At 36.8% G+C, this 68,214-nt stretch overlaps 5 protein-coding genes across 8 annotated transcripts; 3 read left to right on the top strand and 2 right to left on the bottom strand.

Annotated features, from left to right (window-relative positions):
- Nucleotides 1-2,426: 2,426 nt before the first annotated feature.
- On the top strand, nucleotides 2,427-5,336 carry LOC144574304 (exocyst complex component EXO70A1-like). The gene is made up of 2 exons (XM_078324243.1): nucleotides 2,427-4,542; nucleotides 5,148-5,336. Exons 1-2 carry the CDS (start codon nucleotides 2,540-2,542, stop codon nucleotides 5,203-5,205), a joined length of 2,061 nt encoding a protein of 686 aa, XP_078180369.1. The 5' UTR covers nucleotides 2,427-2,539; the 3' UTR covers nucleotides 5,206-5,336.
- Nucleotides 5,337-7,568: 2,232 nt separating this feature from the next.
- Nucleotides 7,569-10,578, bottom strand: LHCA6 (PSI type II chlorophyll a/b-binding protein (Lhca2*1)). 2 transcript variants are annotated; one of them, XM_078324095.1, is made up of 6 exons: nucleotides 10,450-10,578; nucleotides 9,474-9,641; nucleotides 9,206-9,243; nucleotides 8,665-8,797; nucleotides 8,107-8,491; nucleotides 7,569-7,778 (listed from the first exon to the last, which is right to left on the bottom strand). In XM_078324095.1, the coding sequence occupies exons 1-6, from the start codon at nucleotides 10,494-10,496 to the stop codon at nucleotides 7,761-7,763; spliced, it is 789 nt and encodes a 262-aa protein (XP_078180221.1). In that variant the 5' UTR covers nucleotides 10,497-10,578; the 3' UTR covers nucleotides 7,569-7,760. The 2 variants fall into 2 exon arrangements, with proteins under 2 accessions (XP_078180221.1, XP_078180220.1); XM_078324094.1 differs by having other exon boundaries at nucleotides 9,474-9,653; nucleotides 10,450-10,565.
- A 2,767-nt stretch (nucleotides 10,579-13,345) lies between these two features.
- On the top strand, nucleotides 13,346-18,180 carry LOC144574217 (Pectin lyase-like superfamily protein). The gene is made up of 5 exons (XM_078324119.1): nucleotides 13,346-13,913; nucleotides 15,124-15,244; nucleotides 16,035-16,283; nucleotides 16,844-16,997; nucleotides 17,307-18,180. The coding sequence occupies exons 1-5, from the start codon at nucleotides 13,482-13,484 to the stop codon at nucleotides 17,827-17,829; spliced, it is 1,479 nt and encodes a 492-aa protein (XP_078180245.1). The 5' UTR covers nucleotides 13,346-13,481; the 3' UTR covers nucleotides 17,830-18,180.
- A 1,265-nt stretch (nucleotides 18,181-19,445) lies between these two features.
- LOC144574197 (sterile alpha motif (SAM) domain-containing protein) lies at nucleotides 19,446-35,366 on the top strand. 3 transcript variants are annotated; one of them, XM_078324090.1, is made up of 10 exons: nucleotides 19,447-20,463; nucleotides 21,047-21,208; nucleotides 21,756-22,109; nucleotides 22,582-22,645; nucleotides 23,251-23,468; nucleotides 28,911-29,024; nucleotides 29,430-29,535; nucleotides 29,834-30,045; nucleotides 32,864-32,967; nucleotides 33,160-33,753. In XM_078324090.1, exons 1-10 carry the CDS (start codon nucleotides 19,591-19,593, stop codon nucleotides 33,479-33,481), a joined length of 2,529 nt encoding a protein of 842 aa, XP_078180216.1. In that variant the 5' UTR covers nucleotides 19,447-19,590; the 3' UTR covers nucleotides 33,482-33,753. The 3 variants fall into 3 exon arrangements, with proteins under 3 accessions (XP_078180217.1, XP_078180216.1, XP_078180218.1); XM_078324092.1 differs by lacking the exon at nucleotides 33,160-33,753 and adding an exon at nucleotides 35,045-35,366 and having other exon boundaries at nucleotides 19,451-20,463; XM_078324091.1 differs by lacking the exon at nucleotides 28,911-29,024 and having other exon boundaries at nucleotides 19,446-20,463; nucleotides 33,160-33,754.
- Nucleotides 35,367-54,600: 19,234 nt separating this feature from the next.
- On the bottom strand, nucleotides 54,601-55,307 carry LOC144574301 (Integrase-type DNA-binding superfamily protein). Its single transcript, XM_078324239.1, has one exon. The coding sequence runs from the start codon at nucleotides 55,251-55,253 to the stop codon at nucleotides 54,687-54,689; it is 567 nt and encodes a 188-aa protein (XP_078180365.1). The 5' UTR covers nucleotides 55,254-55,307; the 3' UTR covers nucleotides 54,601-54,686.
- Nucleotides 55,308-68,214: the final 12,907 nt, after the last annotated feature.

Raw genomic sequence — 68,214 nt, 5'->3', positions numbered from 1 at the left:
ACTCTCGTGTGGAACTACGGAAATCTCTCGGTCACTCAAGTTGATGTTCCGTTGTTCTCCCGTTGTTCCTCCATTTCCTAACGAAATGGAGCTGTCATCCGATACTACTCATAAAAATATCAAAATAAATGTTGCGAGTAATACTTGAGTGAGATAGCATAAGTTCACCCGTGCAACGACTCTAAAAACTTATTGTATAAATTTTAAATTTTGATTTAAGTAGTTCAATAAATTAATTATATAATAAAATTGTAAAATACTAATTTTATTATTTTTTATGATTTATCAAAGATAATAAAAAATATTAATAATTTTCTTTTATTTTTAGGCCATCTTTAATCATCTTTCATCAATTATAAAAAATATTAAAAATTAATATTCTACAAGTTTATTATATAACTAATTTATTGAGCTACTTAAATCGATTTGAAGTTTATTACGATAGAATTTTGAGACCGTAGCACATATGACTTTATGCTATCCATAGCACTCAAGCCTTACTCAAAATTAAATTCACTAACAAATACAATCATATACATTATGGACGAAAAATTTAACAAACGCTGTCTTTTATACATTTACATAGAAAAAAAATAATGATTTAGATGGTATACTCTATTATGCTGTAAGAAGAACTAAAAAAAATAACAATAAAATAAAAAAACATATTTTTCAAATATGCCAAATGATTCAAGTTTTTATTGTAGTCATAAGTTGACTTCAATTGAAAGAGTGTTTATAATTTAAAGAGATTATTAGACATTATTATCTTATTAACTTGACAATTTATAATTCATAGAAGTTATAAAAAATTTAAGCTTCACAACACTCCGTGTCACAAAATTTTAAAATAAATGACAACAATAACTACAAAAATAACTACATAATATATTTCTACATGATATAAATTGTGGACCCTAAGATAATAATTTTCAAGTAAAAATGGATAATATATTAATTAAAGTTGTGTGTCAGTATAGCGATATTACAACGCAATTTCAAAATGAATTTCTCTCTCTACGGGATCCAAAAAAATTATGGCTTTACAATAAATAAACTTTTAGATATCTATGCTAGTGAATTTTATTTGGAATGTAACATTCCAAACATTAAAAAAATTAATGCAGATAAAAAAGTATTTAATTTTGTAAATAAACTTCTTTTTATTATATCATTGTTAGTGACACCTTGCCGACTAATTTTAAAAAAAAAAAGTATTTGATGGAAGGAACATGACCGAATGTTTAAATATTAAATCATTTGTAGGAAAGAAGATATTTACAGAAAAGTGAGATTCCCTGACAATAGAAATATTCGACAAATTGATATATAAAAATAAAATATAAGCTTATACTCTTACAGACATATATCGATGAAGATAAAAATAGCCTACATATCAAATTTTGTTTAACCTGAGTATGATGAATTGATGATGGAACAAGAGTATGTTGAATGGTTTGAATTGATTATTTGAATTTTTGAAATCACAAAACTAAATTCTTATAAATTGTTGTAACTTTCATTTGTAAGTGGATCCCTCCTTCTATTACTTATAAATATGATAATATCAACATTTGATAAGTTGGATTTTTTATCAAGAGAAGGGATCAGCTTACATTGTTTTTTGGTGACTCCGTATTACATCTTACATTTTTAAAATCTAAACAGTCGATCCAAACCGTTCAACATGATAGATATATTAAAATGTGCTTGTTGATCAAATTTTACATTTTTTTTGAATTTTTTTACTATTTATTAAGATGGATACAAAAATTCAATAGTATAAAAATAACGATTTTGTAAAATACTTAATAAACAGTAAAAAAGTTTCAAAAAATGTAAAATTTGATCTACAAGCACATTTTAATATATTCATCATATTAAACAATTTGGATCGACTGTTTAAATTTTGAAAATTTTGAAAATGTAATTTGGTGTCACGAAAAGAGAGTGTGAGTGGATCCCTCCTCTTTTATCAATTATACTACTGAAAAATTGTCAAATCTTTTAAGTAAAATTAGTCGATTAATGTCAATAAAACCCTATATTTTTTAACATAATATTAATAATAGTACTGCGTGCAGATTTTAAAAAATATTTGGATGGATATTTTTGACTTTTAAGATGGAAAAGAGAAGCTCATGGGGGATCTTTGGATTCCATTTTTTACGAAACGGAGAAAACTTACAAACAAACGACAGCAACCAGCTCGCGCTTCACCGGAATATTCCCCCCCGTCTCTGTCTTTTGTACAAAGTCAACCACTCGCACCCAACAAAAGTTTCCTGGACCCGTTCTTTCCCGACGGTGTACAAATCCATTTCAATGACATGCGGGTCCCAAGTTCATCAGACTGCGGTTCCTCCTCTGTCCTGAAGTTGGACATGGTCTACCAAGTAACTGAGCTCCTTCCACTGATCACTTCTCCTCTTGTCCTCTCCTCACTACCCCAATATTAACACAAACATAAACTCCATCCCGCTCTTCACCCAACGAACCAAAAAACCAAAGAATTCAAGAACCATACCACCGATCCGCCATGGACGGATCGGAGGAGCTCGATCTGGAGGCGGCGGAGCAGGTGATAATGCGATGGGAAACCACCTCAGCCTCCAGCTCCTCGCCTGATTCGTCCCTCCTCTTCTCAGCTAACAGCGTCCGAGCAGAGGCAGAACGCTACCTTCACGCTGTCGACAGACTCCGTATCTCCGCAAAGGATTCCCCTGTCGCAGTCAACAGCCCTCGCCGCCTTTCCTCTGCCTCTGCCTCCTCCTGCGCGATTCCATCCCCGGTGACGGCGTTGCAAACAGCCATGGCGCGCCTCGAGGACGAGTTCCGCCAAATCCTTGTCTCCCGCACCATTGAGATTGAGATTGATTCCCTAATCGATCTGGGCTCCCTCTCCATGAACAGCACTGTATCTGGCGAGTTCTTCCCTGGCAATGAAGACCTGGCGACCGAATCAGCATCTGAACCCGAACGGTCACGGTCACCATCGCCCGTACCCGCTTCAGAATTAGTATCTGAACGTGAATCTCAACCATCGTCAACATCAGTACCCGCACCCGAACGCAAACGCGAACCATCGCCAACATTCAGTGCGCCTGAACCAGAACGCCAAAATGAACCATCAGCAATACCCGTACCGAGTCCAGCATCAGAATCTCAATCGATACCCACACCTGATCCCAAATCAGAAGGAAGTAACAGCAGCTCTCTTTCACAGAGGAACAAGTATCTCTCAATGCGTAGTATTAAACAAATCGACCTCTTCCCACCAGATGCCATAGAGGATTTGAGAAGCATTGCAAGTCGGATGGTAGCTTCAGGGTACTGGCGTGAGTGTATGCAGGTTTATGGGTCAGCCCGCAAACCTGCTGTGGACCAGAGCCTCCGCCGTCTGGGCATAGAGAAAATGAGCATAGGAGACGTTCAGCGGCTCAATTGGCAAACATTAGCGGCCAAGGTCGGGCAGTGGATCCGGTCAGCTCGTGCCGCGATCCGCATTATACTAGCCAGCGAAAGGAGGCTGTGTGAGATGATTTTTGACGAGGAAGGATTGGAGGAGGCGCCTTTCGCTGAGGCTGTGAAAGGTGCCGCTTTGCAAGTGCTTGGGTTTGCCGAGGCAAATTCGATCGGCCGCCGGTCACCAGAGAAACTGTTCAAGATGCTTGACATGTATGAATGCTTATTGGATCTTATGCCTGATATCTCGGCAATTTTCAACTCTAAATCGACAGAATCAATCCGTCAACAGGCTGAGGAAATACTCCTCCGTCTAGGTGATGCAGTGAGAGGGATCCTCTCGGAGTTTGAGAATGCTGTGATCAAGGAAACATCGAAAACCCCAGTGCCGGGCGGCACGATACATCCGTTAACCCGATATGTCATGAACTACTTAACGGTGATCTCCGATTACAAGGAATCACTTACCAAACTTATTACCTCCCGCCCCTCCTACCGGTTGTCTGGATCGGAAGAGCCAATTACAATTGATGATGATTTTCCCCAACCCCAAGCCCAAGAACCAATAGCCTACCATTTGGTCTGGATAATTTTCGTGCTACACCGTAGCCTAGATATCAAAGCTAGCCCATACAAAGATGCAGCCTTGTCACACCTATTTTTGTTGAACAACATACACTACATAGTGCATAAGGTGAAAGATACACCGGATCTTCGGGAGATGGTAGGTGATAGTTATCTCCATAAGCTTACCCAAGTTTACACTAATGCTGCGATAAACTACGAGCGTGCCACGTGGTTTCGGATTCTGCACTGCCTCAGAGATGAAGGTTTGCATGTGACTGGTGGGTTCTCATCAGGCATTTCAAAATCAACACTGAGAGATAGATTTAGGTCCTTTAATTCATCCTTTGAGGAGGCACACAGGGTGCAGTCTATGTGGCAGGTACCTGACCTTCAGTTGAAGGAAGAACTGAGAATGTCAATTGGTGAGAAGCTTCTCCCGGCATACCGGTCTTTCCTGGGAAGGTTCAGGCTACAGATAGAGAGTGGGAAAAATCCAGAGCTGTATATCAGGTATTCTGTAGAGGATCTCGAAATGGCCATTTTGGATTTCTTTGAAGGTACTCAGCCTCCTTCTATTCTTAATAGGCGGAGATCACACTGATAGGAGATATAATACTAGATTATTCTTTGATTTTTCTGGGATAAGGTGATGGTTTGAATAAAAGTGAGAATTCTTCAAGGTGTATGTAGCGTGTATAGGTACAGTCACACTTTGTGTGATTTTTTTTTTTTTTCATTTTTCCCACTAGGTGAGATAAAAAAATTCTTTTAGAAATAATTATCTGAAAGTTGGGTTGATGAGTGAATTTATGAGATGGTATCAATATGATCAGTCAGATCTAGTACTGGTCTTGTGGATTGGTACCGGTAATAGCTATCTTTTCCTGATATTCAATTTTTTTGTTTAGTTACAAATCTTAATCAAGTTATTGATGCAATTTTGCTCTTTGCTCAATCTTGTTTTTAGTATCAATACTTTTGGGTGGATGGATGATGGTGTGCGAATGCTAATTGTCTTCGGACTTAACATGTTATTTTGTGCTTGTCATTGAAATGCCATGTTTTACTTTGTATTTAATTATTTCTCTGCTATTAATGCTCTCCAAATGTTCCAGGGTATTTGGTAATGAGTTTGAGTTCGGTATGGTACCAGTAAGTTTTACTCATCTTTGAAGTTTTCCAAGTTGAGTTGGTAAATAATTGCTTTGCTGCTTTTCATTTCAATATTTGTGTCTTTCAGTTATTTTCCTTGTATTATATTTACCTTCCAATTTAATTAGCCTAGTTTGTTGCATGTACTACTAACCTATAATTAATTAAGGATTTATTCAATGGTATTACATGCTAATTGCTAGGCATAGAATGGAGCTCTAAACTTGGTTTTTGGACTGCGCACTTGTACTTTTGCTTGTTCACCTCCAATGGGGAGATCCAACGGTTTTGTTCTCTGTAAGGTACAATACCGGTTTTATGGCCTCTATTTGAGAAAAAATGAAACATTTCATGTGTTTTGATTAATTGACCCTATCTTGCCTGTTCAACATTTGACAACCTTGTGATAACAATAATGATGCAGATGTGAGTTCTCATTGTTGGCTTGTTTATGACAACTGTCATGGAATATGAACTTTTAATCTCTCGCCATACTGCCAACTTTACAGAATTGTGGCATAGTTGCTACTAACTTTTGACTGTTGGATCGGATCCTTTATCTGAGGATGGCCTAAACTTCAAAGTTCCATCAAAATTTAAAATGTTCATTTCAGCTTGTACTGTTTATATCTATATCTACTTTTCATCATATAGCAAGTTTCATATGTTAGTTCTGCCTGATTCTAGTGATCTAAAACAATTAATTTCAATATAAACAATCTGGTTTAAAAATGAACCACAGCGATTTTGCAATATTTACTAAGATAAGAGCCGAATTTTTTTAGTTACCACCTCAATATTTCAAAGTTCTAATTTTTTTTTGAAGGTTGGCAGTAACTGCCAACAATATATTGATAAGAAAAAAGGTTTTAATTACATGGGTGTTATGCTCAAAGTTCTAATTTTACCATTGATTTCTGTAAAACTGAAAACTTATCATGTGCGCACCGTGGTGTTGTGCATGAGTTTCCTCTATTTTGACTATCAATTTGAGACCCACACTATCATGTGCATCATGACCTCTTGGTTATGCATATATGAATTTTGCAGATATTAATGACAGTCAAAATTTTAAAATATTGAGGTGGTAACTAAAAATGTTTCGGAGATAAAGAGGTGCATAACCCAACAACCCGGATCTTGCATTTCCTGATACGAGTTGTACAGCAAACCATGTAGATGTATTTGCCCCGTCTTAAAACTTGCATTTCCCAAACTATCATTTGACTTGGATTTATAACTTTTATGTGGCAGATCGTAAACTTTTATAAATGGTATCAAAAGGTCAAACCAATTGCACGTTACTATTACAAAAAAAAAATAGCGCATACTACTAAAATTAATATGAAAAGAATGACGTCATCTTTTATCTTAGTGTATGACATTAAGGTGACACTAAGAAAAAGTATGTATATAAAAACAAAGCATGACATTATATTATGTTTTCATGACCTTTTCTCTTCTTTTTGTTCCTTGTAAATTTTCCACAAGAAACACCCGAAATCGCTTGTTTTTACATTTTGTGTTGAAGATTGTACTTTTCATTTAATACTTTTCAGTTAAATAGCTTAAATAAAACAGTTACTGAAGGAACTACAACTAGTTAGACCTTTTTAACAAACAAACAAAAAAAAAAACATGTACGGCTTCATATTTTAATTCTAAGTAATAGAATTTCTCACGCTTTGCTGGAATAAAGTTTCATTCTTATTTTGGTAATAGAAAGGCAAGTTTTCTTTCTTTCCTTATTATTTCCCATAATTTTGAATCTTCTATTTAGGGCTGCAAACGAATCAAATCAAATCAAACTTACCCTAGTTCGAGTTTGAATAAGATTCAAACCGAACTGATTTAATTTGTTTCAAAACAAACTTCAGTCAAACGAGCTAATTGCGAATTTATTTTTGGCAACCCTACTGAGTTATTTTTGAAAATTGAATAGCTTAAACTAAGCATTGTATTAGATCTTATTTGATCATATCAGGTACCTATTTGAAATGAAACCTTTATTTTGCATTGAGCCACTGGTGTTACTCTAATTTAAACGATACATGTTAATTTGAGATTTGAACCTGTTTGCGGACCAATTTTGAACGAACTATATCTAGTTTGAGTTTGAATAAGATTCGAACCAAACTAGTTTGATTTGTTTCAGAACGAACTTCAATTGAACGAGTTAATTGCGAATTTTTTTTGCAAACCAAGCACCAGCTAAATAACACTCTAATTTCATCAAAATTTATTACATCCTTTTACCCTTTTTGTTTCAAGGCACATCTATGCTTAATGCTGCTTGATATTGTTTCAAACACAAAAAAGCGCAATATAAGAACCGCTAGTCTGTAACCAAACGTGCCAATGCCCAGTACGAGGAGCAACCAAAATATCAGAACAAATTAAAGATCGATGATTTGCCAGTATAAACTGAATCTGACAAGCCAAAAAGGCCATTCTACTATCCCCTTCTTTTGAGTTATTTACAGTAGTCTCCATAATTTAAGCATGTTTTCACTCGGCAATTCAGCTGTGCCTCTATTATTTTCTACCTCGTTTTGTTCTCTCTAGTTTTGGTTTCTTCATTTAGAAGTGAATGCCTGCCAGACAAGATTTGTTAGTTGTGGAAGGCGGGTTGCATGAGGTTTAATTTTAAACTAGTTATATAATAAGTTCAACAAAGAATACTATCTTCGTCTAGTTGAGTACTTTAACCAATTATACTGGCATGATCAACACCTTTCTCTTTTCAGTGCAATTGAGGTGAATTGCCTCAGATTTGATTAATTGAGCACAGTTACATCTTTCGGGGTAAAATTGCTCTCTGGTATGAAAAGGTAAACAATACTTTTAGAATGGTATAGAATGGTGCCTAAATCCTTCCTATGGGGTTACCAAATTAAATCTAGAGAGAGATTCAAGCATTACTGAGAAAATATTGCAGTGACCCGGATCAGCCAAGTGGGCCGACAAGTTATCCAGTGGGCTCTTCTCTCCAGTGTAGATAGCTTGAAATACAAACCCAACAAAAGCAAGCATGGCAAGCCTCCCATTTTTGATCTCCTTAGTTCTCAGAACCATAACAGGCTCCGGTGAGCCCCTGCCCCACATCATGAAATCAAACCACAACCCACCTGGGTAACCCACGTCAGGCTTCGGGTTCTTCTTTGTTGGATGTTTGGGCTCGATGTCAACACAGCCTGGGTTTAGGTAATCAGCCCATCTACGTCCCTCGGCCCAGCCCATTAGAATCATTTGAACCACAAAAAGGGTCAATGGGTCGGTAAAGTACTCTTGAGAGCCAGCTTCAAACCTGTCATGTTAGTCAGTAAATGTGAAGAAAAGAAGAGCCAAAAGGTAAGAGTCTCCGTTGTCAATTGACTAATTTCCAGTGAGAGGTACAAAGAGTCGAATACTACAACATTTTATCGGGCTTAAGTAACATGGTTTTTAGTTGTAAAGCCTTTGTTGTCGTGAAGTACGTACCATGAGAAGTTATCCATAAATCCAATATGATGGAGCCAATCTGGAACTAGTATTCCAAAGACTGCAAGCATGGCCCACCGGCTGTGCATTAGCTCTGCCTGTGCAAACCATCTCAGGGTCTCTGGGTCAGATCCTGTAAATTTCATTTTTATAAATGATAATAACAAATTAATATGCTTACCGGACGGATTGAGCATCAGAGCATCTCAACAGACTCTTTAATCTGGAACCTTTTTTTTTGGTGCTTAGCTCTTTAACTTGTGCATATTTCAGTACTGGCTCAGTACTAAATTAAAACAGATATTTGGATAATTGAACACAGAGAAATAGGAGAGAAATTTAGATTCTCCAATGATCACCATTGATAGGATCAGGAAACAGAAATAAAAAATATTACTGGGAAAGTCTAATGTCCTTCTTTATTCGATCCATATCATGGACATAAAATTTATTTAGCACTGGAATGCAAAGTTTAGGTTCATTTTTCCTTTGCATGAATGGAAACCAAAAAAAAAAAAAAAATCAAGCATAATGTACATACCTAATCCGAGTGGATCAAAGCCAAAATCCCCTGGGAGGCTACAAAGATGAATAAAACAAAATAAATCAGTGCTCCATATAACTTCAAAATAACAATTTCTCTAAATTACTTTATATTAATTATTACATTTTGAACAGAAAACTGTCAAATTCTGCAAGATATCAGCAGTTTCAGCACGGAATGAAATTCTAAAGGCATACAGAAAAACCCGAGGTCATTATTTAAAATAACACACATTTAACTTCATAAATTCTAATGAAAACTTTACCTTCCATCTAGCCATGGGGGAGGAGAACTACCGGGGAACCAAAGAGGCCTATCAGGGGGCAGTGGCTCACACACACTTGACACACCTCCTTTTTTTGCCCCTACCTTTGTTGTTATCTTGGAACAAGTAATAGATGATGATCTTCTTACTTGATTTGTGGCATGCGCTCTACACAAGAAGCTACATCACAAATTTTGGAAGTGCAACTGAGTAATATGGCGCATAATAGTTTGCTTCTGGTACTTTATTCAGAGTACCTAATTTCAGCCAACTAAGCCCATTTCATGAAAAAAATCATTCTAACCCCTTCTCTATTTTTCCAATTTAGCTCATTTTCTAGGAATCAGGAAGCGATTCGTCCAATAATGCAAATAAAGCTAAGACTCTTGCGCTGAAAAATTACTAGATTGAACAAAATTGTGGTTCCTGAACTTCATGGATTTGTGAAAAAATTTAGAGGTGAACAAAAAGTAAATTTTTCTGGGCATGTTTTCAGCGTATCATATATACTATAAAAGAAGAAAAATTTCACAACAAATTCTACATAGCATTCCGAGTCTTGATTCATTTTCAGCACAAATAGCAGTTTTATGTATGGATAAGTAAATCACGTGCCGAGAACTAGCCTTTAGTCTAGTGGCAAAGGCACATAGTCTCTATGTGAGAAGTCATGGATTCGAAATCCGGATGGGGGAAATCCTTTATTATAATAACAAGGGTATTAAATAGTTGGATGGCTTGACTTCCAAACTTTACTAAAAAAAAAGTAAATCACGTGCCTAATTATATGTTCAAACAATTATACAGTTATGACATTTTATTATCTGTTCATAGCAATTATTAGCCTGTATATGCTGTATAAGGGTGGCAAAATGTAGCTTTTTTTTAATTCCACATTTTGTAATGGAGCAATTTGTTGCCTAATCTATTGATAGGGGAAAAAAACAAACAGTTAGTAATCATTAAAATTACATACCTGGCATTGAGCTTAGATACAAAACACGAGCTTAGAGCAAGAGCCATGTGAGTGTCTAAAGCACCAACTGTAGAAAGAGAGAGATAAGGGGGAAAGAGCGGGCTTTATCTGGAAGCAAGAACGGGGAGGTATGGCCTCCTGGATAGAGATCGAATGAGTGGTTGCCACGTGGAGAACAAAAATTTGGCGGGCCTGTTTTCGATTGGGCCTTTTGGAAGCATTTGGAAAGGCCTAACCGATGTGTTTGACTGGATTACAATTAGAGGGTAAATATTTTAACGGAGTAGTTTTAGCTTCATGCAGCTCACTAACAGGATGCACCACTGTTTTGATTCTATAGTCAATGAGCTGTATGAAGCTAAAGCTGCTCTGTTAAAATCTTTACCCCAATTAGAGCATGTTCTTGTTGCTTTGTTGAATAAGCGTACCAAGTGACAACTAAACCCTTCAGCAAATAATTGTAGAGAAACCTTGACAAATAATTATGGATCAGTAATAATTATTTTATCTATTTTAAAAAAAAGGTAAAAGAGTTCTAAAAGAAAATGTAAAATTTGGTATCTGAGTATATTTTTATAGAGGGTTCAAATCTCTATTTGACCAATCAGTTACATACCCCCATATAACTAGTTATTTGAAGATTTAACAGAGCAATATTTTCCTGTTTCCATTGTGGCTAATTGTAAGAAGATAACGATCTTAGCGATATACAGAACTCAGTAGCTCCATCAATGCAAATGTTTAATGAATCTGGAAACGACAAATTTTCTTTCATTAATTGATTAAATCAAGATGTCATCTTACCATTTCTGGAGGAACCTATATTACCTGGTAAAGATATTAACCGAGTAGTTTTGACTTCATGCAGCGTATGAACCATAAACAGCGCTATTTGATTCTATATATCTGTGCGCTGCATGAAGCCAAAACTACGCTGTTAAAATCTTTATCCATACTACCGTGATATCGTCTGAGCTTTCATATTTGAGAAATTTGTTAAGGTTCATTAAGAACGAGTAGAACTAGGGTGTTCTCAAGTCTAAAATTCATCAAATCGGCTTTAAATGACGAATTCAAACAATGAAAATTTTCATACTTTACGAGTGATACGTTTACATGTGAAAATTTTAAATATTCAAATTAATTTAATTTAAAGTCAAGCGATTAAAATTAAAAGATTAATAAATTAATTTTAATGCGTTTATTTTTTAAACGTTTTTTGATCACTTGACTTTATACAAAATTAATTTTAATATTAAATTTTTTTACATGTAGACACATTATTTATTTTAGGGTAAATTTCATGGGAGGTCACTAAACTTTACTATTTGTTACGAATTAGTCACTCAATTTTTATTTGTCCCTCACTAGCCACTAAACTTTGTATTTGTTTCAATCAAGTCACTCCGTTACATTTTTCATCCAAATAACTAACGGAGTATGACTTGAATTCCAACTCATCATATTTGACAACTTGGGTACGTTTTTTGGGGACATTAACTATTCCAATTATTTCTTCTTCCTCCTCCGACAGACCTCTGAAAATTTGTCCCAATTGGATCGCTCTCCCTCAGTGTCTCTTTAACTTCTGTTTGGTTCCATCTCTCACTTCCAAGTGCACCGCCTCTCTGATCTTCCGTAGTGATCTACAATACCAATATATCTAATTTGTAAATATCAGTTTCATAACATATCTTTGATTTATTTTCCTCAATTTCCTTCGATTTTAATTTTGCCCTCTCTGAACCCCTTTTAAATCTTCATCTCACCATGAAACCACTTATGGTATATTTCTCTCCTCCTCTTAAAAAAATTTGGTTGATATTTATTTGTTTTAATTTTTTTTTGAAGGTTGTCGGCAACAAATATATTAAAAAGAAAGTGTATTTATAAGTTTCGTACTTAGCACCAAAGTAATCTATTTAGTAAATATCGCTGTCAGGAGTACACAGTATACCCCTGCCTATTTGTTTTAATTTGATTGATTTGTGTTTTTATCACTGATTTGAAGTAAAGCTAAAAAATGAAAATAAAACTAAACAAAATTGCATTGTAGACTCTGGGAATTTAAATCCGTCAGGGGCTGCTTGTCAGAATCTCCTATCTCCTTCGTTCTGTACTAGTCCAGATTTGCGTACCGGTTGTTGTACCAGTGACTCACTTCTTCATTCCCAGAGGATCTGTTTGATCGAAGTAGACGTCTACATCGTTCTGTGCCAGTCTGGCTGTTCGTGATAAGCCATACCAGCAGTTCACATTCTTCATTTTGCGTGGTTTTCCTTATCTGTTGGAATAGTTAATGTCTCCAAAAGACGTACCCAAGTTGTCAAATATGATGAGTTGGAATCCAAGTCATACTCCGTTAGTTATTTGGATGGAAAATATAACGGAGTGACTTGAGTGGAACAAATATAAAGTTTAGTGTCTAGTGAGGGATAAATGAAAGTTGAGTGACCAACTTGTAACAAATAACAAAGTTTAGTGACCTCCCAGGAAATTTACCCAAAGATTTATCATTTGAAGTTGATTTAGCAGGTTTAGACTTTGAGTTCACCAGTAGGCAAGAGGTGAACTGTAGAACACCATAGCTCTACTCCATTAAGAACTGCCAAAATATTAGTTAACATGTCCACCACGGAAATAAATCTCCTACGATTCCAACAAAGAATGGTAGGACCCTCATTTTTCAAATCTAACCATCAATATTTTAGAATGCACGAATCTCAAAAACAGTTGATTTTCATGCACGAATCTTTAAATAAATGAGTGGTTGGATTTGAAAAAGCAGTTTCCTACGATTCCTTAGAATCGTAGCAGATTTATTTCCCGTCCACTACTACCCGTACTAGGTTTCGTCTTCCCCTCCACCTCACTCCACGTTCCGCTGTCATTTTAAACCCACAAAAATATCAAATACCTGTTTTGCCCCTCCCATGGCCGAAGCCTTGGAAGTTGGATCACTCAACTACTTCCAACCAACGTCTTTCACATCTCTCCTTCTACCGCACCTCCGTTAACTGATCCACTGGAAAATGCTAGAGACCACACGATTCAACCGCCGCCGCCTCATCCCAGCCATCACCGCTTTCTGGATCGTCGGAATCGCACTGATCTACCTCTGGCAGACCAACTCGTTGACTCGGATCCAGTTGTTCGTGCGGGCCCCACCGTCGCCAAGTCAACCGGTTCCTAGAGCGTACAGAGCCCCACCGCCGCCAAGTCAACCGGTTCCTAGAGCGTACAGAGCTGCGGTGTACAACCTGACAGATTTCGGCGCGGTGGGGGATGGCAAGACTGTAAATACGGAGGCATTCGAGAGGGCAATTGCGGCAATTAAAATTTACGAGGATAAGGGAGGGGGACAGCTGAATGTGCAAGCCGGGCTGTGGCTTACTGCTCCTTTTAATCTGACGAGTTGTATGACGTTGTTCCTTGAAGAAGGCGCGGTGATTCTTGGGATTCAGGTCAGTATGTAATATAAACTAATAATTAAGAGGCTTCTTCTTTGCCTTACTATTATACATTAGACAATAAAGTGAAATTTTTGAGCTCCAACATGAAAAAGGCAAGACCTTCCTTTTAAGAGGGTTACTTCAAACTGATAAACATGCCTGGCATTAGTTTGAAATCTGAAGGTTGTGGAAGAAAGCAAATAACTTTCTGATTTAGAAGTCCTTAAATCATCAACTGGATTGGAAGTTTGGAAAAACAGTCCTTTGTAGCGAGAAACTGAGAATTGGGTACTCATGTACCAGTTGCTCGTCATAACCAGCTTTCAGTATGATCAGTTGTGTAGCAATGAATGACGGGTCAGTATGATTGGTATTGTAAGCAGGGCATATTTAGTTTTGAAATTATCACAGAGCCCATTCTTAGTATTACCGGTTAAAAATGAGGCCTCTTTGTTTTATGCTTTGCAAATATGGATTTGAGGTTAATTTTTTAAATGATTTTGTTGTCATAAATTTTTAATAAAGGTTATGCACTAAGATGAATCAGAATTATAAAATAAAATTCTTCCCTTATAAAACATGCCATTCTGTACCAATTTGTGATTTTCCTGTCAGATCAGGTGGTACATCCTGTCAGCATGGTCCGGTACTAGCTTGACTTGTTTTTGCTTAGTGTTTAATTGCAGATTTACAGTGAACTGTGGCTATGTTAGGTTAATTTTGATTTGTAATAACCAAATGTTAATTGAGGCAACCCCCAGTTGAAAACATATAACAAAGAGGCAGAATGTAGTTTGGGGATGCTTGAATCTTGCTGTCAATCCACAAATTTGCAAGGGGAGGAGGAAAATGGAGGGATAAGATTTCAATGCAAAAATTTCGCAATACTTCGCACACCATCAATTTGGGTTCAGAACCAATTCCCTCCTTCCCCTCCTTACCTTTGCTCCCACCCGATCTGAATCAAAGGCTGGGAGCATAGTATAATAGGCAGTTAGTGGGCTCGTTACCCCGCTTGGTTTTTAATCCTTGATTATGTCATGATTCTACATAACCTCAATTGAGCACAGATGCCACAAAAACCATTGTAAGATATAAGGACCCTACTGTACTCAATTACTACAGTACCAAACTGTGTGATGACTATTTGAGACACATTACCATACCAGCATTTATTCAGGGCAGTACATTATTCTTTATCTCATTACCTTTATTGTTTCAGGATGAGAGGTATTGGCCATTAATGCCTCCATTACCATCTTATGGTTTTGGAAGGGAGCATGCTGGACCTAGATATGGGAGCCTTATTCATGGCCAACATTTGAAAGATGTTATTATAACAGGTATGTAAGTTTCTCCAATGTCTTGTTGAGTTTTTGTTTTTAACTTGCACTTATCAAAGAATACTGTACTAATTTATACAATAAGATTAAATTGAAACTTCTGACTTCTGATTTGCACAAGGATGATGTATTAATGGCCTGTTCTTTTTGTCAAACTGTGGGGGGTATAGCAAACTAAAGTTTTCTATTGTTTAAAAAAACTTATGATTTGCAAAGGAAACAATAATTTGTGATTAACTAAACTTCATAAATGACTTATTAATAGGTAGATTCCTTATTAGCAAAAGCTCCAAAAGGATACAAAGTTACCAACTATTACGATAAAGATTTTCTAGAGAAGATTTTCGAAGTTAGGAATTTTGTTGCCTAATCTTCATTTGCAAAGTGCCAAAGCATTATCCCTCTAGAAATGATCTATTTCTTTTTTGAGTGTCTCAACTATTACTTGTAGGCACTTCACTAGTGTAGCCGAGACTTTATAATAGCAGTTCTACAATTATGCAGCTAAGTGGAATTAAGCTACTAAGTGTCCTATTAAGCTGGTTCTCAAAAAAAAAAGGTGTCCTATTAAGCTTCTTAGACAAATAGTGTCAAATTATGCAATAGATCTGTAACGAGTTTCAACTCAATTAACCCTCCATTGTGTAACATGCTGACATTGATTCATAACCTTATAAGGACTGCTATAGGAGCTGACCAAAATTTAGCTTTATTAAACTTAATAATATAAATAAATTCCTTGATTATAATTATCCTCTTTTTTTTTTTTTTCTCTGCCTTCCTAAAACAGGTCATAATGGGACTATAAATGGTCAAGGGCGGAGTTGGTGGACAAAGCATCGTAAGAAGCTACTGAATAATACGCGGGGCCCACTGATACAGATAATGTGGTCCCGGGATATTGTCATCTCTAATATTACATTGCGTGACTCCCCTTTTTGGACACTTCATCCCTATGACTGCAAAAATCTAACCATTGCAAATTTGACCATCTTGGCACCCATCAGGGGGGCTCCAAATACAGATGGGATTGATCCAGGTTCAAACTTAAATTTCCTTTATTGCATATTTCAAGTTTGTCACATCTCAAGTAGCATTCTTGTCAAATAACTAAATGAGCATTGTATGCAACCAAAGTTGGTCAAAATTTATATTTTTCTCTTTAATTAATTAATTTAAATTGGTTAGCATGTTGTGGTAAAATGCCAGCTTGCTGGCCCGAATTGCAGTTTTTGAGTAAATTACAAAAGTTTGCGATCAAGTTTTCATGGATTTTGGTTTTTGACCCGTAAATTTTAAAAGTACCAGTTTAGTTATCAAACCGTTCTGTTATCTTCTATGAATAAGTGGTAACGACTTCTGCAGTTCAATGTTTAGGGAACGGTCCATCAAAAGAAATCCTAAGCACTAGATCCGGAACTGTTTGGCCCCTCTAATGAAACCAAACATGACCAATGTTGGAGAAATAATCAACTTTTGGGATCAAGATTATAGTGTTTGAAGCCAGCCAAATCCGATATGCCTCTATTTCTGAGTTGCAGTACCAAGTAATCATGTTTGACTCCTAAGAATTGCTAGTATTGTTATGCCAAATTGTAGATTCGTGTGAGGACATGTTAATAGAAAACTGCTATATATCTACTGGCGATGACGGGATCGCAATAAAGAGTGGATGGGATCAGTATGGGATTACATATGGCCGTCCTTCCACCAATATTACCATCCGCAATCTCACAATCCGATCTGCTGTCAGGTCTGTGCTCTCATCTTTTTTTTTGGTTTACTTTTTGTAAACGGGTGCTTCTTCTGCCTCGTCATCTTTTTATCATCCATGTAAAAGTTGTGTTTTTTCATTAGTTTTACTAAAACATTAGTAGGAAACATGGAGCTTTGGACCAATAATTCTGAAATGCCATGTCTAGATCAATTATACTAACTATAAATAAACAAGTCAGGGGAGCTTTGGACCAATTACATAATGTAACTACTTCTAGAGAACCTTATTTTTTATTTAAAAAAAAAATTATCTGGAAATTCAAATTGCTTGTCTTGCTGTTAACAGTGCAGGAATATCTATAGGCAGTGAGATGTCAGGCGGGGTTTCCAATGTCTCAGTCCAAAATATCCACATATGGGAGTCAAGGCGAGGGATCCGAATAAAAACAGCACCTGGCAGAGGGGCCTATGTGAAAAATATCCTATACCGTAACATAACATTCGACAACCTGCGAGTTGGCATTGTGATCAAGACAGATTACAATGAGCACCCGATTGGGTATGATCCAAAAGCTGTACCTACCATAAAAGACATCTCTTATGTTGGTATCCATGGTACTGGGGTGCGGGTCCCGGTTCGGATCCAAGGAAGCGCAGAGATACCCATTAAAAATGTGTTTTTTCGAGATATGTCAGTTGGGATCACTAAAAAGAGAAAGCATGTCTTTCAGTGTTCCTATGTGGAGGGTCGAGTTATCGGTTATATTTTCCCAGCTGCATGTGAGAATTTGGATATTTATAATGAGAGGGGTGAGCTGGTCAAGCGATCAGATTCACAGAATGTTTCAGATATTGATTATAGTTTTTGATGTTAGACTTAGGCTTTTTTCTTTTCAGCCAGTTATGAGCTTGCTCTTGTTGCTTCACGCTTTGGCAAAATGCATTGATTCCTGTGCTTTCTACTCTTCAGATTTAACTCAGGGGTTCCATTGCTCCCCTGAAAGAAAAAACAAAATTGAAAAACGGAAGATTGGGGTTGAAAGCACAATCGACCCAATTCATTTGGCCAAATCATATTTTCATTTTTGTATATGTGTTTGTTGTTATTTTAGAAATAATATATCATTCTTTTTGTAATGTGGGACATGTACATAGACTCATAGAGGACTTAGATCTCTTACATTTCTTAATGGAAAAAAAAAAATCCATACCATGTCGGCTACAATTTATTTTATTGATTCATTTACCGTTGCCCTTAAAGGTTTTGTTGTGTTGGAAACCATGACAATTTCTCTTTCTGGGAGGTATTATATTTTCAGTTGTTAGGATCCACGGATATTAGATATTGTCTGTATTGATTCGTTTCAAATATATATATATATATATATATATATATATATATATAGAGTACGGCTAACGCGCTTCCTCTAGCATATGGGCCGAAATGCTTCTGGTGGAAATTTGAAATTTCAAAATCCAAAAAGTCGATCTGAACCGTTCATCTCCTTCTCCATATTAATATCTGCTTGGAGACCAAATTTTACATTTTTCTGAAATTTTTTACTATTTATTAAGCCACTTTGAAAATCGCTGATTCAACGGTGGCTTAACAAAACAGTAAAACCATTTATTTCTAATATATGCCATATGAGTTCATATCCAAACATACATATACCGCACTGATTTATTTCTAATCAAATTGTTTGGGTAAGGCTATAGTGCTATGGGTTGCATAGAGGGCTACGGTGTTACGGCTCAATATTCGAGTTTTTAAAATCCTAACGGTCGATCTGAACCGTTTATTTTGTTCTCCATATTAATATGTGTTTGGAGATCAAATTTTACATTTTTTAGAAATTTTTTACTATCGTTTTAGATAGATAAAAAATCAAATATTTGAATGGTGCATAATTTTTTAGAACAACTGATTTTCTACCTATCTAAAGAAATAGTAAATTTTTTTCAAAAACTGTAAAATTTGGTCTTCAAACACATATTAATATGAAGAACAAGATGAACAGTTCAGATCAACTGTTAGGATTTTAAAAACTCGAATATTGAGCCGTAACACCGTAGCCCTCTATGCAACCCATAGTACCATAGCTTTATCCCAAATTGTTTTTGTTGAGCCTTCGCCGTTGGCCTCGTTCAACCGGATCAGTTAGTAAGCAGATGAAACCCAGAAAGCGGCCGAGGTCCAACGGAAACCTGGGCCTTTGTGCTGGGCCGGGTCGGGTAAGAACTGAGGAAGTGACAATTGACAAGTCCGGCCCCTACTAACAGTGATCCAGCAGCCAATGCCCTGGTAGCACGAATTCGTATGACCTACTGTAACAAAATATTTCTGTTTGGATGTGGACTGTCCAATCAGAATCCGATGTCTATTAAAGCGGACTCGTGCGTTCCACCTCGGACCGGATTGGTCGGAATTCCGATCGGACGGCCGTGATCCAAACAGAAATATCTTGTTACCTCAGAGGAAATGGATTCCTTGTAGCACGAGCGCATCCATTTCCCGATGAGGCCGCGGAGCTAGCTGCCGCCCCAGTCCCGCTCCAAATTTCAAATCTCCCCTCCTCCTCCCCGGACCCTGCCTCGTTCCCTCCTCTCTCTCTTCCCATTGAGACATTATGCGATCGCACGTCCCTAATAACCCCTCGAAGAAGAAACCATGCATGTCTCAAACTCTCCCGCCAGCCCAAGCTTTCTTTCCTCTCACCAACGGAGACGACGACGACGATTTCCAGAGTCCCATCTCTGTCACGCGCTCCTCTCTTCGCAGAGTCTCGAACTCTCAACCCTTGAGACCATGCAATGATGATGCACGCCCAAAGAAAAGATCGAGGCTGGTTGGTTCTTCTGGCAAGGAGAATAGCGAAATAGATCAAATATCAGAGAATGCTTCTAGGGTTACTTATTCATTGAATCGAGATATGGATTCTAGAATTTCTTGTTTATTTCCAGACAGATTTGATAAGAAAATGGTAAATTTGTCTCTTCCTGTAGTAGCTGAAGCCCTAGATGGGAGCTCTGGGATTTGCTGCTCTTTGTCAGAACCTCCAGTTTCTGAAGCATCAGAAGCTGGTATTTTAGCTCCTTGTTCTTCATTCTCTGAATTTGATAAAAATTGGGATGTTTTGGGGGAGTTCGCATCAATAGAAGAAAAGAGGTTAGAACACGAGGTAAATTGGGAGGATAAACTTAAGAATCCAGATGGAAGTTATGTTACTCCAAGTGAATTCAAGTTAGAAGTTTCTCAATCCTACATGCGTAATGGTGAAGTTGGAGAGAAATTTGAACCAGGCACACAGCTAAATGAATTGATGAATCTTTGTTCTGAGTTGGACAGTCAACAAGATTTCAATTTTGACAAAGAGAATGATTTCTTACAAGGACATGGTTCGGTACAGTGTCCTTTGTGCGGGCATGATTTATCAGATCTTAGCGAACCACTGAGACAGTTGCACACAAATGATTGTCTTGACAAAGGTGACACTCGTGAGGTGGGTATTTTTTTCAAAGATTTTAATTTTTATTGGTAAAATACAATGTGCAAGTAATTAGTTTAAAAATAGTTAATGCAACTTCAATCTTGTCACCCCTGAACTAGCATACCTCTTTTAAGCCTCAGTTGTGCAACACCCTCAATTTATCCAATTGGTTATCATGGCTCACATCTCACCAATTCCAACTATCTTTTAGTGGCATTTTTCAATCGTGCAATTTATTGTTAATTTGGTTTTATTTGATGCTTGCATCTGACCAATTGTGCAACTATCTTTGACATGAATGTTGATTTTTTCTTTGTTGAGACAGACTTTGTGATTTAAAATGCATATTCTTGTAGCATCCTCATTTTGCAAATATAAATCTTATATTTAAGTTTCATGGAAACAATTAGGCATCATTTCAATCCAAGTTAGTCCCAGTTATCTTGTATTATATTATCTTTATTAAATCCGATGTATCTTCTAGGAAGCTATTTTACAAAAATGTAATGTATGAAAAAGATGGATACTGGTACATTACTGATACTGAGTGCAGCTATACCAGAGATGGTACAATAATTCTTCATCAAATGTGCAGACACCTGATTCAATGTGCAATCAAAGATCTAGTTTGAGTGGTGAAAATGTTGACACGGTGCCTGTTATTGAATGGCTGAGGGATCTCGGCTTATCCAGATACGAGGATATTTTCATAAAAGAGGAAATTGATTTGGACTCTCTCCAATGGCTAACAGAAGAGGTATCTCTATATCAGTAATTCATAAGTTATTACTCCAATCCCCATCTACACACACCTGCACCCCCACCCCCACCCCCACCCTTTGTGTTTTCTTTCTCAACTAGTTTCATCAGCCAGAATATTGCTCACAAAAAATGTAAGAACAGCTCAGGAAAGGACCTGAGATAGATACATAAAAATGAAATAAAATAAAAAGAAAAACTGAAAAGAGAGACAAAAAGTCCAGTACTACTGCACATGTACCTTTCTTTACCAGCAATGGCCATTCTGGCTGATTTGATCTCAAAATTTATCTTGTATTTTTTTTTTTTTTGTATTTGACTTGTCTTGAATTCGAAAGAGGTCTAATATAGGCATCATGACGTACCTGAGCCTTAAAAAACCAGCAAAATGGATGCGGTATAGTACTGGTGATAGAGTTCTGGTTAAACGAATTCTGGCCTGTGAACAAAATTGATAGTCTTATTGAAAAATTGGTATGTCAGTGTAACTGTAGGTAATATCGGCGATGGGGCTAACTCTCTTGCAAATATTTATTCTATTACAGGATCTACTAAACATAGGAATAACTGCACTTGGACCGCGGAAGAAGATCGCAATTGCTATAAAGGATTTATGTAACAAGAACGACCATAGTGCCCAAGCTGCACAAAACAATTCTCCTATTACAGTCAACAGTGAAAGGGCAAAAGTACACATGGGTGGTAATAAACTAATCACTGAATATTTTCGAGGTTCAATTGCTATGGTTAATGGTGCCTCCAGTCTTAAAAGTCCAACTGAAAGTAATAAACAGACAAGTACGAATACTAAGAAGAAATCTAGAAAGAGCAGTATCAGCAAGAGAGTGGCGAGAGATATCACTCCTTGGTGTTGGATTGCAGGAACTCCATTTCGAGTGGTACTAGAAACTCTCTTCACTTTTTCAATTGGCTAATAACCTTTTGTTAGAAATGATTTAGATGAAGCATTAAGTAACTGTAAGGTAAAAATAGTTAACGAGCTACTAGAAATGTGTTAAAATTATGCTTTTGGGTAGCAAAACGAGAAAAATAATTCATGTTTTCTACATTGATATAAATTTGCTCAATGTTTTGAAGTGCTCTTGCATGATTGACTGAATAAATAATTTCTTCACAAGGCTGATACAAATGCAAGTAAGAATGTAAGCATCATTTTAGGGATACAAAAGATTGACAGAAGGAATTCAAAGAGATGACATCACTTTTGTTATATATATCTTTTTTTTTTTCTTTCTTCCCAGGCTAGTTAAAGTGTTGAACAATTTTTAATAATATTATTATTATAATAATTACCATTGTTATTTGCTTTCTCTTGAAATAAGTGATGTGTTGAATTATCACATGTGTCAGGATGCATTTCGCTATTTAAGTGGAGACTGCTCACATTGGTTTCTTACACACTTCCACATAGACCGTAAGTATTGAGTTGCTCTCTGATGTATTTAATTATCGATGCACTATACTCCAATTACTGATTAAGATAACTAAAAAATAGAAGTTATACAAGTACCCATTAACCAGTATGATAACTGCCTTTTCTACCATTTCAGTTCTTTTTTGTCTTCTTTTCCTGAAATTGATTGCTTGAAGCCTCATTCAAGTCCTGATTGAATGATGAACAAAACATGAAGTAAAAACATTAAGACTGTGCTCTAGACGGAGGGAAGCGGAGGAAAGGAAAGGGAAAATCACTGTGCGGAGGTGAGACTCACCCCAGACCGTCCCTGCCTGACGGTTTCACCTGCTCCTACTCCAGAAGAGAAGAACCGGAGAGGGAGCAAAGATGAACGAGCACTGTTCGGAGAGAAGAAAAGTTTAGCGTTGTGTTGATTTTTGACGAAAATCGTCACCCTGATCTCTCCCCTTCCCTTTAATGAGGGGTTTCCCCCTATGTTCTGGAGCACAGCCCAAGGGAAAGAACACAAATGTTAGGGGAAGTTAGGTCTAATACTTGTCCTGAAACCAGAAACTGGTTTGAGGAATAATGCTGATTAATTTCATTGAACAAATTTTGTGCAGATTACCAGGGTTTAACAAAGAACTTCTGTCATGGAAAGATATATTGCTCGTCAGTTACAGCATGCCTTATTAACCTCAAAATTGGCATACCATGGGAGAAGATTCATATCTTGCCTCTGAACCAAAAGACAATAATAGGAGGTGTAGGTGTGACTTGCTTTGATGCCAACCATTGCCCTGGAGCTATCATTATTCTTTTTGAGCCTCCCAATGGTAAGGTATGTAGTTTTCTGTTAGGCATTTTATGCGCCAACAAAAAGGAATCCTCTGCCTGTGTTTGCTATATAGGTAAAGCTGTTAGAAACTAAACTGAAAGTGGAAATTGGAAATTTCTATTTATCTCAATTAACAATGCTGTACTAATATATAGACCAAAGGAAAATCTAAAATAGGAAAGAACCACTATTTCGTAATTACAGCTATACAATTAACAATGCTGTACTAATATATAGACCAAAGGAAAATCTAAAATAGGAAAGAACCACTATTTCCTAATTACAGCTATTACCTAATTATAGTTATTATTATAATTACTATGATTTCCTTCCTTTAACACTCCTCAAGTTGGAGCATATACATCTAGCATGCCCAACTTGTTACATATACTATCAATGTGTGTTTTTCGAAGTGGCTTGGTTAGGATATGTGCAAGTCGAAGATCTGTTCGAACATGACTTAGTTGGATGTATGGAGGGTGCGAAGTTGTGCCTCTGAGAAAATTCCGAACAAGGTGAGAATCTACCTCGATGTGTTTGGTCCGCTTGTGAAAAACCTGATTCTTGGCAATGTGCATTGCTGCTTGGTTGTCACAGTGTAATGTTATCAAACCATCGTGGTGAACACCTAGTTCGTTGAGCAAACGCTTCGTCCACACTAACTCACAGGAAGTGTTTGCCATTGCACGGTATTCTGACTCTGCACTGGATCGAGCCACAACAGTCTGTTTCTTACTCTTTCAGGAAACAAGGTTCCCACCGAAGAAGACATAGACTCGACTAGTGGACCTTTGACTGGTAGGACAGCCTGCCCAATTAGCATCGGTGAAACTTGCTATCCTGTCATGTCTCTGGTCAGAATATACTAGCCCTTTCCCTGGAGATCCCTTGAGATGCCTGAGGATCCGAACAGCAGCATCCCAATGTGTAGTGCGAGGGTCCGACATGAATTGACTCACAACACTCACTGGATAAGAAATGTCAAGTTGAGTAACTGTCAAGTAATTTAGTTTACCAACCAGTCTTCAATCTCTCGAGATCATGTAGTAGCTCTCCATCCTCTGGCATAAACTTGGTCTCAGGGACCATCGGGGAATCAACGGGTTTGCATCCAAGCAGCCTGCTCACATATTTTCTCTAACAGATGAGAAGCTTGCCACGAGACCGTAATGCCTCAATGCCGAGAAAGTACTTGAGTTTGCCAAGGTCGGTAATCTGAAATTGCTCGCTCAAGAACTTCTTCAGAACTGAGATCCTATCATCATCATCACCAGTAATGATGAGATCATCCACATATGCAACTAGCACTATAGTCTTTCCCTTAAGTGCCTGTAGAAAACCGAGTGATCATTGGCACTTCTGGTCATGCCGAAATGACTGAGAGCTTGAGATAGACGACCAAACCCAGGGCAAGGAGATTACTTGAGACCATACAGAGATTTTCGCAAGCGACAGAACTTTGGATACCTCCTCCTGAGCAATAAACCTAGGTGGTCGAGTCATATATACCTCCTCCTTAAGGATGCCATTGAGAAATGCATTCTTGACATCGAGTTAGCATAGTGGCCAGTGACGAGTGGCAGCTAGAGCCATGGAGATGCGAACAGATGCCATCTTGGCAACATGAGAGAATGTCTCATCATAGTCAATGCCATAGGACTGAGAGTAACCTCTGACAACTAACCAAGCTTTAAGTCGGTGAAGAGACCCATCAGAATGAACTTTAATCGTGAAGACTCACTTGCAACCAACTGCTTGTTTACTAGGAGGGAGAGGACAAAGATCCCAAGTCTCATTTTTCCAAGAGCTGACATTTCCTCTTGTATAGCACTAAACCACCCTGGATGTTGCAAAGCCTCTGCCACATTCTTAGGAACAGAGTAACTGTCAAGACGTGTAGTAAAGACAGTGATCAGTGGATAAGACTGCATAGGTAGGGGTGTCAATGGTACCTTTTTAGCCGTTTACCTGACCCATATCGTATTTGATAAGGTGGGTATGGTAAGGTTTTTATTTCGTTAGCTTATTGGGTATGGGTATGAATAAGAATTTTTTTTCGTTAATCAAATGGATAAGGGTATGGGTAATGACTATTTCGTACCCGTTACCCTATAGGGTAATTATAAAATCTAAATATATTTTCAATTTAGTTTCCTACCCACATAAATATATATTCGTGGTTTTCAATTTTCTTCTTTTATAAAATACAATTTAGTTAGAATTGATTGTACATTTACTTTTATTTTTTATAAGAAATACAATTACATATGTGTGAAATAAATGAGTTTTTAATGTTTAATTTGTAAAATATAATAAAACTAATTATTATAATAGTATTATCCGTTATTCACCCGCTACCTTTTTGTTATCCGATAATATTAACGGGTAAGGGTAGGGTAGGGTAAAGTAAATTTTTAATGGGTATGGGTAAAGCCAATTTTAATGGTTATCGGTATGAAAATGCCTCCACCCGACCCGTACCATACCCATTGACACCCCATGCATAGGTACAAAAACGATTTAAGAGATATCTGGTACAGGTGCGTGATTCTCTGCGAAGGGTAATAGGAAGATCATGATCTGAGATATGAGGTGGAGGGTTAAAGACAACAATTGGTGGACTAGATGATGGAGGGTCAGGAGCTTGTGTAGGGGATTGTGCATATTCGGTGGTTGGGTCAGGTTTAGATTCGGTGATTGGGTCAGGTTCGAATTGGGTGGTTGGGTCAGGTTTGGATTCAGTGGTTGGGTCAGGAGATATACGTAATGTCACGAGAGATGTACAAGTCTTATGATCCTGCATAGTCTGGACAGAGTTAGACCAACATGGTGTTTCTTACCCCTTTGAGTATATACCTGAGTAATAGCAGGCGTAGGAGGTGTCAGTGACCCACCATTCTCAGGAGTTGAAGAAGAACTGATCAAAATATTAGGATATTTCAGAATAGACAGGACCGGTGCAGGAGTGAGAGAAGTACCAGACTCAGAATCTAAGTAGTAAGGTACAGACTCTAGAAAAGTAACATCAGATGATATAAAATATCGCCTAAGAGTTGGATTATAACACCGACAACATTTTTGAGTCCCAGAATAGCCTAGAAAGATGCATCGTGGTGATTTTGGATCAAGTTTTGTATGGCCTAGTCGGGTATCATACACATAACAGATGCAACCAAAAATCTTAGGTAGAATATAAAATAAAGGTGCAGACGGGCACATGACATTATATGATATTGCACCATCAAGTACAGAAGATGGCATGCAGTTTATCAAGTAACATGTAGTTAAAATCATATCTGCCAAGAAGCGATGAGGAACATGTCTATGAATCATCATAGTATGAGCCACCTCAAGAATATGTCTGTTCTTTTGTTCGGCTACTTCATTTTGTTGAGGTGTATAAGCACATGATGATTCATGGATGATACCATTATCAGTCGTATATTGCACAAATTCATTTGTAAAATAATCTTTCGCATTGTCACTACGAAGAGTTTTAACAGTAGTTTTGAACTGAGTTTTCACAAAAGAACAAAAGACTATTTCTTGTCTAGATTTAATAATAAAGATCCAAGTTGCACGAAAGAAATCATCTACAAAAGTAACAAAATATCGAGAATCTGATATAGATTTAACCGGTCAAGGACTCCATACATCAGAATAATATTGGCAGACTGACTAATGACTCTGGGTGGGTGGGAAGCACGGACATGCTTTCCTTGGATACATGACTTACAAACTAATTCTGAAATTCAGGACGTATCTTCTTCAAAACCTGTAACCTGGAGAGATAGATGCACCAACTGATAATGAACCTCCTTAGCACTTCTAGTACTCAAGTATGCCACTCGCTGAGGTGAGCTCTCCATGCAATACAAACCATTGTCCTTATATGTAGTACCAATCAACCTGTTCGTCCCCAGTTCTTGAAAGATGCATTTAGTTGGAGTGAAGGTAACTGAGCAATATAGCTGTTCTGCTATTTTGCTTACATACATAAGATTTTCAGGAAAGGAAGGAACATATAAGACAGATGATAAGGGCATATTTTGTGAAATCTGGGTGGATCTAATTCCTTCAATATTACAGGTAGAATCATTGGCTACTTGGATAGGTGGGTGTGAGGTAGTGGTAAGTCTTGACAGTATACTTTTGTTATCAGTCATATGGTCAGTAGCACCTGAATCAACAATCCATAATGGTCTTGATGCTACAAAACAGTTAGAAATCATATCTGAGTGGGCTATAGTAGCCCTCGGAATCTGTGTCTGAGATGTCATGTCGGCACGAGTGAAGCTCAGCTGCTCAAGTCGTTGAACAATTGTAGCAACTTCATCTAAATTGGAGCGTTTGCAGGGTGATTGATCGACAGGGGCCACCTGAGCACGAGGGAGTGGAGAACCCTTAGGACGCTTCAGACAGTCCCACTTTATGTGACCCCACTCTTTGCAATTCTTCGAGCACCTAAAATCTGGATCAATCTCCATTTGAATCTAGAGTCAGAGAGCAATGTGAGGGAATGGTCAGATCGGATCACACAACTTGCGAATCAGATTGAAAACAACAGGTACAACAGTTTGGGCTGATCGGAGCTACTTTAACCACGCAGTGCTACAGTGCGGCGGAACAGTACTGCAGATAAACATAGCTACAGTACGGAGGAACAGTGCGGCAGATAAACAGTGAGCTACAGTATTTCGACTGAACAGTGTACTGGCAGATAAACAGTGAGCTACAGTACTGGATGAACAGTGCGACAGCTAGGTATAGAAAACTACTGCAAAATAGCGAAAATAAATTATCCAAACCTGGTACTGAATGATATTATCTGTAATGGTGGGTTCAGGCCTGTTTTACCTGCAAAAAAAATCAACTGCTGCATAGCTGTTTTACTATCCATGACATGTAGCCTAGTGCTAGGTGTTATCTCTATCATAAGAACAAAATGACCTCTATCTGAGAAGTTGGATTAACTCAATAAGCCCATATTTGGTTGTGGCATAAGTCATGGAAACCTTATTCCACACTTATGCTGCCAAACATGAATAAAGTCTGATGGAATAGCATGGAACAAAAACTCACTAGTGGCATCACAAGTTAACCCACCTATAGATAGGTAGGTTAAATTATTCCACATTGTTATTGTTGTTAGCATCATTATTATTATCATTATCTTTGTCATCATTGTCATTATTATTATTATTATTATTGTTGTTGTTGTTACAATTATTGTTATTATTGTTATTGTTATTGTTATTGTTATTATTATTATTATAATAATAATAATAATAATAATAATAATAATAATAATTATTATTATTATTATTATTCTTGTAGAAAAAACTTCCTTTCTTCATTATCAATTAGAAAAATTCAAAATGACCTCGACCAAAGAATAAAAGAAAATTGAAATTTCACTTACACTTGTAACATTTGGTTTATCAGGCTGTGTTGCACACTGGCGACTTCCGTTTTTCATCAGAAATGGGAAATAATGCTGTTCTGAACAAGAGCCATATCCACACTCTCATCCTAGACACCACCTACTGCAATCCTCGGGTACTTTATTTTTGTGTCTTCCAGCTAGTTTTTTTTTCACATACAAATCCTCTATAAAAGTTTCTCTAACACTGCTTCTGTTTGCTATAAATATTTCCTGTGCAAATAAGGATCAATCGATGCCGTTTTTCTATTGGAATTTAAAAGGGGAATTGGTTTAGATGAGTCACTAGTGACTTGAATTGGAACTGGCTGCTCATTTTGGTTAAGAGGTGGCATATCTATCTGATACTGATATCACTATAATGCACTGGCTGCAACATTAAATTATCAGCATTGAAGTTTCCTTATGATAGTGACCAATGCTGGTATGGTCTGATGCCATTAGTAAACAGCAATCCTTAGATGCTAATGGTGTACCCCCTTGATTTTATTTAACCTGTGTTGCTCTTACACTGTGTACAGTATGATTTTCCGAAACAGGATGCTGTAATTCAGTTTGTCATAGAGGCCATTCAAGCTGAAGCTTTCAATCCTAAAACACTGTTCCTTATTGGTAGCTACACGATTGGTACTCTCTCTCTCTCCGTCCCGCCTTACCTCCTCCTCACTACTCAATGTTGGAGCTGAGCTGATTGTCAATTTGGCTCAGGATTTGCTTAAGCTCTTTAAACTTCTCCTTGTTGTGAAAATTGGTTCTTTAATTCTAAAAGATAAAAGGATTCTTTTGTTCTTAAAGATAAAGGAATATGTATATGGATCTGTTTATTTTTTAAGGTTAGTGGGTAGTTTTCCCACTAACAATTGTATTAATAAGAAACGTATTGACAGAGTTTTTCCCACTAAGGATCTGTTTTGATGTAATGTAGGTAAAGAGAGACTTTTTGTGGAAGTAGGAAGGATGTTGAAAAAAAAGATATATGTTGGAGCAGCAAAATTGAGTGTTCTGCGGTGCCTGGAGATGCCAGAAAAAGACATGCATTGGCTAACTGCCAATGAAGCTGAGAGCCACATCCATGTGGTCCCAATGTGGACCCTTGCTAGTTTCAAGCGCCTCAAGCACATTTCAAACCAATACACAGTAAGTTAACTACTTATGTATTACTATACTTCAAATCTGAGGAATAAACTGCTCACCGCAAGATTAAGTGGTTATTTCCTGTACAGCCAAAGTAATACAAGATGAAGACATGGGAATACCTTTGGACAGAGATAACTACTGTCCAGCTCTAAAGAACTATTGATCATACAACATGCAATTGCTAACATAGAATGCCAAACCACATTGTCAAAATTTAAATGAGTATTGAAACTTTGAATTTTGTTGGGGCTAATTAAAAAGACAAGAAACTGATAAGATTTTGATATATATTAGGGCATTTTTTAGAAAGTACATGACATGTGACATTGGGACTCGGTCTTTTTCTTAGAAGGTTCTTTTGAGTTCTTAGTATTTTGGGTAAAATCATAGAAATGATATTGCTCTTAATTTGTAGATAAACATTTCTCAAGACTGTCTGAGTTATTTTATACTTTCTTATTACCAAATGAAAATTTAAGGACAAAATATTTTAAATGACATACAGAAAAGCTGGTCCCCATATTACTTTTTTTTCTTCTTCTTTCTGTGAGATAAAAATAGAGGTCAAGCCTCTCAACTTTAAATATCCACAAAGGTTTCTCAGTTGGGTTTTCTAATGGAGGGCATTGCCTTAGCCACTAAACCAAAGACTGAATCTCCAGTGTCCATATTATAAACAAGGTAGTCAGCACTGAGATTCTGTTTAGAATTGTTTGGAGGTAAAATCAATCAGATTTAGGGATGGCAATAGGCTGAGCCCACGGGTATTTTACTAAGTCCATGCCCAGCCTGCCCATTAAAAATTGATGGGCTTGAAAATCTATGCCCGGCCCCCAAGCCCATGCCTGCCCATCCTTGCCTGTCTCAGCCCATGGGCCTACTTGGCCTACCCATACCCGTTGGCCCATACATATTCAACCATATCAAATGAACCGTATAAGAAACAAAACAATTCATAATGTGATTTTTCTAATGGAAAAAAAAAATCATAGTTTAATAACAAATAACAATGTGATTTTGCTACTGGAGCAACAAAATAATTTATAGTTTAATAGCAAATAAAGGCGGCTAGTCTAATTATTATTTTTAACATAAAGGTCCATGGGCTTTGACATAAGCCCAGACCTAGCTCGACCTGTCTCTAGGCCCACCCTTACCTGGCCCATAAGTGTTGAGCCAACTGGGTAAAGGGCGGGTAAGACCGGGCTGCCGGGCCAATTGAGCTTTTTTGCCATCCCTAATCAGATTGGAACTGGATCTAGAGTTGTAATATTCCAAGGAATTTTAGAAAACAAACTGCATGGATAATTGTAATCTAATTAAATTAAACATATCAAAGACTCCTTTTGTTCAAGTACATTGAAAATATTAAAGTACATCTATTTTCTTGACAGGTCATGCATCAACCCGACCTGACCCATTAAACTACATTAAAAATATTATAATTAACTAAAATAGGATTAAAGCCAAACGGTTTGCATTAGGGGAGTTGGTTCATGCTTTCCTTTGTTCGTCTCAAGTTCGAGCCTCATATTTTGTAGTTTCATTTCTTTCACTTTTCATTAACTGCCAAGCCCATTAAACACTAGAAGATTTAAAAAAGTAGTAAATGGCTCAGACCCATTTCCCAGTGATGGCTTGACTGACTTGTCCTGTGACTGGTCAGAAATTTTGTACCCCTACCAGACCCATATAATAAGGCTCATTCTTATGTGGGTCGGGTGAACTGACACTCGTAATTATAGTTTGACTAAATTGGATCTGGTGAACAGATAAGTACTCCGTTTAATAAGCAATTGTATGCATCTGCAGTTTCAGTATATAATTAAGAGTGAGTCTATGGTACTATGCATATTACGATTTGGCACCGTGCTACGGCTCTATATTCGAGTTTTCAAATCCTAACGGTCGATCCGAACCGTTCATCTTGTTCTCCATATTAATATGTGTTTGGAGACCAAATTTTACATTTTTTGAAATTTTTTTACTGTTTTTTTAGATTTATTGAAAATCACTGTTTTTGGATGGTCCAGAATTTTCAGATCAAGTGATTTTCTAAATATCTAAAAAAATAGTAAAAAAATTTCAAAAAATGTAAAATTTGGTCTCCAATCACATATTAATATGGAGAACAAGATGAACGGTTCAGATCGACCGTTAGGATTTGAAAACTCGAATATAGAGCCGTAGCACGGTATCAACCCGTGATATGCATAGTACCATAGACTCACTCTATAATTAATGTCTTCTTTCTTATTTTGTGCTCTGTGTGTGTTTGTCAGAATTAGGATTTTATGACTTTACAGTTACATTTAGGATGTTGTCAACCTTGATATATAGTCTTGATATCATCATATGTGAATTTGAAAATTCAAACCAGTTCACAGATGCTAGCTATTTTCTCAATGAGTCTTCTAGAAATACAACAACAACAACAACAACCAAGCCTTTAGTCCCAAACGAGTTGGGGTAGGCTAGAAATGAAACCCAATCATAAATGCTGAACTAATATAAAGAAGAATTGTTACTCCAACTGTACCATTTAAGATGTATTTGTAGGATTACTATTCCCTATGATTTGGAGAATGGCTAATTTTTTTGCAAAGTGCAGTATTCTTGGAGTCATATAATATCACCTCCTTCATCAATTTTCTTTAACGATTTCATAAAGTTCAAAATAATTTTGAAGTGTGAAAGAGTCCAGACGACAATAGCACTAAAGATGCTTTCTTATAGTTGAATTTTCACTGAATTCAATAATTTTGTATGCATCTTGAACATGTAGAGAAATAAAATCTAATATGTGAATGGTGATTAGGGCTTGTATGACTTACTTGTTGCATTTTCACCGACGGGGTGGACTTTTGGAAAAGGGCAGAAAAGGACACCTGGCAGAAGGTGGAAGCAAGGTAGCATCATCAGGTACTACATCACCCTCATGATTTTTCTCTTCTATTTATTAAGTACATCATATACAGTTAAGATGCTGTTACATGAGAGCAACTTTTTACTATTGTAATTGTGGTGGTAAGTCGCAACTGTCAATCTGAAGAGTTATTGATCATAATGCTACCATTTTATGGAAGCTCGCCTTCTCCTGTTGTGTGAGTTTAGGCATGTACCCAGTTGGTTTAGCATAAACAAAAGCAGAAGTCAAGCAGCTTTAACTTGCCAATCAGGATTGGTAGATACAGTCCTCGCAATGAATCTTGCTGGCATAGTAGCACTGTATTGTATTGACTGTGGAATGGTGCTGTTAGCTATAAAAAACACACCGAAGCTTTCCATAATGTACCTCTCTGTGAAATTGTCTTTTGAAACCTGTTTCTTTTATGTATTTATGTATGGGTTGGGATCCCTTTGGAAAGATAATTTTTATACAATCTTGGCAGTATATCTCAAATCAATTAAAAGAAGCTTAAAAACTATAAAATAAGTCTATAGGTGCATTAGATATATAGATAGCATACTTATCATCAACCTTTTTGCAAGTCGAGCATCATGTAACAAAACATTTAAGAGTTGTTGATCTCAGACCATTGAAAGCTACAAATTGTTCGATGTTCACAAAAACATGCACCTTATCTCAACACATTCAATGTTGGATTGCTTGCTTAAAATTATTTTGACAATTGTCAATATTTTCTAGTTAAATAATTGTCAATGAATCAATCTCCTAACCCTTTAAGTAAAAGTATTATATTTATGGATGGCATGTAAATGTGTGTTTTTTCTAGTTTGCCTAGTTTGCCTGTTTTGAGTATCGTGGTATACTTATGCAGACATGTAAATGTGTGTTTGATTTGGTTGTTTAATTAGTACCTGTTTGTTATTTGGAAAAAGTAAAAACACAATGCTACATTAGGTATGCCCTGGTACCATTTTACCACGTACTAGTGCATATTCTGGTGCTTTGACAATGAAATCATCGTAACTGCCAGGGGCGGAGCTACACTTAAAAGCTATGGGAGTCAAACTCACATTGGGGGTCAATCATATAAAATTTTCATGCTAAGTATGGGGTTAATTTATACAGTAACCATAGCATTTTACTCTAAAATATATAGCAAAATCATGTATAAGCACAGGAATTTTGAAAATGTTGACCCCCATTCACTCCATGTAGATCCGCCCCTGATAACGGCTTAGCCGGTGCAACTTTGTCTACAATTGGTTTTCAAAGTTTGTGGCAAGTCGGTGCCTTGTCAATGTTACAAGGCTTGTAAAAGCATACTACTGGTCCTAAGAATAGGATCACTGGATTATTTCTTCATGTTCATTTCAACTTTATTTTTTCTGACCTCATGATTGTACAATTGACTTCAAGGAGATGCCAGCCAGGCCAGATACATGGTCCTGATATATCTCATTTTGTTATTGTTCCCTGAAAAAGATGCATGTCTCCTAGTCCATGAAGATGGCATTTGCATTTTCTTGCAACTGAGATGGAACTCCTTTATTTCAAAGTCCAAATGTTAAGTATCTGGCGTTTATATTATTGAACAAATATGAATACCACGTGGTCTTTTATTTTGGCTGCTGGTTTCCACCTATCCAATAGAGAGAGTTTTCTTGATTTTGTTTCGGTGATGTGACTGGCACCTTAAGTACCAGCACAGAAAAATTTCTTATTGTTTAAACCTGTTGATGTGGACCTTTGTGTTCAACAATTTAAAAGCATGAAATTTTTTTATTAGGTTGATCTAATAGTGATAATGACATCTAAGAGGTGCGTAGTATGCTACAGTACCTTCAAAATATCTGATACTACCCCAGTGAGGCTCAGAACTCTTACAGTTTTGGGGCTTTTGGCTTATATATCTATCTATATTTATTATTTTTGGCTTCCTTAATGTTAATGTTCAATAGTGTAATTTAGGGTGTATATAAGGCTGAATATGTACCGGAACTGGCTAGCATTGATAAGGTGCAATTTGATGTACTCTGTAATATTCAGGCATGAACTGAAACTTTTGTCGACTTTGCTGTCACATTCTAGGTATGAGGTTCCGTACAGCGAGCATTGTAGCTTTGGTGAGCTGCGTGAGTTTGTGCGATTCATATCACCGGAACATATAATTACAAGTGTAAATAATGATGGGCCTCAAAATGCAGATGCTATGCGAGCACTTCTCATGTCGGACGCGTGAAATCAAATATTTCATTACTAAAATAATCACAATATTAGTTGGTACTACTGCTTTATTTTTTTATATTTTGTCTGTTGTAGAGTTAGTCTACTCAACCTGTAAGCTGTGCCCATACCTAATTGTAAACTTTTTCTGGTGACATCAATGTTGCTTGTCATAGATTTGATGAAATACAGGAGTTCTCTTGTGATGCTAAATTTTGACACTGCTACCTACCTTATCCAAGAAATTGCATATAGGATACGGAACCACAAATATCGTTATGAGTTACTATTTTGTTGATGTGTAAGTAATTTTATAAGAGTTGGAACTACAAATATCGTAAGTTATAATTTCTTCTACGTGTATGTGTGTAAACCTTGCAAAAGGTTGTGTTATCATGATAAGGTTCAGGAAAAGAGTGTCTTGTCCCTATCTATACTGAATTCGGAGTAGAAAAATACTGTGGCCCAATAGTTGTTATTGGTCCCAGAGTTGTGATAGCTTCTTTCGTTCAAAATGGAGACGAAGATCTTACATAAAAATTCAACGAAGAATGTGAAATGTTTTTGCAGCCTTTTATCAATACTCTCAAATCTCATGCGGTCCTTTTCAAAATATACTGTCTTCAATATATATTTATTTTAACCAAAAACAAATATAGTTTATAGAACCACCGATTGGTTACGTATGTCAGGGTGAAATTAAGAGTTTATTCCATTTTTGTCCTTTTCATTTATTTTAAAGATGGTGATGCTCGGCCCCTGAGCTGGTTTGATGGTATTGACATATTATCTTCTACGATAAATGTCAAAGTAAAATTCTTTCATATAAACTGGTTTAAAATTTTGATTTTATCTGAGGGTCAACGGTCAACATGAGAGAAGTGTATAACAGTACAAATCTAACGCTGTGATCTTTTCTAGTGCATTAGGTCTTGCATGATCTTGTGAGTGAGACGCGGTAAATTCTTCCCGCGTTACTGAATTTGATTCTTTGTAAACAGTGCTGGTTTCTTTCTTGATGTAGCTTCATTTGACTGCCTACAAGTTTGTTCAATCGTCATCAAGCGAATGTACATGAAAACCTAAGCTCTATTTTGTTTGATTCCATGAACTGACTGTTACTGATTGTTATAAATTAGAGTAGGGTTAAAATACACTATTGATTTTGTGTCTCAACTATATTTCACATTATTATTTTTGTTTTCAAAATTCAAACAAGCGATTTGAACTGTTCAACATGATCTTCATATATTAAAATATGTTTAGAGATCAAAGTTTATATTTTTTGAATTTTCTTTTACTATTTTTTTAAATAGGTATAAAATTACTGCCACTAGACATCACATTACTAACTTTCTATGTCTAACAAAATAAAATTCCATAAAATTAAAGTGTTATAATATATGCAATGGATTCTTATATGCATGCGGTCATGTAAATCATAAGCATGTACGACCACATATGTCATTTATGTAGCTGCATTTTAAAATATTAACAAGAAAACTTATTTCTATATATATAAATTAAAAATTAATCTCTCCTTGGGATATTACTAATGCTACTACATGGTGCCAATGTATGGCATTTACACAATTCTGATAATTTTTCATTTTTGAAAGTTTACTTTTACCAAATTGCAAGTTAATTTCTTCAAAAAGATGCCCTCAAAATTTTAATCATTATAGATTGTGATTTCTTGGTTCAATAACATTTAGCACTTAGGCTGTTATTGTGTTGCAGACAGAGAAGTCTCAAATTATCTTTTAAAAATGTAATTTTGAGAAATTCATGTGAGCGACTCGATAAAATGGACATGAGGCGTAAAGATGGTTCTTTTTTTTTGTTGTTGTTTCCATAAAAAAAAGCAGAGTCCAACTTTGGCACAAATAACAGTCATGATAAGCTGCTTTCAGACTCTTCAGCCCAAAATATGCCGTCCATAAATATGGAGATCGTTTTCAACGTTCATCCATGTTTTTGTTATGCAGTGACGAAACAGTGTAACTACTAAACTATTTGTAATGTAACTACTAAACAGTGTAATTTGTCTTAATCTCGAATTAATGCAGTGACGAAACTACAAAAAGTTAGATAAGAGATTGAAACATATAAAATGTATAATATGTGGCAGATTGAATTAATTTGAACTCAAGTCTTCAAAAGTTACAAATAGTTACAAATAGAATCTAACTACTGAACTATCACTATAAGTATACATTTAACTATGAAAAGTGAACTATATAATTTTTTTAATAAAATAATATTCAATTAAATATTATTTAAATATTAATGTGCATAATTAATTTTTTTAAAACAATTAAGATCCGCCTCTACTCGCAAGCCACATGGAAGAATATCATGATTTCGCCAATTTTTTATACCATCTTAAAAAAAAGTTAAACCAAATAATTATGATTTCTGAGAAATTCCATTTTTACCACATCTTTAGTTTAAAACTGCGGACAAAAATTGAATATCCGTAATTTCAAACTGATGATAACTTAACATGTTTTCTATATAAGGAGTCCTTGTTGGAATTTTTGAGAGTTTAGTGGGTTTTATTCGAAAATTGACTTGTATTTGATAGGATGAATGTAGTAAGATATTGTGGAAGCGATTGGTATGATTTGTGGCAAATTTGGCTGGAATTTCTAGAGTTGCTAGTCTCTAGCCTCTATATTTTATTGTAAAATTAAGAAGATAATTTTTTTAAGAAGAAAAATAGAGGTCTAGCCTCTATATTTCATTGAACAGGACACCAATAGTGTCAAATTTACAAAAAAATAAAATTTAAAAATATAAAACCGAAAGTAATACACAAAAAAGTTGAAAGCTAAATATTGTAAAAACAAAGTTTCTAAACAATCCTGAATCAGCTCCTGACTTCCTCCATTATCTGTGCTTCAATCACAGTGGCAGGTTTTTCTTCCTCTCTGAAGATACACTCACATCTCTCCATATGACAAAGTTCATTGTTAGCTGCATTCTTCTTACATCTTTCTGATTTGATGCCAAGATTGCTTGTGTGAAATTTCCTTCTTGAAAGTATGGGCATATTTGCAATTGAGGTCTTCACCTTATCAATTTTAGTCTGACCTGAGTTGCAAAGTGACATCCATTGAATATATGTTGTACCGATTCTGATGCCCTTTTACACATTACACACCTGTTTGGTAAGAGCCAGCCCCGGTCCACCAAGTTATCTATCACGAGTAACTTGTTCTTAATCATGAGCCATCCAAACACCATCACTCTTTGTGGCGCCTTAAGGGTCCACACACATTTTATTTGCGGTTGTATGTGTCCCCTTCTTCTATCATCCTGTAGAAACATCTTACCGTGAATTAGGGCTGCTAATGATTAAAGTTCGGCTCAAACTCGACTTGGCTCAATGAGAGAAGCAAAATGATTCGGCTCTAACTCGGCTCGGCTCGGCTCACGTAAACACTTGGCCCAACTCGGCTTGCGAGCTGACTCTTGAGCCTGCTCATATTTTTAATTGAGCCATGAGCTAGTATACTATTGGATTATTCACAACTATGTAACAATTATTCTTCTTTCCTCTTGTTAATTTTCTCTGTTTCCAATTGGGTTGGGATGCTGCCGCGTGTCGTGTTTTATATTACAAATTTGGAATTTCATTTCAATATTGGATGGCTTTCTAAAAGAAAGAAATTTAAAATTTGCATTTTCTTTTAAAATCAGCTTTATATTTATTGTACATTTAGTACAATTTTTTTTTCAAATTTCAATGTTTTTTCAAATTTGAAAAACTTTAAAATTTGAAAAATTTGAAATTTGAATTTTTTTGGAATTTGAAAAAAAATTGTACTAAATTTACATTAAATATAAAATTGATTTTAAAAGAAAATGTATTAAATGCAAATTTTAAATTTCTATCTTCATATTCTATCCATTTTCATCTTAGTTTGTCATCCTTTTTTTTTTTTTTGCAAGTTGAAATGCCCGTAGGCTTTGCATTCACCAAAGTTCCATTACATTGTGTTACATTCATGCAAATAAAGTATAAATAATTGCATCATTACATCCATTACACAAGCTAGCTATGTAACATTTACCCCAGATTTAAATTGGTAGAAAAATAGGGTAAGTGAAGCCTGTGTAGGACCATCTTCCATTCTTCCCTGCCTTTGCTAGACAATCAGCCAACTCGTTGTGGTCTCTGCCTATAAAGGTACATTTGAAAAACGGATTATGTTTAAACATGGTCCAGATGCGATAGATCTCTTGATACGCTCTCCAGTTTGCTTCCAGAGGAGGTTGCAGTCGCATGACAGTAAAGACAATTGCTTGGTTATCACTTATCAGTGATGAATTCACACTGCGAGAGACCTAGATCTTTTGAACATATCATTGCCTCCTCTAGGGCCCGTGCCTCAACCTGTATTGCGCAGCAGACCTTTGCTTTGGCAGAGTGATATGTCAACAATTCACCTTTATGGAAGAAGACATAGCCCAGTCCCCCATTTCAGTCTGCTGACCATGCTCCATCCACAAAACATATGTACTCCAATTCTGGTTCCTCTATCTCCACTACATGTGCTCTAAAAGGTTTCCCCGAAACAACCATAACCGTTTCATTCTGCACTGAGGTGAGGTACCTTTGGAAATCCATTGCAGTTGGTTGCTTGCCGGCATAGCACTTGTCATTCCTACAACGCCAGATGGCCCACATGATATTGACACACATTGTCCACTGCTCAGGGGTTGTAGAGTCAATCATTTGACCCAGGATTTCCTGTATTGAACCAGTCAACCTATCTGACCCGATTGGAGTAGGTGCTCCAAACCAGCATCTCCTTGCAAAGTGGCAAGCAAAAATCAAATGAGTTGCATCCTCCCGAGCCTCCTGACACATGCAACAGCTATCCCCTCTCCCAATTCCACGTACTGCTAAGGTCACTGTTAGAGGTAGGGCATTACTCAACAGTTTCTAGAGAAAAACCCTTAGCCTTGGTAAAACATCCCCCTTTTTCCAAACCCCTTCCCAAAGCTTATGAGTAGCCAGGTCCCGAGCGGAGTTGAACCTCATGCAGAAATCATAGGTTTTCTTTACAGAGAACTTACCATTGGTAGCTGCTGTAAAGATGAGCCTATCTTGAGGGCCTTGCAAGGTTGGCGGCTTGACACTACTCAGGATTTGCATGCATGCGTCATAACCAAAGTTGTCAATCAATTCCTCCAAATTCCAACCCGAGCCATCCTCATTTATCAGATCACTGACAAGCAACCTCTTTTGACCTATAGAACTGGGCAGCAGATGCATTGCCTCAGGGAACCAGGGCTGACCAAAAGCACTACACATAGTCCCATTCCCCAGATTCCAAGACAGTAAAGGGAGCAGTTTGGGGCGCAAGTTCATGAGTGCTCTCCATAATTTAGAACAGTTGTAGGTTCTCTTTGAGTGTCATAGCAAAGAATTTGGGTAGTATTTTTCCCTTGCCAGTTTTGTCCACTGTGTTTCAACCCCTGCAGCCACCTTCCATAACAGCTTGAGCAAGAGAGAGTCATTCATCACTTTCAAATTCCGAATACCCAAACCCCCTTCCCAAATAGGCCTATTAATCTTCTCCCAAGCCACATATGCTAAGTAACGGTCTTTATCCATTCCCCCCCAAAAGAAATGCCTAATCAAGTTTATGAGTTCATGCATGACCTTGCTTGGCACCTTAGCAGTGGACATATAGAACACTGGTCTATACTGCAGTGTAGACTTAATTAAGACAATTCTCCCAGCTGGGGATAACAGCCGCCCCTTCTAAGACTGCAACCTAGAGGAGACTTTGCCAGCAGAAAGTCATAGGCACTTCTCCCTTCTTATATTGGCGAACCCATGAATTTGAGAGCATCATTCTGTTGTGGTACCATCAGAATAGCCGAAATGCAAGCCTTCTCCTCTTTAGTGGCAGCATGGCTGTACCACACTGATGACTTGTCAGGCCCAATCTACTGCCCTGAAACTGCCGCAAAGGCAGTCAGATTCTCAATAAAGGCAGCTGCTTCCTGTTGTGTTGCAGCTCCCAACAACAATATGTCATCCACATAGAAACAATCAGTTATTGGTTGAGCCGATGTGCAATGCGTACCCTTTGCAATAAGCCTTTTTCCACTTGGTATTGGAAACCTCTGGATAATAAATCCAAGTTGAGGATGAACAAGTAAGGCGAAAGGGCACAGCCCTGCCTCAATCCACATTCTGGGGTAAAGAAGCCATCCCCTCGGCCGTTAAAAACCAACGAGAACTGAGCAGAAACTACACAACCCATTATCCAATTTGTGAACCTTGATGGGAAACTGTATAGTGACAAGACTGATATGATGTACGACCAATCCATGCGATCTTCGCTTTAGAAAGATCCACCTTAAGGCAGAACTCCTTCCTTTTGTATCCCTTTTGCTTAAAAGAGTGCAAAATTTCTCGGAAGAGTATAATGTTATCCGAGATTTCCCTTCTCGAAATAAATGCACTTTGCGATTTGGAGATAAGAGGATCAATGCAAGGTTTCATGCGCTTAGCCAAGATCTTGGAAATTACCTTATACACCAGATTGCAGACAGAGATAGGTCGAAACTGACCTACCCTGTTGGCTTCTTCAGTCTTCGGTATTAGCACCAGGTTAGAGCGAGCGATGTGCGGTTGCATGACTTCTGTTGTAAAGAAACATCTCATCTCCGCAAGAAGAAAAGGACCAAAAGCATCCCAGTTGTCCTGTACCACCCCTACCGTGAACCCATCCGGTCCCAGAGCTTTGCTCGGCCCCAGTGACATCAGGGCAGATTTAATTTCCAAGTCAGAGGGATCAGCTTCGAGATGGTTGAGGACTAGATCCGGCAATTTAGGCAAAGCAGAAATGAGATTTGTCGGATATACATCTTCTACCCTCCGCCTAGCCCCTTTCTTGTAAATGGTCTTGTAGTGCTTCAGAAATTCATCCCTAATTCCTTTCTCAGATGTTACCCAATTCCCATCATCCAACAGATTTTCTCGAACCGTATTCCTCCTTTTTCTTGTGATTGCCGTTGTGTGAAAGAAATGGGTATTGCGATCCCCCAAAACTCCCCAATTTATACGAGCCCTCTAGTGCCAATAGAGGTGCCGCATCTGGAGGACTCTATCATGCTTCGCTTGAATCCGTCTCTCCTCCGATTGAGATACCAGTAGCGGATCCTGGGTTTTCAATACCTCCATTTCCTTCTCGATTTTTACTAGCATTCGATCGGGATTATCCGATCCAGCCATCCATTTGGACACCTGTCAGGGAAAGCTTTTGGTGACACTCCCCCAATCTCCCTGTCCTCCCCTCACCGACTCAGTACATACCTCAAAGAACCCATCCCTGAGCTTCCACCAATTTTCACAATGAAACAGAGGTTTTCTTCTTATCAGAGCTGGTTTTGTCCTAAGTAACACAGGCAGATGATCACTCGAGAATCTTGGAAGATGGAATACAGCTGTGTCTAGGTTTTGAGAAGTCCATTGGATATTGGAAAGGACCCGATCTAACCGCTCCGCAATAAGATCCGGACCAGATTGCTTGTTAGTCCATGTGTAGCATAGGCCGTGATGGCCCAAGTCCAGCAGATCGTTTGCATGAACCCAGGCTTTAAAGGCCTTGTTTTGAGAACTAAAAACTTCATTCCCCCCACTTTTCTGATGCATTCATTATGGAATTAAAATCACCCAGTACACAGATCGCTACACCATCCTGATCTGTATAAAACTCAATATGCTCCAGATACGTTGATTCTGCGACCTAGCCGGGTCGCCATATACCCCAATCAAGATCCAAGGATCCTTCGGCTCGCTTTCCTTAACTTCCGCAACAATCAAATTGGGCCCTGCCTCCAGAATCTTGGCCTTAATTTCACAATCTCATAGAAGCCAAAGCCCACCTGACTTCCCATTAGACGGTACAATTTCAGAATTGCATAGGGGAAGATCGTTTATTCTTTTTTTCCGCTTTCATAGTACCGCACCTCGTTTCCGAGATGAAAGCAATTTTAGCCCCTGTACAATGAAGGTAACGGCTTAAGATGGCAATTGTCGTGCCTTCACTACCCCGACAATTCTATGACAATATATTCATATATAAGTTACCGGTGCATTATGGGCCGCCGGCCTCGCCCGTTTGTTGTTGAGAGGAGAAGAATCCTCCAGAAAACACAATTCATCCTCCTGCTGGCCCAAAGGCCCAGTCTCAGGTGTTGTCTGACCAACATGAAAGGAAGAGTTTGGCTGTTGGGCTTGAGCAAACGATCTCTTGTTGGAGGCCAGGCCTCCCTCAGCTTTTTTCTTTAGAATTTGGGTCGCGTCTGTCAGCCATAGGCCCAGCTTTGGTGCCAAGAGCTCCTTCTTGTTGAAATGGCCTGCATTGCATGGTTTGTGCACAATAATACACACCTTGTCGCGTTCTTCACAGCCCAGTAATTCATGGCCCAAAAGGCCACAAAAAGAGCAAATACTGCTGATTTTCTCGTATACACAGTAAATAGTTAGATCACCCAAGGTCGGGTGAGTCAACACCACCAGGTCTTTGATCAGTTTGGAGAGGTCAATGAGCAGCTTCATTTTAATAAAACGACGACCACCAATAAAGCCATCCACCGGCGGTGTAAGTATTGTTCTGACCATCGAACCCATAATGTCGAGCCCTTCTTCATTAACACAGTTGACTGGGAGGCCATGAAACTGAACCCAGATAGAGGCATGTGTGATCAACTCTGGGGCTAGGTCCGCATGACAGAACACTTGTTTGGTGGCCACTAAGTCCCTCTGAAAAGTCCAAGTCCCCCCAAAGAGCACCTTATGCCTATCATTTGCATTTACACATTCCACCAGATAGGCATTCCTTGAGACAGATGTAATGGTTGTACCCGAGTCTACATTCCACGCATGGTCCAAAGCTTTGCTAAACGCCTGATCATAAGGGGATCTTTGGGTAACCACCTTTGCAAGAATGCATAGTTGACAGTTGGTGCTAGTGGTAGCTCGCTGTGGTATGGACAGGGGAAAGCTTAGATGTGCATAAACAAATAAACCTCTGTATGAGTAGCTCCTCCTCATCCGTGGTGGTTGTCATGGTAAGGCACTGCTGTGTACTAGGGGCTAGAGAGGGAGAGAGATGGCTGTATAGAGAGGGAAATGGTTTGATGTTTTGGGGTTTAGAGGTTTGGGCTAAGGTGTGATATGGCTTAGGAGGATGCCTTAGGGTTTCAGAGATATGATTTTTAAGGGTTTGCAAGGGGTTATGCATTGGGGTTTTGTATCCTGGTGGGGTAGGTAAAATAGGGGATAAGAAAGTTCTATTCCCTTTTATCTGGGGATGATGTGATTTGGGGAAAAGTATATGTGGATCGCATGGCTTGTTTTTGTCATCATCAGGGGCTTGTCATACTTGAGGGGAGGTGTCCTTTATCCCAGTATAGTACCTGACCTTTCTAGGGAATCAGTCAGTTATTTGTCTTGTTTTGCATGGTATAGTGCAGGGGTGCAGGACGCATTATGTAGCCGTTACGTATCCTAAACCAGTCCCTGGACTCGGTGTACCCTTAAGCTCTGTGGACCACCACTGCTCTTGACATGCCGCTGGTGTCGGCATCCTGTTTGGATCCCGTTGTGGGACTGAGAGGCGCCGTATCCTTCGTCTTCAGGGGGTAAATACGGTAACTGAGGTTGAGGATCATGCATATCGAACTGAGGGGGGGGGAGCGGTTGTTTGGTGGTGGGGGGAGTAGAGGGATGTCATCAAGCGGATGATGGTGTCTATTGATGGTCACCGGGCACGTCAGATTGCTTGAAGAGAGGTTTCCGGTGGAAAATCCCAGAAGCACTCCCATAGATGAAGTAGCTTATCTCAGGTATGATGGATGTGTGAAGTCCAATGGAAAGTCATGCATTATAATAGAGATTCTACGCCTCTGCACCATTTGAACTGAGCCATGTAGGGTCTTCCATGGGAAGACCTCTAAGTGATACAGCTCCCAGAAATCCGAATCTAGGTAGAGATCATCACCAAAGATCCAGTCCGGTATTCTAATGAGGAAGGTGGTTGAGACGGTGCGAATGATCCAGTTGGGCGGCGAGCCACTGTATCTTGAGGTCAACAACTGACGAAGGAAGGAGAGGTTAGGAGCATTGGGGTTTAACGGTTGGAAAACAACCGACGCATTGAGGTCTATAAGGATGCGGTTGTGCTCATCTAGGGGGGATAGAAAGTGTTAGTTTGTAATAATCTAGAAGTCAATAATACGATAAATTATCATAAATCTTTGTTCATGAATTGAATGTATATCATTTTGTTGCCTTGAGTATTATTGCATTTATGGATCATTTCGAGTTCATGACTGAAATTGTGAAACTCCATAATATAGATGATATATACTCTTAAAAGGTCACTGACCAAGGTAATTAGCAGGAACACTAATTACCGCTACAAGGTTAGTATGTGGATTAAAAGATGGTTAAGTTTTACAAACCACCTGACACGAGATGTCATTTTAATCACATAGATACATGTTCTAGGAACATGGTATTTGACAGACCCCGAATGAAACATTAAATAGAATTGTGTTCGTGTCATTAATATTTTCATTCAGTGTCAAGTTCTACAGTATGAGGTATTTATCATTCCCACTAAGAAATATGTATGTGTGAGTGTTATCTAATGCTGCCCGTAAAAAGCAGTCATAACGGTAGCATTTCCATATGTATAGCTTAGCTGAGGAAGTGATAGTCTGCCAAGAATACTATTTGTCCCTCGTATCTCTATACGAGCTATAGCATCACTGGGCCCCTTGGTAGAGTTAGATTATCTGCATGCGGTATAATTACAAGAGTAATTATATTAGATAATCTACTCAAGATCAAGAAAAGATACAGTTAGCAAGGATGACACACATCTACCTTGAAACTGACCTGATAGCTATGAGACAGAAGAACAGACACAAGTAAATTGTTTACTGGATCATGATATTGTACAGTACATCATCATCTGTGTAATTGGATGGTCATAGTGTATACTGCTAGATGCCTCATATGATTATATAAGTTAAAACAATTTTAACTCTATTTACCAACATAACACAGATCCTATTGGGTCACACCATATAGGAGCTATTCAGAGAATCTTATTGATTAATTATAAATTGATTGTAATTAATATTAAGATGGTTATAATTAATTATACGTGTTATAATTAAATTATATTTGTCATGTAAAAATAACAAAGCAAAAACTAATGGTTATAATTAGTTATACTTGATATAATTAATTATAATTAATTGTACGTCATTTAGAATGACAAACAGAAACACATGTTAGTTTATAAACGTGTTTGACATGTTGTATAAAAATTACCAAACGAAAACCGCAGACGAATATAATTGTACATGACAATTATACATATTTGATTTGGATATTTACTATTCATAATGGGTTTGGGTTAATGGGTTTAGAATCTATTAAACTAATCTAACCAATATGAAGTTGCAAAATCAAATTTGAATGCCAAAAGGGCATTTTGGTGATTTTGGCAACTTCGGGGGTATTTCGGTCTTTTGCGAACCTCCTCAAATGCCTATAAATAGAGGGGCATAGGTGAAAGAGAAAACTCACTAATTCACGTGTTAATCCGATTACTTCGTTAATTGGAATTTCTCTCTTTCTCTGTTTATGATTTTTCGATCGGTGAATAGTGTTTTACTGAATTTTTGCGGTATTTCAGATTTGGTTTATTAGTGAATCTGATTAAGCGAAATTTTTTGGTGAATAGTGTTTTTGCAGAATTCTGCGGTTTATAGTATTTCTGGCAAAAGAAATAAATCGCTCTCTGGTTAGTCCTGGTGGATAACCAATAGAGGTATCACACGTGTGATACTCTGAGTCGATTCCTTCCCTGGTGAGGCTCTACTCGCTCGGTCTGCATTCCAACTGTGATTTGGAAACAAGGTATAAACATGTTATATTAATCTATTTAATTGATAAATAGATTTAATGTTTTAGAAATCAATTATGGAGTAGATCTGTAAATAGGATTAAACGAATCTTCTTGATTCATTTAATCCGTAGCTTAAGTTAGATGTAAAAGTTTTGTTTTACTCTTTCCGCACCTTAAGCATATAAATGGGTTTGAACAGTCAAAACCCCAACATAATTAATCAATGGGTTTGAATAGTCAAAACCCAACAGAAAGCACTTGTGAGGAGGAATGATTGCTTGTTCTTCGTCCATGGAGAGAAGGTTGGTTCGGGGTGCTTTGTTTGTTGCTGAAAGGAATGAGAGAGGAGAAAATACGGAGGAGAGAAGATATTTAGGAGAGAAGAAATTTGGGTGTTTTATAGGTAAAGGCAGTAAGAAAGGCGACAGCCAAGATCGGAGCTTGAGACTATAGTGGTGGCTACATCATCGGAGCTCGAGCTTGAGACTATACCATCGCCTCGCCTACATCACCGGTGGCACATGTGGAATTTCTTAGCCATTTCAATAGAAGACATAATGTAGTTTGTCATCCTCACTCACCCCCATGAGGGGTCGACACTGGCTTAATTCTGTGTTGGGTGCCCAGTACTCCTACCATGATGGTTGTGACATGGTGATATTCAATGGAATTAGCCAATGATCTTCTACAATTATTGTACTGGCTGCCACATTCTTATCTTCCACAAAGGTGTATAACATTGAGTATGCATTTTTTAGTGGTCTCTACAATCAGCAGTCTTCCCAAAATTCGATATGTGTACTCTTTCCTCTATGATAATTGACTGAGAATTCCATAAAACTTCTGACAACTCCTAGATTGGCCCAAAAGGTAGTTGTGCTTGTGAGTTCTCAAGGTTTGCTGACTGGTTGGTTGAGCTGAATGAGATCCATCCAACTTGGCCTTTGCACCTGCAACCAATGCGACATAATCTTTGCCAGTAAAGCCATGTTCATTGTATGCAGATTTGTCACTCCCAGCCCTCCTAGCTTTTTTGGTTTGGTTACCAATGTCCATGAGGCTGAGGTCATATATCTAGTCTGTTGATCTTTGTGCCCATGCCATAAGAACTTCCTTCTTATTTGATCAATTTTCCTGATAACCCAATTTGGCAGCAGAAAGGTCTGCATCATGTATACCAGCATTGCCGACAAAGTAGCATTTACAATGTAAGTATGCCTCCTGCAAACAACATTGATGCCTTCCATGAGGATGATCTTTTTGTTATTTTCTGTATTAGTGGCATGTAATGGATTATTTTCAGTATTCTGTTTGGTAATGGTAAACCCATGTAGGTAATTAGAAATTCTGATGCTTTACATTCCAGTTGTTGTGCCAGCTGTTCTGCTTCATCCTTCTAAGCCAAGGTGAACATAAATTATGATTTTTAAAGGTTTACTTTCAGATCCGAGAGATCCTGATAAATATGTAGCACAACCTTAAAAAACTGTAGCTACTGGGAAGTTGGTGTAGTAGGAATAATGTATTTTGAGTAGAACTAGGGTGTTCTTAAGTTCACCAAGTTTCTTGGTGAACTCAAGTCTAAAACACATCAAATATGCTTCAAAACGAATTCAAACCATTGAAACCCACCTACCTTATGAGTGATGCGTCTACATGTAAAAATTCTAGACATTTGAATTAATTTAGTATAAAGTCAAACGATCAAAATTAGGAGGTTAATAAATTAATTTTAATGCATTCATTTTTTGAATATTTTTTGACCACTTGACTCTATGCAAAATTAATTTCAAAATAAAAAATTTATATGTAGATGCATCACTCGTAAGATAGACGAGTTTCAATGGTTCAGATTCATCATTTAAAGTTGATTCGATGTGTTTTAGACTTGAGTTTACCAAAGAGCTCAGTGAACTTAAGAACATCCTAGTTCTACTCATGTATTTTTTATATTTATATATATATAGAGTACGGCTAACGCGCTTCCTCTAGCATATGGGCCGAAATACTTCCGGTGGAAATTTGAAATTTCAAAATCTAAAAAGTCGATCTGAACCGTTCATCTCCTTCTCCATATTAATATCTGCTTGGAGACCAAATTTTACATTTTTCTGAATTTTTTTACTATTTATTAAGCCACTTTGAAAATCGCTGATCCAACGGTGGCTTAACAAAACAGTAAAACCATTGGATCAGCGATTTTCAAAGTGGCTTAATAAATAGTAAAAAATTTCAGAAAAATGTAAAATTTGGTCTCCAAGCAGATATTAATATGGAGAAGAAGATGAACGGTTCAGATCGACTTTTTGGATTTTGAAATTTCAAATTTCCACCGGAAGCATTTCGGCCCATATGCTAGAGGAAGCGCGTTAGCCGTACTCTCTCTCTCTCTCTCTCTCTCTCTATATATATATATATATATAGTTAAAGAAATAAGAGTAACTATATATGGAGATGAGCTACGCTACTCCATGGAGTAAAACGCGTTTGTACTCCACGACGTATTTTTATTCTGAAAGTCCAAACGACCAATCCGAATAGTTAGGTGTGATCTCCATATTGAAATGTGCTTGGAGACCAAATTTTACATTTTTTGAATTTTTTTTACTATTTATTAAACAATTTTGAAAATTGCTGTTTTGCTGTGAACAGTAAAAATTTCTGGATCATCGGATCAGCGATTTTCAAAATTGCTTAATAAATAGTAAAAAATTTTCAAAAAATGTAAAATTTGGTCTCCAAGCACATTTCAATATGGAGATCATGTTGAGCAGTTTGGATTGATTGTTTAGATTATCAAAATAAAAATATAGTGCCATAGAGTATCAACGCGTTTTACTCGATGGAGTAGCGTAGCTCATCTCCTATATATGTATAAAGTAATAGATAGAAGTAATTAATTTACAATAATTATCAATTGCTAACTGTTTCAATTGAGCACACATGACTAGAAATAGTTAATACATGTATGTAATTAAGACGACAACAAATAAAACAAGTGTGTATATTTTTTTGAGTAAAGATTGAAGATCAAACTATTTAATTATTTAATATTCAAAAGATTTTTTTTCAGGTTTCATCTCGCTTGTTTGGATTGAATTGTCTTAAAATTAGTTGTGATGCTCTCTCTTAACGAATTATAAATATTTTTTTTCCAAATAAACAAATAACGCTGTTTTTTTTTTTTTTTTTTTCATTTAACATAACAAAATTGAACGACAACGTAAGAGACGAATATTAGTAAACTAAATCATTGATGCATGTAGCTAGCTCGGTACGTAGGTTCCAACTTACGATACTTGCAACCACACTGATTTAAAGGAATCAAACAAAAAAAGATCTTTACTCGTATCTACTTTACTGAATTTGAATGTCGCAAAAGTCAAATGATTGTCTTTATATATATATATATGAGATGAGCTACGGTGAGGTATAAAGTAAAACACATTTATACTCTATGCAATATTTTTATTTTCCAAGTTCAAAAAGCTGATTCGAACCTTCTAACATGTTTTTCATAATAAAATATGTTTGGAAACTAAATTTTATATTTTTTGGAATTTTTTATTATTTATTAAACCACTTTGAAAATCTGAAAATTTGGATGAACAGTAAAACAGTAAAAATTTCTGGACCACCGGATCGGCGATTTTCAAAGTGACTTAATAAATAGTAAAATTTTTTTTAAAAAATGTAAAATTTGGTCTCCAAGCACATTTCAATATGGAGATAATGTTGAGCTATTCGGATCGGTTGTTTGAATTTTCAAAATGGAATTTTTTTGCCATGGAGTAAAAAACCACTTTTACTCTATAGCTTACCATAGCTCACCTCATATATATATATATATATATATATATATATGAGCATGGCTAATTTGCTGCCGGCAGCACTTCAACCGAAGTGCTTATGGGGCCATAATTTAGTATTTGATGTTCAAACGACAAATCTAAACCGCCAGATGTTCAATCTATATTAAAATTTGCTTGGAGACCAAATTTTATATTTTTTGGAATTTTTTTACTATTTATTAAGCTGGTTTGAAAACTGCTGGTTTCAATACTGGAACTGATTAATAAAAACAGTGGTTTTCATACGATCTTAATAAATAGTAAAAAAAATTCAAAAAATATAAAATTTGGTTTCCAAGCATATTTTAATATAGATTGAACATCTAAATGTTTGAATTTGTCGTTTGAACATCAAATACTAAGATATGACCCCGTAAGCACTTCGTCGAAGTGCTGTCAACAGTAAATTAATATATATATATAGGGCACAGCTAATTTGCTGCCAGCAACATTTCTGCCGGTGGTGCTGTCGTTGTTTTTTTTATTTTCTGATGTCCAAACAACAAATCCAAACCGTTAGATGTTTAATCTATACTATAACCTACTTAGAGACCAAATAGTCAATCCGAACCGTTAGATGCGATATATATATTAAGATGTGCTTGGAGACCAAGTTTTACATTTTTGGATTTTTTTTTTACTATTTATTAAGCCACTTTGAAAATTGCTGATTTTACATTTCTTGGACCATTGGATTAGCGATTTTCAAAGTGGTTTAATAAATAGTAAAAAAATTTCGAAAAATGTAAAATTTGGTCTCCAAGCACATCTTAATATATAGATCGCATTTAATGGTTCGGATTGACTATTCGGACTTTGGAAATGGAGAAAAAGGATAGGGTGCATTTGGGTGCACAAAAATTTGGGTGCATTTGAACCCTCCTCATATATATATATATATATATATATAGGACTTGGCTACGGTGCTATGGGTAGCTAAGAGGCCTCCCGTGCTACGGCTCAATATTCGACTTTTCAAAATTCTAATGGTCGATCCGAACCGTTCATCTTGTTCTCCATATTAATATGTGCTTGGAGACCAAATTTTACATTTTTTGGAAATTTTTTACTATTTTTTTAGATTTATTGAAAATCGCTGTTTTTCAGACAAATCCAGACCATAAAAAACAGCGATATTCAATAAATCTAAAAAAATAGTAAAAAATTTCCAAAAAAATATAAAATTTGGTCTCCAAACACATATTAATATGGAGAACAAGATGAACGGTTCGGATCGAACATTAGGATTTTGAAAAGTCGAATATTGAGCCGTAGCACGGGAGGCCTCTTAGCTACCCATAGCATATTAGCCAAATCCTATATATATATATATATATATATATATATATATATATATATGAGTAAAACTAGGGTGTTCTTAAGTTCACCAAGTTCCTTGGTGAACTCAACTCTAAAACCCATTAAATCGGCTTTAAATGATGAATCCGAACCGTTAAAACCGACATATCTTACAAGTGATGCGTCTATATATGAAAATTTTAAACATTCGAATTAATTTAGTATACAGTCAAGCGGTAAAAAAACGTTCAAAAAATGAATGCATTAAAATTAATTTATTAACCTTCTAATTTTGATCGATTGACTTTATACTAAATTAATTCAAATGTTTACAATTTTCACATGTAGACCCATTACTCGTAAGGTAGGTGGGTTTCAACGGCTTGGATTACTTGAGTTCACAAAGGGACTTAAGAACACCCTAGTTCTACTCGTATATAGCAATGTTAGAGAGAGGAACATCAGAGATTCAATCTCTTTGTTCTGTGTTTTGTTTGGTCACTAAGTACATTTTATTGTAGAGATCAAATCTAACAGTTTGGATTGACGATTTAGAGTTTGAAAATGTAGAAAATACTTGTTGTAACTCAAAAATTGTTGTAACTTGATCCCTCATTATATAATTACTGGAGTCTAAGTAGGAACACTTGTACATACTTGTACTTTTTTCTAATTTTTAATGTATTTGTAAAAACGAACGGATCATATTCAAATTCAAACGGTGAAGTTCCGTAGCTGATATATGAGCCCCCCTATCGTATCGTTCGATGCTTAACATATTGCAGATTAGGCAAACTTTTCCAAAAGCATTTTCCACTTCCTAGTGGCACTATGCATATAATGTATCGAATCATAATATAATAAATACAGGTCGTCAGTTGGTATTTCATAAAAGTGGTTGATGAGTTTTATGACTTTTAAGATATATATATATATATATATATATATATATATATATCATTTCATCGAGCATTTTTTATTCGTTTGATAAACTATTAATTATTGTCAAATTTAATTGTATGTCTGAAAAGTATGTAATTTTTTACTAAGAAATGTTCATCAAAATGTGTAATTCTTTAGATAATTATGTGTTCATTTATTAAATATATATATATATATATATATATATATATAGGGCACGACTAAATTGCTGCCGGCAGCATTTCAGCAGAGGTGCTGCCGGGGCAATATCGTAATTTATGATGTTCAAACAACAAATCCAAACCGTTAGATGTTTAATCTATATTAAAATCTACTTGGAGACCAAATTTTACATTTTTTAGAATTTTTTTACTATTTATTAAACTGGTTTGAAAACCGCTATTTTCAATGCTGCAAAAATTTACTGAAAACAGCGGTTTTCAAACCAGCTTAATAAATAGTAAAAAAATTCCAAAAAATGTAAAATTTGGTCTCCAAGTAGATTTTAATATAGATTAAACATCTAACGGTTTGGATTTGTTGTTGGAACATCACAAATTACGATATTGCTCCGGCAACACTTGGCTGAAATGCTGCCGACAGCAATTTAGCCGGGCCATATATATATATATATATATATATATATATATATATATATATATATATATATTCTTTATTGTCGCATTATATTTTATATAATTTGTCTAAATTTAAGCAGTAAATATCTCCTCCAATATTTTTTATTCCGGAACGAAATCTTGAAAGTAGTTCTAATTCTAATTATAGCAATGGACCTATATATTCTTTTAGCTGAAAATTCAGTGGTATGCATGGTTATGTAAAGAACCTCATGGAGCAATTAAAATGCTAATTGAGCTATGGTTACATCTCATGAGCGAATACACACGCGCGCGCGCACACACACACACACACATCAAAATACTTAACTAATCTGCATAAAATTCATCACTTAATATTAATAAAGGGATATCAAAGACAAGCAATAGTGGCCACATGAGGTATACGGCTAGGAATACTCATGGAAGAACAATTGAAATGCTTAAACAAACTAGAGTAATAAGGTTTCGGTGCTATATATGATACTAGGCATAGTCCACATTAATTACTTGTTGTACTTTGGATCATTAATATGTTTGACAAAGTTCGAACATTTGATGATATAAACCGTTTAACACAATCTCTATATGAAAATATCTTGGAGAATTTTACATTCGTTTTTAACCTTTTTATTATTTTTTTAGATAGTTAGAAAATCACTATAAATGATCTAAACTCTTTAAATCAAGTGATTATTTTACAATACATGTAGACACCTTCACAAGTGATATACATTTATTAAGATTCACTCTTTATGACCTTGTATCATTATATACCAACGAAAACCTATAAAGATCATTTATGGATGATCATTTTATACAAGTAGCTAGAGAGAAGTACTAATTAAAATAAAATACTTAATTAGAAGCTCCACAATGTTGAAGAGGAACCATGATCCTCCTCATCGGTGTCATCGTGCACCTGGTGTACTGTACCCGGCAGTAGCATGAAGTCGTAGTCATAACAACCCAGCCCCGCTTGACTTGCCGAGACCGGTGACGAGAGTGCATCCATGAATGACCAATCAACTGAGTTCTCATTTTGCATCTCTCTTTCATTGGATGGTAATTCGTTTATGTCCTGAGCAGGATTACTAGCTCCATTTGCATGTCGTGTTGCTTCTGCCTGGATTTCAGCAGCTGATAATGTGTGGCCATTTGCGTTGGGAATTTCTGGTGGTGAGTCAGGGAAGTTAAGGCGGCTGAGTACTCCTGCATCCGACCCGCGAAGGCAGACAGCTGCTGCATCAAATGCGCGTGCGGCCTTCTCCGGGGAGTCGTAAGATCCAAGCCAGATCCGTTCACGGCTGTTTGGTAGTCGTATTTCAGAGACATATCGGCCCCACGACCGGTGTCTCACCCCCCTATACTTCTTATCTGAATTTGTACTACTGCTGTTACTACTATTAGTGGGGCTGCTAGGCATCATTCTTCTGATTTGATAATTGATTTTCAGTCTATTCTCTTAATTTGTTTCTTCGTTTCTACTAATATATGGCAGTTTTGGAAGATGTATATAATATATGGTTGTGCATGTGCACTTATTTGTGGAAAGGAGAAGTGGATATATATGGGGAATCAATCGAGGGAAGGGATCTATTTATAAAGGAAGTAGAATCCGCATCGTTAGGAGAGGTGAGGGAAGAGAGGATTTTAGAGTGTAGGTTTAGAGTCCTAATTTTTATTTCAACGCACACGTTTTTGAACTTAATTAATTTAGTTTTGTCTTGCAACTTGGGTCCTACTATATTAGTAATTGTATTATATATATGGTAATGTTATGCGTCTTCGTTTCACTGTCTCCAAAACATTATTCTCACAAAAGTCAACACATCTTGCAATTAGCGGTGAAATCAAAATTTGAGCACATATGAGTCACACCAAAAGATAGTCCTGATACAAAGTACGTCGTGGCGATACAAAACAGCGAAAGTTAGGCGATTTAAAAAGCGACTCAAAAGCTAGGGTTTTGACGGCCGTCGCTATCCTTCTCTTCTCCTTCCACCTAATTTTACCATTTTCACACTCTGTAATTTTCATTCCGACACAACATCTCTTCTCTTTCAGTTCTATCTTCTCAAGTGAAGAGGAGAATAAGGGAGGGGAAAGAAACTGGAGCTGAGAGTGCGGTATTGTCGGAGTTCAGAGTGTAGAATTTTGATTTCGAATGGAACGTAACGGTGAGTAGATCCGACCGTTGTTGGAGCGCGGCAACGGTTGAAGAATATTAGAACCGGATCCGATTGTAGAACAAGATGGCGATTAATTACGGTGATCAATATTTCGATTGGAGCACGAGGGTGAATATCCGGTTACCGTCGGAGCGCGGCGGTAGTTGAAGATGTGGATCCAGTTGTGGAGCGAGATGGTGGTTAGAATATTATATTAGTTGAGAATATTTTATGAGAATAAAATAGTAGATTAGAAACTACTGTCATTTGATCTATTGTAAATAATTTTTTTATCAATGAAATTATTAGTTGATATTTAAAGCTAACTTTCAAAAACAAAATTTGAGCACATGCATGTACAACCATAAATCGCTTGTTCCGGAACTAGCTGGTTTTAAGAAAGATTACCCGGAGCAAACATTTTTGGGGATCCTTATCTTTTCCCCATACACACGTTCGTCTATGAAGATAAAACTAATTATTGTAATCATGATTTTGCTAGGTGGGCATGGAGAATGAAGCATGTAGAATTCTAGATGACTTGGGAATTTGATCTTCATCTGCTACACCCTGTCAGGAGTCTGTCGTATTGACTGGTCTGTTTCTGTTTGCTCCATGTTTTATACATGAGGAGGATTCAAATACCTCAATGTTTTTGTGTCTCCATCATGCCTCCATCTCTCTCTATTATTTTCAAAGTTCAAACAGTCGATCCGAACCGTTCAACCTAACCTCCATACTAAAATATGTTTGGAGACCAAATTTTATATTTTTAGGAATTTTTTTACATTTTTTTTAGATAGGTAAAAAAAATACTGTTTTTAGATGGTTCAGATTTACTGATTTTGTACCTATCTAAAAAAATAGTAAAAAAATTCCTAAAAATATAAAATTTGGTCTCCAAACATATTTTAGTATGGAGGTTAGGTTGAGCGGTTCGAATCGACTTTTTGAACTTTGAAAATGATGGAGAGAGATGGAGGCATGATGGAGGCACAAAAACATGGAGGCATTTGAACCCTCCTCTTTATATATATATATATATATATGAGTAGAACTAGGGTGCTCTTAAGCTCACCAAAGTTTTGGTGAGCTTAACTCTAAAACTCATCAAATCAATTTCAAATGACAAATCCGAACTGTTGAAACCCGCCTACCTTACGTGTGATGCATCTACATGTGAAATTTTTAAATATTCGAATTAATTTAGTATAAAGTCAAGCGGTCAAAAAATGTTCAAAAATAAATGTACTAAAATTAATTTATTAACCTTCTAATTTTGACCGCTTGACTTTATACTAAATTAATTCGAATGTTTAAAAATTTTACATGTAGATGCATCACATGTAAGGTAGGCGGGTTTCAACGGTTCGAATTCATTATTTGAAATTGATTTTATGAGTTTTAGAGTTAAGCTCACCAAAACTTTGGTGAGCTTAAGAGCACCCTAGTTCTACTCATATATATATATATATATAGTAGAACTAGGGTGTTTTGAAGCTCACCAAAGTGTTTGGTGAGCTTAACTTCAAAACTCATTAAATCGGTTTCAAATGATGAATCCGAATCATTGGAATCCGCCTACCTTACGAGTGATGCGTCTACATATGAAAATTTTAAACATTCGAATTAATTTAGTATAAAGTAAATCGGTCAAAATTAGAAGGTTAATAAATTAATTTTAGTGCATTCATTTTTGAACGTTTTTTTGACCGCATGACTTTATAATAAATTAATTCGAATGTTTACAATTTTCACATGTAGACGCATCACTCGTAAGGTAGACGGATTTCAATGGTTCGGATTCGTCATTTGAAACCAATTTAATGGATTTTGGAGTTAAGCTCACCAAATACACCCTAGTTCTACTCATATATATGAGTAAAGCTAGGGTGTGACATGCTCATCAATAAAGTTTGGTGAGCATAACTCCAAAAGTATATCGGATCGATGTCAAATGCCGAATCCAAACCGTTGAAATCCATGTACTTCATGAGTGATGCATATACAAGCAAAATTTTAAAAGTTTCGAGTTTATTTGCTACACGGTCAAGTGGTCAATGAAATAACAAAAATTGAATATATAAAATAACTTATAATAAAATGTTCATTTCTTTGACCACTTGACCGTGTAGCAAATAAAATCGAAACTTTCAAAATTTTGCATGTATATGCATCACTCATGAAATACATGGATTTCAACGGTTTGGATCCAGCATTTGACGTCGATCCGATATACTTTGAGAGTTATGCTCACCAAACTTTCTTGGTGAGCATGTCACACCCTAGCTTTACTCCATATATATATATATATATATATATATATATATGTTTAAATCAAGGTTTTAAAGAGTTAGTTATAGCTACGCAATAGCTGTGTTATAGTTTTTTCAGATCTAAAAAATTATAACGTTATTAACCGCTTTTATTTTATAATGATTCTAAATAGCTAACTATAATTGCGCTATAATTTTTTCAGACCTTAAAAGTTATAGTGCTATAATCGCTATTTAGAACCTTGGTTTAAATTCACAATCACCATGTCGATTGTAGAATCTAATTCAACTACACTTCGATCTGCAGGTGATAATAAACGAGAGAGCATTATTGCATCAATAATACCTTAATTTTTGACCTACCTTTTTGTAATAGAATAATATTACTATTCATACTTTTTTTTGAAAGAGGCCGGAAGTGGTGCAGCTGATTGACGATATACTAAATAAAAAAATAATATATATTTATGGTCAGGTTTGGCAAAATATTAATATTTAAAATGACTCATTATAACAAAGAAATATCATTTATAGCAATAAACAAAATCCAAATAAATATTAATATTCAAAATTTGACTATGTTTTACTTCTAATATCGCGTTGACTAGAACGCTTGTTAACTATATATATATATATATATCTAAGTGGTGGCCCAATGCTATAACATGCACTTCAATTAACATTAATTATGGACGTAGGGTCAAACAATACATTCCTAAGAAGATTTATTTATGAGGAGGGTTCAAATGCCTCCATTTTTTGTACCTCCATCATGCCTCTATTTTTTAAAACTCTAATAATTTAAAATTTAAAACTTAAAAATCAAAATAAAACCGTTGGATATGATCTACATCATTTTATCTATGCACATGTAAAAAATTATGACATTTCAATTTTATTTTGATTGTCATCAAGAGTTTGTAAAAAATGCACTAATTTGAATGATTTCTAGACGTTGATTTTTGAACTTATTGATTCACATAAAAATAAAATTGAAATGCGATAATTTTTTATGAGCACATAGAGAAAATAACATAGATCACATCTAACAGTTTTATTTTGACGTTTAAGTTTTAAATCTTGAGTTATTAGAGTTTTAAAAAATAGAGACACGATGGAGGCAAAAAAAAATGGAGGCATTTGAACCCTCTCTTTATTTATTTATTTATTTATTGTACTTTAGTGTAATATGTTGAAAGGAGAGACTTTTGTTGAAAGTGTGGGTTCCACCACCATTAATTCATGTTGGATCATATGCTCGCTTTGATGCAAAAGACTGAGATGATTGGTATGTAATCCATAAAATAAGTGTCTACGTAACATTGTAGAATTAAACCATTATAGAAAATCTTAAAAGTGCCACGAGCTAGAGTTGTTATTATATATATTATTCTAATGGATAATGTGTTTTGTGTTGGAATATCAAGACGGAATTAAGTTGAGCTCCAATATTGTATTATGGAGGTTACGGAACGATTTGTATTATGCATGGTTGTAAAGCTTGTTTTTAGCTTTCCAATGAATGTTTAATTACCTCAATCAGACTTCGGATGGAAATTAAAGTTATGGCCGAGTCACCAATAAGATGCAGCGTATCCATATATAGGTGCAGACATGGATGTGCTGGTGCTGTTTTTCCGTTTATAGTTATTTTGTTTTGTCATTTTTAATTTATATCCAAAATATAGTAAAATAGATATGAGGCTGTGATCACCTGAGTCTAACTGTTGCATGACTGAAAGTCCAATTCAAAATTTAAATAACTAAGTCTAGTCAATACTAGAAACTAGGTACTAGCAAAATATGCTAATTCGTCTGGCGATTAGCATTTGGATGTTGAGATCTATTTTTCTCAATGTATCAGATATGTCAGTATTCAAATTTCTTTGGATCTTGTTCCTTTCCTCTTGATCTCCCATGAATTTTTCTACTTTCTTTTCAAATTTTTGAAGTCTTGCATCGAATCCTTGATTTTGGTATTGATTAGATCGGTTTTGGTATTGGATTTGGGCACCTTGGTCATTTGAGTCATTTTTCCATCTAAAATTGAAGTGATTCCATCTGTTGGCTGGGTTGTAATTGTTAGAATAATTTTGTTTGTAATCAGGGTTTCTTTTGTCTCATACATCATAAAATAACCCATTTACCTGTTCAATCGATGGTTCCCCAAATTTACCATGACTTTGACATGAAGCAATGTCATGGTCAGTCCCACCACAAATTTCACATTGTTGTGTAGCGACAGATTTGACCTGAAGCAACTTTGCAAATTGCGTTTGCAAGGCCTCTACCTTTGCTTGCAGAGCTGTCACTTCGTCAACTTTGTGCATGCCTGTCACACCCCGCGGTCACGGGTCGCAACAGTCCCCCGCCGTAAGCATACAACGCCGTGTATGCTTACAAGGCAATTAACAATTTTATCCAAACAACAAGCAATTAATATAAAACAAGTTTCTAAATAAAATCAGAGTGCACAGTCTGGTCAAAATATAATACAACAAAAGTATCTCCTCTGGATACCAACCACGAGGCCTACCCTAAAACTATACAAAAAAATATATCTAGGGTCATAAGATGATAACTACTAAGGCCTACTACTCGCGTGCCTCTCTGGAATCAGTGGCACCAGTACCTGTAAAATAGCCCGAAGGGTGGGGGTGAGAATAAATTCTCAGTGCGAATTTGCCATAGTTTAGACTATTGGACTTGCAATCAAACTCCATATTCAAAAATGAAACCCAAAACAAAACAATTCAAACATATGTATATTCATAAATAACAGAATGCCAATGCTCGACAACAATTAATCAAACTGAATCACAGTTTACGGAATTTCCAAGATGAATTTCAAACACAACACATAATTGGCTTAACTCAACTCGTTAGGGCTTGTAGCAACTACAGATGTTCTTTCGAGCTGGACCCTTTATCAAACCCTCGTCTGTAGGGTTACTGACACCTACAGACGTTCCACCGAGCTGGACCCTTTATCTGACACCCATCTGCAATTGCTTGGCTTAACAATTATTAAGGTCTGGTTCAAGTCATATAAAGAAAATTCTCTTTAGAATCGTTTCCAACATTCGTAATATTCAATTGACCGTCCAAATGCATTAACACGTAGGAGAATGCCACTGAGACACAGACGTTACACACTAGTCACCCACGATTCTGATTCACACATCATAACATAATCACCCTCCCTCGTCCCAACCGGTACTGGGAAACATTGAGGGCCGTTCACCTAAGGCCATTAGGATCCTGGGAATCAAAGTCAGCATACAGCCCGACTTTGCAAATTCATTGGATCCAAGTGCTTAACTTCGTAAATCCATTCACATACATAGTTTGTGGTGACTTTCAATCAAAAATCAGATCATAATAGATCGACACAACCAACAACCATACCAGCATGCAAATCACTCAAGTCACACCAATTCAAGTTTAATTTAATTGGGCTATGCAAATGATTTACACAATTTAATGATGCAATCAATCAGATATTCAACATGACAAACGAATAAACAGTTTAATTCCTGAAAATAAAGTATCAAACAAGTCCAAGAATACCGCACCTGATTACAACGAGCGTACCGCTTAATTAAGGATCGGGTGTCTCGAATTACTCCGCGAAGTCTTGCTCGACCGAGCCTACACCTATATTACACGTATACTAGGTTTAACCGTGATTCATGATCGAGGTATTCACTCGAGTTATATTAGGGTTTATACTTTCCTATTCCTCTTTCTTGCTTTAAAATCTCTAACTTCTCATAATTTCCATTTGAGTCTTCTAGACCATACACGATCTCAATTTGGTAACAATTCATTTACTAGTTCACAGTTTCGGTTCCTGTAACAATTCAATTCACCAAGTGGTTAACCCTAATTTGGTCAAAACCTCAAACTAGCCGTTAAACGTTATAGCAATTCAAGATTAAGAGGGAACCCTACTGATTACAAGTCTAATCGGTTGGATTAAACTAATCAATTCACGATTATGCCCAATTTCAGTTTTGGCACAAAAACCCTAAAAATCGAAATCCGAAATCGAGCTGAAATCGGGAAGGAATCGGCAAATAAACGGTCAAAGAAGCTCAAGGAGCTAGTCTACAAGCAATTCGAATACAAATCTCGGGTTTAAAATGAAAACCCGAGAAATCGAGAAAATTCGAGATTTAGAGAGAAACAGAAAGAGAAAAGAATACCAAATAGGAGAGCTAGGAGAGATCCACGGGCGCTTACTCGGTTCCAGCTTCGATTTCTCGCAACAATCGGGGGTTAGAGAGGGAAAGGAAACTCTCTCGCTCTTTTTCTTCTCTCTCGGGTGAAATTTCACTTAAAATGGTAAAGGGAATGAAGTTGAAGAGAAAGGAACAAGGGAATTATGCAAATAAACCCTCAGATTCATCCAGTGCGGATCGCTCACCCGCACTGGATCTGAGTGCGGACGCACTCAGCATTTAGTAGGTCTTTCCAGCGCCTTCCAGAGAAAAGAACTGGTGTCAGTGCGGATCATCCATCCGCACTCACCATCAGTGCGGACGCACTCAATACTTAGTGTTATTTTTCAGCAAAATTTGGAAAAGTCCGAGCCTAGTGCGGACGGACTGAGACTCCAGTGCGGGTCGGCCCACCCGCACCCAGCACTTAGCCAATTTTCAGGAAAGTTCAGATCAACACAGAAACTCATGAGTGCGGACGCACTGGGATCCAGTGCGGGTCATCCATCCGCACTCACAGAAATTTCAAAAGAAATTCTAAGGAAAACAGAAGCCAGTGCGGGTCAGTTACCCGCACTCATCACCAGTGCGGACGCACTGGACCTATAAAGGTTCAGAACTTCGAAATCTCGACGCGGTTTCGATTCACACTTAACTTATTTATTTAGAGGAACCTTAATTAAGGTTTAAACTTCCATTTTGTTAGCAAAATTTTTGATTCTTGCTTTTAAATCATGGAATATTAATTGTTAAAATTTCGTGACGTAACATTTCTCCCCCCTTAGAATAAAGTTCAATCCTCTGAACTAAATTGCGTACCTGAGCCGTTGAATAGTTCTGGGTACTTCTCACGGATGCTTTCCTCATGTTCCCACGTCGCTTCCTTGGTCGAATGGCGTCCCCATTTGAATATAACAAGTTTAATCGTCTTGCTCCGAAGTTGCTGTTCTTTTCGATCCAATATCTGCATTGGCTCTTCTTGATAGGACAAGTCATCTTGGACATGCAAGTCGGAGTGATCAATGCAATGAGATGGATCTCGTACGTATCGGCGTAATTGTGACACATGAAATACCGGATGAACCCGGTCCAATGCTGGTGGTAATGCAAGCTCATATGCCACCGGTCCCATTCGCCGCATTATCTGAAACGGTCCAATATATTAAGGACTCAACTTGCCCGATACGCCGAATCGATGTACACCCCTGACAGGTGAAACTCGAAGCCACACGTGATCCCCTTCTTGAAACTCCAACGGTCTTCGATGCACATCTGCATATTTCTTTTGTCGCTCTTGGACCGACTTAAGCCGACTCAGAACGACTTTTGTCTTTTCGGCAACCTCTTCTAGCATCTGAGGCCCGGTAGGTGAATACGTACCTGCGGGTCCCCACCACAGCGGTGTGCGACACTGCTGTCCCGTAAGTGCCTCCTGTGGTGACATTCCGATACTCGAATGGTAGCTATTGTTGTACGCGAACTCTACCAAATACAAATGGTTGATCCAGGAGTCTCGGAAACTTAAAGCACAGGATCGAAGCATGTCTTCCAATGTTTGTATCGTTCGCTCGGATTGACCGTCAGTTTGCGGATGATGCGCTGTACTGAACCTCAACTTGGTACCCATGGCTTCTTGGAAGCTTCCCCAAAAGTGAGAGGTAAATCAGGTATCTCGGTCGTAGACGATATTTCGCGAGCAACCGTGGTATTTAAACTGGTATTGCAAGAACATATCAGCTAACTCTCTTCCAGATGTCTCGATCTGAAGTAGAATGAAGTGTGCAATCTTCGTCAGCTTATCCACTATAACCCAGATGGCATCGTATCGTCCGACGGTTCTCAGAAATCTAGTCACGAAGTCCATGGTAATCGATTCAAATTTCCGTGTGGGTATCTCCAAAGGTCTGAGCAGTCCCGCACTCTTTCGTCTATCTGCTTTGACTTGCTGATAGATCTGACATTTCTCAACATAGTTTTGCACGTTCCTTTTCATCTTTTGCCACCAGAAATACCGCTTTAAATCCTGATACATCTTGACTTCACCAGGGTGAATGGTATACTCTGAGTCATGTGCTTCTAACAAAATCAGATTATTCAGTCCTGAGTCATTCGAAACGCATATGCGGTCATGGAACCGCAGAATACCGTCTTCACGGAGTTCTACAATCTCTTGGTTAATATATTTACTTTTGGATCTCTTTGGTCTCTGCCGTGACAGTTGGAGCAAATGTAGGTACCGAGTTTTTTGCATTGTTTTTTCTATACCAGCACCGGTTCAAATTAGTAAAGTTTATGTTCTATACTTGTTGATGTTTCTGTCTCCAATTTACATTTTACATATAAATATATCTCAAAATCAACTGAAATAAGGTAGTCTTTTGAGTTCAGTTGGGCATAATGTACGTATATACCAATTAGAACGGTAATTTGGTTTAATTTATTGTTTTGATCTTTAAGTATCATTATCATATGGAAATTTAATTATAATGAAATCTGTTGTAGCGGGGAAATTTGATTTCTAAAGCTATTAAATTGTAGCGGAGAAAGAGTAAAAATTTCTTCAAGTAGGCAATGAATTAATACTTTTTTTTTTTAGGATTTCTTAACAAAGTTTGATTACATCAAGTGTAGAATTCCAAAATAATACATAGTATATCAATAATTGTGTTTTAGCCGGTGACTAGACAGTATATCACAAATAGTAGAATTTCAAAATTTACATTTGATTTCTTACTATATTCTCAATTCTCGATTCCTCAGTGCCAAGTTTTGTACAGCTCAACCTCACACCTCAAGGATGCATATTTTCAAGGCATAGTTTGATAGGAAATCACAAAAGTAGCTGTGAAGATCAAATACTCAAAGTAATCACATTGATAGAACACTTGAAAGGTTATTATTTGAGTTGATTTTATTGAATAAATTTATGCATTTAAGGTGTTTGATGAAATGCTCAAATGAAAATGCATTTCTGAACATGAATTGACTTTTGTATTTAAAGTGCATTTCTAAACGTCATCACTTTTTGCTTGATAAACTGTTGTGAATTTTAGGGGTATTTATTTTGGAACTAAATATCACGCAAATGCTTTAAATTTATAAATCCAAAAACACAAAGTAGATCAATTGCAAGCGCACAATCTATCTTTGTAGTAATGAGGTATCGATTCAAAGACTAATGCAATTGTATTTTTTACTTAAACTAAATTAAAACTAAATAAATGACAAGTAATAAAAAAGGGGGGGAGGGGGTTGTTGCAAGTAACTAAAGGTGGGTTCAATACCCAAAGCAGTTAGTTTGTAACAAGAAGTTAAATTAAATGCAAATAAAAATGGTGTTTATAAATCAAGATAACGAGGTCTAAGGGCTTTGGTCTACAATCACTTGGTCAATCTATTTACTTTTGGAGTTCTTCTAAATTCATGTCTTGTCTTGATGGGAAATTCCAACTAGGTTGGTCTATTTCTAGTTCCTAAAATACCTTTCACAATTCATGATCCTCCTGCTAATGTACCTCTTAATTAGGGCTCTCATCCACCTAATTGGGTTATTTAACATGAATCATCTACTACTATTACTTGGTACCATATTTGATTCTATGATTCTGGGAATAGATCCGAATCTAGTCAACCTTATCTAAACCCTAAGATTATTTGTGTACAATGAAAATGTTTCTTCTTTATCATACACCATTAATGCTAAAGTACTGTCACTACCCTAATAAGGTTCGATTACCAAAACACAAATCATGCATGACTCACAAATATATAAAATAAAACCAAACACCAAGCCAAAACAATCATCATAAAGAGAATATCCAAGTAAATAAACTAACACAAGTTCATGCTACAACCTAAGCCCTTAGAGAGGAAATTAGCCTCTCATTGGTGCAATAAAAAAAATAACATCCATGAAGAAAACAAGAAATAAAATACAAGTAAAACAAGAAAATAACAAGAGAAATAGAATACACCAATTCCCAAGTTATGCCTCAGTTCTTCTTTGCAAGGTCCTCGAGATCTGCCAAGTCCTTCAATCCTTCGCGCCTTTGATTCACTTGAGAGATGAGATGGATGGAGAAGATGGTTAGGGTTTGTGACTTAGGGAAGAAGCAACCAATGATGAAAGGTGAATCAATCAAGATCTCATGAGATATGGCAATAGATATCAGCTGATGACTTACTAAAAGAGTTCCTGCGACCTGGGCATTACAAATTCTGATTTCTAACCTTCCTAAAATTATAGATCTCGTTGTCCTCTTTCCAGCAAGCTTTTATTTGCCTAAAACGGAGTTCGTATGACCAAGATATAACCAAAATACGAAAAGATGTCGCAAGCTGGAATTTCCATATTTAAACTGTGCGGCCAGGGGTGGCCGCACGGATTTCCGCGCTGTGAACAGTGCGGGTTGGCTAGGCCGCATCTTCACCCGCACTGAGCCTCTGTCTGGGCTGTGAATTAAACTTCAAATGGGCATAACTCCTTATCCGTAGCTCCGTTTTCAACGTTCTTTGACTTTTCAGAAAGCTTGCGAAAGGATCTATATTTGGCTCCATTTTCTGTAATTTAAATAAACTTTGGCAATAACTTGAATCTTGATATAATTCTAAAATAAACTGAATTAAATTAATCTAAATGTATGAAAATTAGCCAAGTTATTGATACAAAACCCTAGGTAAAAGTATACCTAATTTACACTCATCATAAACATGGGTTTAATCATGGGTTTAATCTGTATATCTTTAATCATGGGTTCATGTGGTGTGTTTGCTGCATTTTGTTCTTGTACTTTGATATCCTCCCTAAACCGACTCAAGGTTTATTGTTCCTAGTTTTTGATGGATAATGGTCTTGGATAATCTGTTAATGGATAATGGGGGCCTGAGTTTAATGGTTCTTGCCGAAAAGAGTGAGAAAAGATTTTCAATAGTTAGTATTAATGAATCTCTTGTATATGTCAATTTCTCCTTAATCCTTAACGGGTTTAAACCCAACTTTAGTTACCTTTCATCTTTTCCTTTGCTTAATTTTCTGGTTCGAGTTGTATAATCATGTAAAGAAAACTTGCATATGAAAATAAATTCAAAATATAATGTATTAGTACTACTTTGCCTATGTTTAGGCATGGATGCTTTCATTTACACTTTCGGATTATAAATTATAACTTATTTAAAAAACCTGCAATTGAACCGATTGACTCATCAGTTCGACCAGTGAACCATTAACTCGGAGCTTGATCGGGTCGATGTCCGGTCTGGTTCTGATAACATTGCTCAAAAGTATTATCAAGTAAGACTAACTGAAAGTAATTGTACTCGGGCCCATTGGGCTTGGATTATATTGGGCCGAAATAGACTCAAATTGACGGGGCGAAAAGAATGGCAGTGGTTTTAATGAATTTCAATCACCTAACGTACCTCAAATTATTGTATTTATTTGGATTTTTCTTTACTGTGCAAGCTAGGTGTTCGACATAATTCCTCTATGACCAATTATTGTATTTTGGTCAGCATAAACCGGCTTCTAACAGCAGTACTGGTATTTGCTTGTACCGGACCGGAGGAGTCAGGTGGTTTGCTGGTTCCAGTCTGCTGCTCTGCTGGTACGAATCTGATCTCATCAGTTTTGTTTAATTAGACATAACAAAAATAATTATCAAGGATTGTCTTACACTCTTCATGGGTGGTAAAAGCACCGTGTAAATGTCTTGTGCCCAACC

This window comes from Carex rostrata, chromosome 22, assembly GCF_964058835.1.
Source record: "Carex rostrata chromosome 22, lpCarRost1.2, whole genome shotgun sequence".
Classification (NCBI taxonomy): domain Eukaryota; kingdom Viridiplantae; phylum Streptophyta; class Magnoliopsida; order Poales; family Cyperaceae; genus Carex; species Carex rostrata.
Note: the sequence above shows the minus strand (reverse complement) of the source record. Positions and strands in the feature narration are given on the sequence as shown.

Bases quoted from the DNA above. Each gene is read 5' to 3' on its own strand.
- LOC144574217 (XM_078324119.1), top strand. From the start codon at position 13,482: ATGCTAGAGACCACACGATTCAACCGCCGCCGCCTCATCCCAGCCATC. The intron at 13,914-15,123 runs GTCAGTATGTAA...TTATTGTTTCAG, and splicing joins CGGTGATTCTTGGGATTCAG to GATGAGAGGTATTGGCCATT. The intron at 15,245-16,034 runs GTATGTAAGTTT...TTCCTAAAACAG, and splicing joins GAAAGATGTTATTATAACAG to GTCATAATGGGACTATAAAT.
- LOC144574304 (XM_078324243.1), top strand. From the start codon at position 2,540: ATGGACGGATCGGAGGAGCTCGATCTGGAGGCGGCGGAGCAGGTGATA. The intron at 4,543-5,147 runs GTATTCTGTAGA...CAAATGTTCCAG, and splicing joins AATCCAGAGCTGTATATCAG to GGTATTTGGTAATGAGTTTG.
- LOC144574197 (XM_078324090.1), top strand. From the start codon at position 19,591: ATGCGATCGCACGTCCCTAATAACCCCTCGAAGAAGAAACCATGCATG. The intron at 29,025-29,429 runs GTACTTTATTTT...CACTGTGTACAG, and splicing joins CCACCTACTGCAATCCTCGG to TATGATTTTCCGAAACAGGA. The intron at 32,968-33,159 runs GTACTACATCAC...GTGTGAGTTTAG, and splicing joins AAGCAAGGTAGCATCATCAG to GCATGTACCCAGTTGGTTTA.
- LHCA6 (XM_078324094.1), bottom strand. From the start codon at position 10,496: ATGGCTCTTGCTCTAAGCTCGTGTTTTGTATCTAAGCTCAATGCCAG. The intron at 9,654-10,449 runs GTATGTAATTTT...TTTGTGATGTAG, and splicing joins GTATCTAAGCTCAATGCCAG to CTTCTTGTGTAGAGCGCATG. The intron at 8,492-8,664 runs GTACGTACTTCA...CTAACATGACAG, and splicing joins TTTATGGATAACTTCTCATG to GTTTGAAGCTGGCTCTCAAG.
- LOC144574301 (XM_078324239.1), bottom strand. From the start codon at position 55,253: ATGATGCCTAGCAGCCCCACTAATAGTAGTAACAGCAGTAGTACAAAT.